Genomic DNA, 72089 nt, shown 5'->3' with positions numbered 1-72089 from the left:
ATTTTGAACAATTCATAAGCAAAAAAAAAAAAAAATCAGATTATGAAATTTATCCTCACTTTATATTATTGTGCTTCATATGAAGTAAACATCGACCTTTATTTTTCAAGATCTTTCAATAGATTGGGAGTCACTTTGAACATTGATCTATGAGAAGGTGCAGACATAGAGGCAAAGCTTATGATGCCATCTGGTGGAATGAAGTCGGTAGCCCAAGCGAATCAAAACGGAAACCACCCGTTTTCTGCGTGGGACATGACTTTGTTGACTCCAATTTACTTGTCTAGAGGGTGTATATGTAATCCACTATAGCACGAAGGTCTCTCTCAACCCGGTCCGTCATTCCATTATTCCCTATTATCTGCAAATTGGAACCATTATATTCCAGCGAATATTTCAATTATAATCTTTCCATAGTCCATATATGCTCTTTAGCCTTCCTCTGCTTCTTCCAGGGTTTATTTTGGGTTTCCTCTCGGCTTTCTTAGATCTAGATCTCTGTGTTAGATTTGAAGCTTTAACACACTTCATGCCTAAGAATGAAGCTCCAGCTGTTAAGGAAAAATTTGCTACCTCGTCCTGCCATGATGAACGAATTGTCTCAAACAAACAGTTTTATATCTCTCATTGGTACAATACATACACAAATGGTATATAGATATGTGTACGTATGTATCCGTCCATCCATTGGGACCACACTCTGTGCAGAGCGTTGGTGCTGCCTAAGCAGTCTCCTTGGCTAATGGGCACAATCCAGGACAGGTCGCCACTCCGACACAGTATACTAACATGCTGGCACTCATTTTGCCGACCTCAGAAGGATGACAGGCAGAGTCAACCCCACCTGGTATTAATTCAACAGCCGAGTGGGATTTGAACCTCAGAATGTAAGGATCTCAAGCCCATCACCCTAACCATTAAGCCAACAGCAGGCAAATAATATATAGATGGATGTATGTATGTATGTATGTGTGCATATATACATATATATATATATATATATATATATATATATATTGTTACAGCCCAGGATTCAAGGTTCACCACGAGGGAAAGCACTCGAGTTCCTCCCAAACTTCCGGTCCTGAGGTTACCAGCCGCAGATAACTCCACAGTCCGGTGAAGTATTAAGCAACCACAAATGCCAATTCATACTATTGCCAATTCTGGCAGGGTGTGACGACTTTGTTTAGACTGTACCTTTGGATGGCCACACCAAGCGAGTTTCGTGCCCTCAACACACATCCGGATTACTGCCGGGTGATACAGTGAGTGTGCGCTGGCTAACATGAGCAAATCACATGGGGTAAAACTTCCTGGCAAATGCTACATGCGAACTGCACTGGGCTAATGTAGGAAAAGATGTAATGAACTGGGTCCATTCACCACAAGAAGCAAGCTTATTTCCAGCAAGGGTGAGCAAAGGTATGTGTACCAATAAGCAGGGGATTTATTGCAAAAATATTTGTTCAGGAGGGGAAAGCAAGGATTGGTAAGGTGCAGCAAAAGAAATGCAAATACAAAAGATACAATGCAGAGTTATCCTGATATTTAAAACTACAATCTTAATTATGCAAACAAAACAGGTGCCATCAGAATCATTCCCCAAGAAAGTGAGAATGTTCAGAGAGAGAGAGAGAGAGAGAGAGAGAGAGAGAGAGAGAGAGAGAGAGAGAGAGAGAGAGAGAGAGAAAGTTTGATGCGTTTGGTGACCTCTGTTTACCAGGCGTGGTCGACGGATTGACGCAAACCCAGTCGCCGAAGAGGAGTAAAGGGAGTGGGGGGCGGGGGGAGGGAGACTGAGGGTGTCCATGGTGCGTGGTCGGAGGGTGTATGTGTATGTGTATGTGTATGTGTATGTGTCTGTGTATCTGTATGTATATATATATATATATATATATATATATATATATATATATATATATATATATATATATATATATATTATACATGTACTGTATTTGCTGAATTGCGGAGAGGGATGCACACTTGCCTCTAAGCTGTCAAGCCTGGCTTCAAATCTCAGCCCACCTAGAAACTGTCATCCCTGTGTTTCACGGACTGGGTGATTCGTGTGTGCTGGGATCGACGTTCGTTGATGGACGTTAAAGATTCCATGATGTCCTTTGCAAAGAATAGGTGAGCTATCGCTGGCATCATGAACAAGTTCTAAATTCCTGCCCTATAAACTACTGCTGGAAAGGCAATGGCAAAGAAGTGTGTGTGTGTGTGTGTGTGTGTGTGTGTGTGTGTGTGTGTGTGTGTGTGTGTGTGTGTGTGTGTGTGTGTGTGTGTGTGTGTGTGTGTGTGTGTGTGTCAGTGTGTCTCCTCCATAACTCCAAAACCATAAAACCGAGCAGCTTGAAACTTTGCATGCTCACCAAAAAACATTCCAAGAAAGTGCAAGAGTTAAAATTTGGTCCTTGGGTTAATTAAAACACCCCTTTTGGAGATAATTTACGGCCTTATTTGATTATATCCTTCATCAGGCAATCCTTGGCCACCTCGCTCTCTGGGGTCTTCAGGCGTATCCGAGGTAACCTCGTTGGGGTCTGAAGCCGCCATGTTTTTTGGCCTGCTCAACCATGCCCTGATTTGGAACAGGCTGCAACGATTTCTTCACGATAAAGTTTTTTCTCAAATTCCTCACCCATATTATCGAATGCCTGTTCATCATAGCTATGAATCGTTGTGTACATCACTTTTGTAAATGCTATAGATTTCAAATTAGGAGCTTGGAGTGATTTCATACATTATATGATGTAATGTTCCACCATCCGCTCTCACAGACTCATTACAGTATATCATCAAAATATTATTTTGCCTTTTAGGATCGGATATCATCTGGTGTAAATAAGTGTCGAAATCTGTTGTGAAATCTGATAATTTAAAGAAATATTAAATCTTATAACTAAGCCGATATTCATATTTACTTTAAGCACGCAAGGCTATGTTCCTTTTTTTTTTTTTTTGTTTACCTTGGTCGAGGCTCGTATGAGAGCTAACACACAACTCCCAGCAAGGAGGCATGAGACAAGAGGGGCGGGAATGGAAGGGACAAAACAGTGGGGAACAGACACATTAGGTGAACTGTGGAAGGGAGAGGGATGGGGATTGGACGGGGAACATGGCGAAGAGAAGATGGACATTACAGGGACTTTCAGGAAGGAAAGCAGGGGAATTGAAGGAAGTGGGCTTGGGTAGATTATCGGGGGTAGAAAAGATCGAGGATTTGGATGGGGGAAGATAAGAGGTGGTGGTGAACAGCTGTTTTGAAAGCCTGGAGGGAAGAATGGGAAAGAATAGAGTGAGGAAGTTTATTCCAAAGGCGGGAAAAAAGAGGAATGAAAGAGTGAAGATGAGCAGTGATTCGTGATTTTGGTAGTTTTACCAGAAGGGGGTTGTTGGCGGACCTTGAGCGCCCTGTGGAAATGTGGTGAGGACAAATCGCAGAGAGAGCAGGGGGGCAAGGCTGGAGAGGAGTCGGTAGAAGACAGAAAGACCACCGACCAACCTGCGGTGATTGAGTGAGAGGCCCAAAGACTCAGCTTCATTGCGGGAGATGCCGATGATCTTAAATGCCCTGGTTTCGACAGCGTGAAGCCGAGAAAGGTGGGAGGCAGGAGCACCAGCCCAGAGGGGAGAGCAGTACTCCATCAGGCTATGGACGAAAGCTTTGTAAGTGGTCAGGAGCTCAAGAGGGCCGAGGAAGGACTTAGCACGACGGAGGATTCCCAGTCGGCGACTGGCTTTTGAGGCGAGGTTGGAAATGTGACTTTCCCAGGAAAGGTCATGGCAGATAGTGAGACCCAGAAGCTTGAAAGAAAAGACTTCTTCCAGAGGATTGTTGAGAAAGTGGATGGGGGGGTTTTCTAAACGGTCCTTTCGAAGAGACATAGTGAGAGTGTGAGATTTGTCTGGATTGAAAGACATGTTCCACGTGTTGGACCAGTTTGTGATTTTATCCAGATCTGCAGTGAGCGAAGAAGCTGCTGCTTGCCGGTCTGAGGGATGACAGATGGTACGGCAGAGGGTGGAGTCGTCGGCAAAGAGAAATAGAGGATTTTCCAGAGAGTCTGAGAGTCCAGAGAGTCATCCTTCCTCCATACATACACAAGAATATGTGAAATTTCCAAAGCAAGAAACTTATATTTTTCCCCTGTTTGGAGAATTATATTGAGTGATTAAAAAAATTTAGGAACGTGCCAAAATTACCAAGCTAAATTGACCTATATTGTTTAATGCATTCACTGCAAAACCTCGCGCCCTCTCCCCCAGAGGGACTGCCTATCCACAGCATCTGCCAGATCTCTGTCTGTATTTGTGGAGGTTTCACAAGGTGCTCCACAGAGAATGGAAGCAAATCTGGGGAAAATGGACGTTTTAAAAAAAAAGTTAGAACGTTTGCACAGACTCCCAACCGATGTAGCACATGACACGTGCACAGACGAGCAAGCAAGATGGCAGATTATCTGCAATGTTTATTTCACTGGCGATTGAACTTTGCGATGTCTCCAGTGTTGTTCGGCATTAAGCAGCAACTCTTTTGTGGATAAAGTCATAATTTTAAAGAATTCATTTTATTTCATGAACTGCTGCATGCGCGGCGAAGACTGGCTTTAAAGTTAAAGGGATCTCATATGACAGCCTGGCCCAACCGTTCCTTATCAAACATATAATTGAAGGGCTTGCATGAGTGCTTAAGCCACTTGCCGGATGCCTTACAATCGAGAGCGGAACCTCGCTCCGTCCTTCTGAGCGAATCGTTCACTCACTGTGGATGCATTTTCCCACCACATCATTCAGAGTGAGTGTTACGTGCTCCGTTATCCTGAGTGAGTGTTTCGTGCTCCGTTATCCTGAGTGAGTGTTTCGTGCTCCGTTATCCTGAGCGAGTTGTTGTGAAATAACACCCGATTTCCTATCCGTATTTACGTGCTTTCTAAATTGCCGAGCCAAATATTTTTCCCAATCATCACACGCAGAAGTTTATAAAGATTAATGTTTGTGAACATATCCCTGAAACGTCTTTAGAAATGCAACGTTGTTTTTTGGAGAAAACTAATCATGGTTTCAGCCAAGCGTGTGTGTGTGTGGGTGTGTGTACATACATACATTTATATATATATATATATATATATATATATATATATATATATATATATATATATATATATATACATATGTATTTTCCTGTTAGCTAAAGTACAAAAGACAATTGGGATATAAAATCTCTTTGAAGCAGTTGAGGTAACCCTCTTCCCAAAGGAGAGTTGATCTCTCATTTATTGTCATTTCCAAAACTTGGATTTGTGCTATATCTGAGCTGAAACTACTCAGGATAGGTGGTTCCTTTGTGCCACAATAATGGCTCGTGCTAACTCGTGTGAGGCATTCTTATGACGTAGAATAAAATAACCATTATATGAATGCGATCACATATTATGACTTCTTGTGCACAGTGGAACACCCCTGCTCAGTTCCTAATGTTGACCTGATGATCTGCATCACAATCATATATGCATCAAGTGAGTAAATGGTTCAGACAGATGTGTAGATGAGACACAAGAGGATAAGAGGCATCAGGGTTGCTTGTTAATATTTTCCCCAAATTGTCATTGTCATTTGTTTTTTTTTCCTCGCTAGAATCTCGTCACTTTTACATTACATTCTAATTTCATCAAACAGGACATTTAAAATAAATAATAATCCGCCAAAAATGAGGGGAATGATAAATCTGTGCTCCTTATTGCAGCACTTTATGCTCAGCCAATCATAGCCATTCCTCACCGTGAACGGAAACATCACACACTTCAGAAAGATATGGTTTTGCCAACCAGACCCTATCTCCACAAGGCCATCATTGGTGATTGAAGGAAATATATCCAGAGCAGAAGTTTGCTTCCACGTTTGACAGGATTGTGCTGCGGGAGCACACATGATCCTCGACCAACTATAAACTCTCAGAATGGTGATTCACAGGCAGAGTCTGGTATCAAAAACGGTGTGCTGTCCCTTGGATGGACATTAAGTCGGGGAGCCGTCGGCCTACATCAGCTGGTGGATGAAAAATATCCCATGGTGCCTTTCAGGAGGAGTACTTAGGTTCCTGACGTCCTGAAAATCCAATGAGATCTGTCGCCTACAACCAGCTCACCGGTCTAAAGGATGACGGCCGAGCGATAACCCAGGGTGAAATGCTGCATCTTAAACTTCCTAACGAGTGCTTTTTGCGACAATTTTGTAATGGCTATGGTCTGATCCACATTGTTAAATTACTATTTCCAATTTGAAGCGCGCTCCAGCCTGACATGCCAGTGGGTAAAGACAGGATTTATTAAAGAATGAAAGGAAGGAAGAACAAGAAGTGAGCACACTGATCAATTATAACTCTACAAATAATTTCCCCCACACTTACGACATATTGATATGACGACTTATGGGATATATCTGAAGACTCAGTCGCTCTTTTCCCCACATCATGCTTGCACACTAATGGCGGTGGTTCTCGGCAGGGGGCAGATTGACAGGCATGATCGTGTCCTGCTCTTGGCTGCAACCCAATGCACACGCATGACTCTTGGACTGTCATCCTCAAATATTTGCTGTCCACAACTTTCTTGCATGCAGCCCTCTCTCTCTCTCATCCTGCTCATGCTTCGCTCTGCCTCAGACTCGATGGGATCTGCGGAACTCAACCAAACAGTACTGTACTGTCCGTTCTCCCATCCCGCCCCACCCATCGACCTTTTAATAACTCAGTACCATACGTAGCCATGTGCGCTTTGGCTCGTCGTTCAGCTTCTCGCACCTTCTGTGTTTTTGAGCAGCTCGAGTGGGTCCATGAGTGCCTTTCCCAGCACAGCTCTTAACTTTACGCATGTTCACAAGGCATTGCTTTCGCCTTCCTTGAGGTTGGGGCGGGGGGTGGAGAGATTTGCAGAACTAAAAATGATTTATAAAGCAAATACATCAACAAATTACAAAGGGAAACAATTTAAGGGATAAATAGGGGTGGAATAGTGGGACGGCAGGAGACGCATTACAGAAGGGAGGACTCACAATTATTTGGCTCCTGAACATACTTTGACACACATTCTATAATTTTACACAGAAACCACACACTTAAGCTCGACATTTATTAATGACATAACTAGTCTATCTTACTCACGTTACCCCCATTATGGTCGTTCCCACAACAATACTATCTGAGTCTAATCAGCATAAAAATATACTGTTCTGTTTCTAGCAGCAGGTGCAAGATCCCAGAGTATCCAATGCTCCAGAGTCCACGTTAGACCAGCTTTCCCTCCACAATCACGTGGATGTGAAAACATCTTTCGGTATCTTTCCCAAGTGAGATTTATTTATTTATTTATTTATTTTTAGGACAGTCATGGCTGACTTTCCTTTCTACATCCTTCTGAAAATAGTTTTGATGACAAGTATTGCGTGTTGAAAAGAACAGACAAGTTTGGGAAATTGATTAAGATAAATAAATGGATAATTATAGGACGTTGTTGAGGTGCGAAATCAGTAATATGACTTGGGGAAGGAGGTGGAAGGGTTTGGTTGTTGTTCAATCAATTCAGAAATTGTATCCTTCCAGAAAAAGCACAACAATTCTCTTTTCAGCTATTACACCACCCGAAGCTTAGAGATTATAGGACTTGTAACCCAACACATTGAAGGCTTTCCTATATATAATGTACATCTCCGATCCCGAGCAAACCTTATGCTACAGACATAATCCCGAGGCCTGTGCAAAGTTGCAAAGTCATTGGGGTCCCAGTCAAACTGCTGGTGATAGTAAGAATGGGTTAGTGCCATGTTTTCATACCAAGAGCACATATGGGATTAAAAACTTAAATTCTCACAGAGGGCAGGTGAGGACAAAGTGAATCAGCCATCTCCATCCTGCTCCTGAACCCCATTCTTAATTTACCTCTAATGTTCAGCACTTTTGAGTCCCTTTCTTGTCTCTTTGTCTTTGAGGACAATAGTTGAGCTTTGCTATTCATTTTTGTGAATACTGTCAGAAGTATCATTTTGTAAAAACTTAACATCTTTATGAGAGCCATGGTATTACAAGAAATGGATGAGATGAGCACCATGGTGGTTTGTTGAAAATCGTCTATCAAGGCATCAATCCCACATTACTGGCTGAGTTAAAGGCCACAGCGTCCTTAGAAAACCTCATGGTGTGTCTTTCACCTAGCAAAGCTTGGCTGTACAATATCATCTGGGGCGTGGTGGGTGGTGTAAGAGCCAGCCAGCTGCCAAGACCGCATAGAGCAAGAAGTGGGAAATGGTTACACCACTTGGAGCATCGCAGTGCAACTTCTGATGAGTGTAAGGGTGGGTTAATTCCACGTTTTAGTAATAACAGGATATGTGGGATTGAAAACTTTAATTCCTTCAGAGGACAGGTGAGGTCAGTGAATCAGTGTGACGTGTATCCTGCTCCGCAAACAACAACCAACTCGATTCTTCTGCACTTTTGAATGGTTTTTTTTTGTTTTGTCTTCTTGCCTTTGTTTGTGGACAATATTTTCCTTAGCTATTTATTTGGGGAATTCCATCAGAAAGTATCATTTTAAAATATTTTATGTGAGATCTCATTTTGTAGAAACGTTTTAATACGGTCGCACGCACGGTCCCCACCCCAAATGCGAGAGACCTCAGATGGAAGAACTGTACACGCCGGGAATTAATATTCTGCAGATAGCCGGCTTTAGGCTAAATTTGGATTGTAGGTCACCCGAGTGAGCGGGTAATGGTAATGTGACGGTTGTGTGACGCATATTTATTCTCGAGTGTGTAAAAACACACTTGATTAGCCAAAGGAAAGGGGTTTTCAATCAACTGAACCAGTCAAACTGGGAAGGATGGGAGAAACCTGACACTCATGAGTGATTAGGGATAAATAAATAATTAAATTGAGACATGATACACGTGGCACAAACCCTGGAAACCGAAACACAATAATTATAATTCAGCAGGCAATCAGTTTCATTAACGGAAACTAAATCCCCACTAAGGGTCCACACACACACACACACACACACACACACACACACACACACACACACACACCCATGCATAATTTAAAAGGGGCACTTAATCTCAGAATAATGCTGGAGGTAGTGAATTTCACAAAAGAGTGGCTCTCTGAAGGGGTGGTCAAAGTCAGAAAGAGAGCGAGTCCCAGAGCATTCGCCTTTATAGACTCCTGGCTCCTCCTCCATCTTCGAGGCGTTTTATCAGTGCACACCAGCCAATGGCATGCCACGTGCATAGCAATGGACCCAGCAACCAACGGTGCTGAGGCTGCCAAGGAGCAGGAGTGTTCCCTTCAGGAGGCTGCAGGACGCTGCAGGAGGCTGCCAATAGCGTGTTTCCTTCCTTGCCGCTACACAGAGGTGGTCTTGGTGAAGGTTACGATCCTCACACAATGAATGTGACAGGGCCAGAACTGCTAATCCTACCCCCCTTCAACCTCCCTCTGCACCGATGGTATGTGGGAGGGGGAAATGCGCACCGTGGTGCACGCCATGACCCACAGATCGGTCACATCAATGTGGGATGCCCGAAGTATATCCGCATCGCCCGGCTCACACCCAGTCAGTTTCCTGGGATACAGGATGAAGCAAACTGACCTTGTTATTCACCCTGCTAGGTCACACCAGACAACTTCACCCTTACGTGTCCCTAATGTGAGTGCTTTAGATGTCCTATTCCTACACAAATACACATGGTGCTCAGGCAATAATACAGTACTAACCACAGACCCCTTACCCCCTCTTAGAAATATAAAAAAATTATTTAAAATATCTTTCTTACCTCTGCCACCTCAGGTGGGTGGAGGTTGTGTTTTCACCCCTGTCTGTCTGTCTGTCTGTGAGCTGTATATCTCAAGAGGTTGAGGACGGATTCGGACAAATCTGGGTGCACGGGTTGGGTGTGTGACAAGGAAGAATCGATTCGAATTTGGTGAAAATCTGGATCCGGATACTATAAAAATGTTAATGTTTCAAGTAATTCTTCTTCATTGAGAGATGGGACCAAAAACCTTATACAGCATGATATTCCAAAAAGTTGTGGACGAGTTATGACAAAACTAGGTAGACAAGTTGGGTAGGTGACAAGAACGATCTGATCTGATTTTGTGTAACATCCATATCCGTATCCGGCCATCCAGTGGGATACAAAATGTAAACTGTACTGTTCAGCTTGGCAGAGGTATGTGTGGTATCACATGGTATCACAAGCATTATATGAGATCAGCACAATGGTGGTTTGATGAACATTGTTTACCAAAGCATGAGTCTCACATTACTATTTGAGTCAAAGGTCACAGTGTCCTCCGGACACCCCGTGGTGTGTGCGACGCTTAGCAAAGCATGGCTGTACAATATCATCTGGGGCGTGGTAGGTGGTGTAAGAGCCAGTCAGCCACCAACACAGCACAAAGCAAGAAGTTGGGAAATGGTTTCACCACTTGAAGCAGATGAATTGAACCGCCGGTGAATGTAAAGATCGGTTAATGTCACGTTTTAGTAATAACAGCATATGTGGGATTACATACTTTAAATGACCTCAGAGGGCGGGTGAGGACAGAAGAAGTCAGCCAGGTGTATATCCTGCTTCTCCTCTGCCGTATCCTCAATCAACCTCGACTGCTCTGCAATTTTGAGTCCTTTTCTCGTCTTTTTGCCTTCGTTTTAGGACAATATTTTTTGGTCAGCTATTTATTTGGGAATTCTGCTAGAAAATATCATTTAAAGAAAAATAAAATAAAATTTGATCGAATTTTGTAAAAACTTTATATTTTCTTCTTTGGAGCCACGACATCACAAGGAATACATGAGATGAGCACTATTGTGGTTTGATGAACATCGTCCAAAAAAAAGGATCAGTCTCACTCTCACAATGGTGTCTGAGGTCACCGTGTCCTCAGGATACCCCATGGTGTGTCTGGCACTCAGCAAATCCTGGCAATACAGGACAGTATATAATTTAGGGGTGTGGTGACTGGTGCAAGAGCCAGCCAGCGGTTTGGTAAGACAATGCAGAGTGAAAAGTGAAAAACGATTGCACCATGAGGCGCATCCTGGGGCGTTCTCGAGTTACCTGCAAGTCACCTCGTGCATATCACCGCACATGTTTTTTTATCCAACCAATGCACAAGTTTCAACTCTTGAATAATTGAGTTCGTGAAACAGTAATTAATTGTCATGATTTTTAAAATATTGATAAGTCAGGCCAAAGCTGGAAATACAAGTTTTGATCTGTTCTTGCATATGGCAGCTTGGCTGCCGGCTAGCTATCATTTATTGTAAGCATGGCAGTGCTCCTGATGTTGTGCTCCTCTACCAGCACACTGGTACTCATTTTTGTCAACCTTAGAAAGGATGACAGGCTGAGTCAACCCCACCTGGTGTTAATTCAGCAGCCAACGGGGCTCAAACTCACGACCCTAACATCCTCAGACAGCCACTCTAACTACGAAGCCAACACCAGGCTTTCAACTTTTGATTGTTTTCGTGTTAAAACTATAAATACTTAGCTCAATTTTCTTTAAGATGATAAAACAAACAAAAACAAAAACAAAAACAAAAACAAAAACAAAAACAAAAACAAAAACAAAAACAACAACAACAACAGCCTTAGTAGCTTCCTGTGTGAAGAACAAAATAAAGTTTCTTTTCTTGAGTTATTAAGATTATGAATCTTATCTCGAATAATAAGTAGACGACCCCTGAACCCGTTGGGTTCCCATTGTGACAGAGGTTGATGAAAAAAATCATTTCAAGAAAAAAAAAAAAGATAGCTCCACCGAACTATGCCGCTGAGGTTGTTTGCATTGATCAAATTCTCCCGAAGAGTACTTGACTGAATCGGGAATTGATTTTTTAATAATTTATTTCATTGCCCGATTTGAACGAAACATGATACTGCACACCACAGGTGAATGTTGAGTACGGTGGCCTGAAATTTTTTGCGCTATCGTGTACCGTTTTGGCTGTATTTCGGGAACATACATACATACATATCTTCTTACTTTTCTTTCGGCTGCTCCCGTTAGGGGTCGCCACAGCGGATCATCCGTTATGATCCACATAATGATTTGGCACAGGTTTTACGCCGGATGCCCTTCCTGACGCAACTCTGGTCGCCTCTTACAACACAGGGATATGGTACACCTATTTTAACCGGGGTATACACCGGCCCAGTACACTGGTACTCATTTTGCCGAACTCGGAAGGATGACAGGCTGAGTCAACCTCCTGGTGTGTATTAATTCAAGCGGCCAACGGGGCTTGAACTCAGGACCTTTTGGATCCCAAGCCGCTACCCTAACCACTACGCCAACACCAGGCTATTATACATACATACACAAATACATATATATATATATATATATATATATATATATATATATATATATATATATATATATACATACATACATACATATATAAATATACACACATACCTACATACATACATACATATATATATACATACATACCAACATATATATATATATATATATATATATATATATATATATATATATATATATATATATATATATATAAACATACACATATATACATACATATATATACATACACATATATACATACATATATATATATATATATACATATATACATACACATATATACATACACATATATACATACACATATATACATACATATAAATACATACACATATATAGATACATATATATATATATATATATATATATATATATATATATATATATATATATATATATATATATATATACATATATATATATAGTTACGGCTGTGGAAATTGACAGAACACCATAAAGGTCCCGAGATCAGTTAGGCTGATAAGTCCGTGTCCAGATAGATTTCCCCACCGTTGTTTAAAGGGAACTATTCATGTTAACCGGGCTGTGATATTTGAGTTAGCCATTATTCTTTACTATCGTTATTTTGGACCAACCACGTCCACCACCAGCATCTTTCTCAACAACCGCTTTACAACCACCACCACCACCACCAACATCGCTCTCAACAACCGCCTCAGACCAACCGCCTTCCAGCACCACAACCACACCTGCCTCTCACCAAACCATGCCATCCTCACCACTTCGCCAGCAACCGTCAACATCTCCACACCACAAACATCGCCTCACTTCGTTTACGAAATGACGCCATCTTTGCGCCAGCCGCGCCGAGTCCGCATCGAGTGGTGACGCTGCAGGCCGACGCGGGACGTTTGCTCGTCGGATCAAGCTTGGTGATCTCACGCACGTCCGCTTTCTGCGCAGAGGTCAGAGGTCGAGGATTGGAGGCCAAACCGCGTCTCACCAGCCCTATAAGAGGACGAGCAGAGCGCCAAGCTCGCGTTCTAGTTGGGTCGAGTCGATTTGATCGGTCTGAGTCAGTCTGGAGAGGTCGGGGAGTCGGGAGGAAGCTAGAAGCCAAGGAGCTACGTGGAAGTCTGGGCTCGTGGCGGAGTCGGGAGCTTGGAGCTTGCAGTCGGTGGAGAGTCCGGGCGTCGCCAAGGAGACGCGAGCTGGAGGCGCGGCCTTGCCTTCTGTGTCGCGCAAACCGCGCATTCATGTGGAGAGAGCTCGCCAGCCAGCGACAGGCAGTCCAAGGTGATCGGGCTTCGGCGCAGTTCGAGCATCACTGAGGGACGGACGGGTTCTTACAGAGCATCAACTCTAAGAGAGCAAAGACCGGTTCGTTCCTCTCAAACGAGTTGCCGACTGAGACCGAATCACCCGGCCGCTTGGCAAGGCCCGAGCTCGGCCGCGGCTATGCTAGCTTCTGTGGGGAAGGAGCATCGCGGGTCGCCCAAGCGCGTTCGTACGTGCATGTTGGTGTGTTTGAATGACTGCATGATTGTTCCTGCATCCGTAGAGTAAATAAATGTGCTGGTTTAAATGTAAACTTGTTCGTCGCGTCCATGCCCCCATTGAAATGCCATCTTGTATTGCGGAATATTAGTTGGCTTTTAAATAGCCGGTAAAGTGATTGGGTCCAACGGGACTGCACGATGTTATCCCAAAAGGAAGCGGGCTGCTTAAGCGGCTCGTTTCCAAGCGCTCCCGTTGAGGTACAACCTGTCGGTAACCTACCTGCGTGAATAATTTGGTAAATCGAAGATTTGGCGATCGGACCCTGTAGCGCGGGTAGGGGACTGACAAGGTTGTGGTTGGTTTCTGTGACTGGTTTCTGACGCCATTGCAGAAAGTCACGACTGGATTGTCCATTCAGTGGGCGAACCGGCTGCTATTGGTGAAACGCGGTCGTTCGCATGCCAGGCGGGCGCCACTACTACAAATATATATATATATATATATATATATATATATATATATATATATATATATATATATATATATATATATATATATATATATATATATATATATATATTGTTGCGGTTTTCGCGCCCGCCGGCGTGCGACGGCCACGTAACTCGAATCGCGGCACGTCGCCCACCGGACGGACAATCCAGTCGTGACCCTCTCGGACTAACGCCGGGAACCAGTCACGGGTGGACCTTTCGGTCTCACCGCGATCGAGCCAATCAGCCCCCGCGTGGGATAGGGTTGCTCGCCAAATTCGAACTACCTAAGTACCCACGCGGAGGGTAGACCGGGCGATCGCACCTCGCCGCAGGTCGACTTCGGACACGGGCCACTTAAGCGACCCGTTCCGTACTATCAGAATAACCGAGCGGTGTTATCGTCGACCTCGACGGTTCGATTAATTATCGGGCGTATTCAGCCCACTACCAACCCTTTACGTGAAGCAAGATGGGGATTCAATGGAGGAAAAGACGAAGCGAAGCGGGAAACAGTTCAACAATAAAGCACATTTATTCGCGACGAACGGAAAGCACACAAATACAATTCCACCAAATGCACACAAAAAAAGAAAACACAATTCCATTTACACAAAAAGCAAACATAAAAGTGAAAACACAGTGCAGAGCTAATACCGACTACCGAGCACACGGCAACACTTATACAATTCTACTTCACAGACGGCGCCGACAACACATACCCAAAACCAAGGAAAAGAAATACCTCAAGAATGAGGCAGGCCTGAGGCCGAGACCGGGTCGGGCCTACCCGTCTGGTGATGAGACGCGGAGCGGCGATGGCCCCGCAACCCGCGGGCCTCGTGGACAGTGCCTGGCAGGGGGTGGGAACGGGGCCCCCTTGGTCGCACTATCTCAGCGCGGGGGAAACAGGAGGGGGTTGCTGATGCTCGGGGTATAGAGGATCTTTATTATCCCTGGTGTGCGTCTCCACCTCGGCCAGGTCGCGCTGCCGGCCTCCCTCGGGCATGCAGCTCCTGGCACCGACGCGAGCACCCCCTCGTCCGACTCTCTTCAGCTTCTCCAGCCACTGCCGGCTTCGGGCTCCAGTCTTCCACACTCGTCCCCTCCGTTCCGACTCCTTCTCGTTCTCGTTTGCGACTCTCTTCTGACTGACGAACACCGTCCTTTTATCCCCCCGTAACTTCGCCTTTGACCCCCTCCCTTTGACCTTTCACCTCGCTCCCCATTGGCCCGAGAAAAAGTGGGCGTGAAGGCTTTTTGATCCACAAATTTGCATATATCGATCGTTCTGGAGGCGGGGCCAAATCGCCCCTCGCTCACCGATTGGACGGCAAAAAGTGGGCGTGTGTCATTTTTGATCCGTTTTTGAAGCACAAAATCCGTGATTTTGTACACGCTGTTCGACGCGCGTTCTGCATGAGTCCAACACCGGTACCCACAGCGGGGCAAGAACGGTGGCGATGCTACGGTTGTGAGGTGTGCGTGAAGGTCGTGGCGGTTGTGGTGAAGCGGTGGTTGTGGTCGGTGGTTGATGTTGTGGTTGTGATCATGGCGGTTGGTCCAAAATAAAGATAGTAAAAGAAAAACGGCTATCCTGAAGAGTCGCAGCTCGCATAAATGACATGTATTCCCACTAGACAACGGGTTTGGGCCTAACTACACATGCACTTACCGAGATACCTCACCTAAGGGACCTGAATGGTGGTTTGCGAATCTGGTAACCACAACACTACCCCTTCCCTTTTTACAGACTCGTCCCGAGTCGTCAAATTTTCGTGTGCCATCATGTGTAGTTTTCCCCTAGTACACTTTACCTACGGATCCCTGAGTGCGACATTCATGGTATTCGTGTCCCCAAAATAAATAACCCGAGGGCTGCGTAACTATCTAAACAAACTCACTCACACGGACGACTTAAATAAAATTGCCGGCGCTAAGACAAACATGCCGGGGGCGCACTCATATGTACAGTACATCTTACCTTAACTTACAAATCTTACACTAAACCATGGCCCAGGATCATTGAACTCTGCAAAAGAAAGCAGTTAGCAGGGAGCCAGGCTGCCCGCATGCAGTCTCTGGCTCAAAACAATGCAGGTGACAGGGAACGTGGCTGGCTGCTCACACGCAGTCCAAGGCCTTCCCTTTTGAACTGAACTCAGTGAACCACAACGGTGCTTGGGCTGCACAACGCAGTCTCCGTGCCAGCTCAAGTGGCACACGCAATGAACACAACGAATGGATGCATGAACGGTTTGAACTGAATGCAGTGAACCACAACGGTGCATGGGCTGCACAACGCAGTCTCCGTGCCAGCTCAAGTGGCACACGCAATGAGCACAACGAATGGATGGATGAATGGATGGACCGAATGCAGTGAACCACAACGGTGCATGGGCTGCACAAACGCAGTCTCCGTGCCAGCTCAAGTGGCACACGCAATGAGCACAACGAATGAATGGATGAATGGATGGACGCAAAACACGGTGCACGGGCTGCCACTGCAGGCCCGTGTTGTAGCTGCCAACAGGGCAGTTCTCGCAGCTTGCAAACTGTTGCCTTGATCCTGGCGCACATGGAAATGAACAGGGGGGGCAAAGCAAAATTGAACGGGGCTGGTGAACATGGGCAGTGGGCATGGCATGGCAAAGGTGCAGGCAACACAGCCCGCAGAAGAAGGCCGCTGCAGGCAAACACAGCCGGCAGATGAACTGGCCGGCACAGGCCTTGAAGAAAAACAGCCAGCAGATGAACTGGCCGGCACAGGCCTTGCAGAACACAGCTGCCGATGAAGTTGGCCGGCCTCCGCCTTGAAGCAAAACACGGCCAGCCGATGAAGTTGGCCAGCCTTTGCCGTTCAATGGAGGTTGGTGGAGGGAGTGCGGTGGTGCTGGCCACTTGGAAGGCGGGCTCGGACCTACCTACCTGTCTCCCTCCCAACCTATCGCCTTTGCCTGTCACTGTACATACCCACTCCCTTAATTTGTCAAACCCCAATTTAGCCCCAACTTATTTTTTGTTGTTTTTATTTTTACTCCCCACTATAAATCGTCCCCTAACCCCCTTTATCGTCCTTGTTCGGCTAACCTATCCTGTCACCTAGCCTACTCCCAACCCCTACGTTCCCTTCCCGGAGGGGAACAAGGGAGAGCTAACGTCCTGTGTCGAGGCCCAACGAAGCCTCAGAATGGCCTCCCCAGAGTTCGGCGATCTTAACACCAAGTGGGTCCAGCGGCCCACAACGACAGCGAGGGGATGGATGGTGCGGAGGGGTACATCTCCTAATCTATCCTAACCATTTAACTGTTAAACTACCCCGGGGCTTTCAACAAGCGCCTCTCGCTTAAACTATTGGTTCTAACAACCCAGATTCCCGTCGCCTGTGTTGGTGTCCTTACAATTTCGGGCCTCGCCCCCCAATTTTCTCTCCGTGCCCTCACACGGTCTCCTGGCTGGGACACGTGGCTCCCTTTGGCAGGCACGACCCTCTGCCGAATCTCCCGCTATGGCACCCCCGGGCACTACACTGCCTCCGAGCCTACCAGCTCCCTAACACCGGGGAGTGCCCCCCATGGCACCTCCCCTGAAACGCACACGTGGCAGGCCGGCCTCCCGGGCCCCTTTCCGAGGGTTACCCGTGCCCACAACACTGCCCATGAGGCTAATGGCGCCCCGGGCCCCCGCACCAAGCAGGCGCACCCGTGCCCACTACTCTATCCCGGCCCCCCATGGGCCCATGGCCTACCACGGCCGACTAGCCTGGTGCCCGGGGTACCCACTCAGCGATACTCACCTTTCGCAGCCACGCTCCCAAGCCCGTCAACAGGGCTCCTGCACCCCTCCAAATGGGTCTCGAGCCTACTTTCCCACCAACAGCAAAACGACCTCCATTTTTCAATTTGACTAACCCAGCTAACTCACTTTACTCTGACCCCGGGGTCCCTTGGGTGGGAGTCACTCCTCCCCCCAATCACTCATCGCACCATGCATTCCCCATTCACTCCACTCACACAGACCCGCTGGCCTCACTCACTCAACAAGTACTCACCTCACAACTCACCAACTCTTCAACACACACACCACTGAACTCTGCCATCCTTCTAACTACCTCCCCTAACCTAACCCTAACTAACTCGTGCTCCCACGTCGTCCCTTAAACTATAGCACGTTCCTTTTAACACTACGTAGCTAAACTACGTCCCCTCTACACACTCACTGTCAGTCACTGTCTCCAAATAATCCCATTAATCAATTTCCCAGGGGGGGAATTTCCTCCCTTCCTACTGGGCTCGTGAACTCGTCGCAAGACTCTGAGAGCCCTGCGCCTCTGCGGGAGCGGCTGTTCCAGCACCGACTCCTCCGGCAAGACATATCCATGAGGGCGTAAGGTCGCCCTTGTAAGGCCTCAGGCGGTCCGCGTGGACGATCCGAGGGAGGGCTCGTGGTCCCATTTTAATTTTTAGGACCACGTCACTGACTTGCGCCAGGACAACCCCCGGGCCCTGCCAAGGTGAGGTGAGCTTCGGGCATCTGCCCTTCCTTCGCCGGGGGTTAAAGAACCAAATCTTTGCCCCCGGTGGGTATTTGCTCACCTGGCTCCGGTGGTCGTACCTGCGCTTCATTTTTATGCCCGCCTGTTGGAGCTGGTGTCGTGCGAAGGCGTGGACCTTCTCCAAGCCCTCCTCCAACCGACGGGCATAGCCCTCCCCGGGGGCCTATCAAGCCGCTCAGGCGTCGGACCGCACAATAAATCGACGGGGCTTCTCAGCTCCCGTCCATACATCAACAGCGCCGGACTACATGCGGTAGACCCGTGCTGGGACGCGCGATAGGCCATCAGGAGGTACGGAAGGTGTTCGTCCCAGTCCTCCTGGTTAGTGGCGGTGAAGAGGGCCAACTGTTGGACCAGGGTCCTGTTGAACCTCTCCACCATGCCATCAGACTGTGGTCTCAGGGCGTTGTCCGTGTTTTTCGAATTTCCAGGAGCCTGCACACCTCTTTTAGTAATTCACTCTCAAAATTTCGTCCCTGGTCCGTGTGCAGCTCCTGCGGAATCCCATACCGGCATGTAAATCCTTCTACGAAGGCCTTGGCCACAACCCCTGCTTCCTGGCTGGGAAGGGCAAAGGCTTCTGGCCATTTGGTGAAATAGTCCATAATTACGAGGACGTACTTATTACCCTGGCGAGTGGGGGGCAGTGGTCCCAAAATGTCCATGGCCACTCGCTCCAGGGGAGCCCCAACCTGATGTAGTTGGAGTGGGGCCCTCATCCTCTGTGGCGGTCCCTTTTTTGCAGTACAGGCGTCGCATGCTCGACACCAGTCCTGTACATCGCGCCCCATGTTAACCCAATAGAACCGCCGGCGGGCCCGAGATTTTGTTTTGGTCCTGCCCAAATGGCCGCCGGCGCGGGTACCGTGCACCTGTTTCAAAATTTGGGTCTTAAACCCATCAGGGACTATCACCAGCCAAGAAGTTTGTTCAGAAGGAATCTCCACCCACTTGCGATACAAGATGTTGTCCCTCATTTCTAGGGTCCTCCACTGAGCCCAGTGTGCCTTTGTTCGCGCCCCGAATGGGGCGATTTCCTCCCCACTGGGCCTCCTGTTTTCCTGGACCCATTTGTACACTGGCCCTAGCACGGGGTCTTCCCGCTGGGCCGTGCTCCATGCCAATCCACCAAATTCCTCTCCTGCGGTTAGTGGCAAAGTTGGGCCTACCATCCGGGCCGCACGGACTGGGAGTTTCGGGAGGCGTCTGCCAATTGGTCCCTCTCCTCATGTCTCGTACAATATTTGCAGTTTTCCCTCAGACAGGGGCGTCGAGAGAGCGCATCGGCATTCCCATGAGCCTTACCGGCTCTATGGACCACACTGAAATCGTACTGCTGCAATTTTTCCAACCACCTTGCAATTTGGCCCTCCGGTTCCTTGAACCGTAAGAGCCATTGCAAGGAGGAATGGTCAGTTCGAACCAAAAATTTCCTCCCGTACAAGTACGGGTGGAAATGGCTCACGGCAGACAGCATAGCCAATAGTTCCTTACGAGTTACGCAATAATTTCGTTCGGGCTTACTCATGGCCCGACTGTAATACGCGATCACTCTTTCCACGCCCCCCTGTGTCTGAGACAAGACTGCTCCCAATCCTTCCTGGCTTGCATCCGTGTCCAGGGTATACATCCCGTCATCGGTGGGGAACGCTAAAACAGGTGCGGATGTCAAACACCCCTTTAATTTGAGGAAGGCCTCCTGGCACTCCTCCGTCCAATTAAATCTCAACCCCTTCTCCGTCAACCGGTGAAGGGGCCTGGCTATCTCCGCAAAGTTTGCCACGAAACGCCGGTAGTAGGAGCAAAGTCCCAAAAGCCGCGCACCTGTTTGACAGTTGTAGGTACGGGCCACTCCTCTACCGCTGTAATTTTTCCGGGGTCGGTCTTCCCCCCTCGCGGCCTATCACGTGTCCGAGATAGGCCACCTCTGTCGCGAACAAAGTGCATTTCTCTGGGCTCAATTTCAGCCCTGCCTGCCTGAGGTGCCCAAACACCTGGTCCAAATTGGCTATCTCCTGGGTGAATGTTTTAGCGTGTACCAGGACGTCATCCAGATACACCAGGCATGACTGCCACGGCATGCCGCCGAGTACACGCTCCATCAGTCTCTCAAAGGTGGCGGGGGCGTTACACAAACCGAACGGCATCACAGTGAACTGATACAGTCCCTTCCCTGTGGAAAATGCCGTTTTCTCCTTCCCCGTCTTATCCATCTCCACCTGCCAATACCCACTCTTGAGGTCCAAAGTTGAGAACCATTTAGAGCCTGCAACGGCGTCGAGGGTATCGTCAATTCTAGGCAGGGGATAGGAGTCTTTGAGTGTCACGTTGTTCAGCTGGCGATAGTCCACACAGAAACGCGTGGTCCCATCCTTCTTTTAACCAGCACAACTGGTGACATCCAAGGACTTCCCGAGGGCTCGATGACACCTGCATTGAGCATCTTTTCAACCTGTTCATCAGCCTCCTCTCTTTTGCTCCATGGGAGCCTTCGAGCAGGCTGACGGACAGGCCGGGCCCCATTGGTGTGGATCTGATGTTGCACCAGGCCCGTACGTCCAATATCCTCGGGTGACAAGGAGAAGATCCCGATGTGTCGGTCGACCAGCTTGTATAAGGCCTCCCGCTGGGCCTCCTCCAAATCTACACTACTCCGATTTACCATCTCACAAATGGGACCGGGCCAATTCCTAATCGAGTCTGGAGACTCCTTCTGGGGCCGGTCCGGCTCGACGTTATCGTCCCTCAGCTCTGCGACCTCTTTTACTGGGATGCAATCTGCCACCTTCGTGCCCTTCCTGATAGTGCGTGGTTCCGTGCTAACATTTATCACCCGTACGGGCACTACTGGCCCGTCGGTACTTACCAGGGTGCGGCCCACGACTAAGCCCGGGGTTGACGGCCCTGCCGATGGTTCCGCTAGGCCACAGGGGCCCTGCCACGTTGGGGGTGCTCGCCACCGGGCCGGGACCACCGCCTCGGCACCCGGGGGAATGACCACGGAGTCAGGAGCCTCCAGCTCCACCCTCTCATCCGTGCTCACGCCTCCTAACGGCAACTCCTCACCACCCAACTGCATGACCCCCCGGCCCAAGTCGATCTTACAACCACCGGCCGTCAGCACATCCAACCCTATTAGACATGGGTCGTACACCTCAGCCACCCAAACCTCTATCTTGGTTTTCACAGTGCCCAATTTAAACGACACGACACCACGTCCTATGATAGGGGCCGTTGCCCCGGTAGCTAGCTGCAAACTATGGTTTTGCAGACGGTGGATCTCATCCCAACCGTCTACACTCGAATCAAGGACCACAGGGCTGATGATCGTGGCGCTTGCTCCTGTGTCCACCACGGCGTCTACCCCTACGCCGGCAATCTTGCACCGAATTGTTAAGCTACCTTTGCCAATTTGGCCACAACTGATGACCTGTCGCAGTTCTGAGGGCTCTTCTCCGTCTGAGTCTGCCGAACACGGCCCTACATGTTCGGCACTTCTTAGTTTCCCGGGGACTGGTGGGGGGGGGGATGGTTGGGCCTGGCTATCCCTATTGACCCGGGGCGGAGTTGGTGGTCTAGGGGGCCGTGGCTCTTCTCTTCGCGGGGGCCTTTCCCTGCGCGGGGCGTTGCACCTCCGCTGCAGGTGGTCCCCTGTGCCACAAGTATAACACGTCTTGTGGTAAGGTGTTTGCCTCCAGTACGCCGAATTATACCGCCCTCCATTCGGATTTGGGGTACTCCGCGATGGCCCATCTCCCGCCCTTCCCGGGCCCGACCGCCTCTCCACAGGTCTCCCGAACCGGCGGTCGAACATGCCCTGCACCATCCTTTCCATTCGCGCTTGGTCGCCCAGGGTTGCCCCGGCTCCCAGCGCACTGTCGTGCACGGGGTCCACCTGTCGGACTGCCACCGCGTGGCGCCCAGCCCCTCCCAATGGCGTTCTGGCTGCCTCCCAGCAGGCAGCAGTATCAGCCGCCTTCTGGAGGTTGTCCGGGCGCCATACAGTGAGCAATGCTCCGACATCGGTGCCCCCTATTGCTCGAAGGAAATGGTCCAGGGCAATCTCCTCCCGGTACTCCGGTGGCATGTTGGTGTGCGCGATCCCCACCAAGCGGCGAATGTCATGTGCCAATTCTCCCAGCGATTCCTGGGGACGTCGTTTGCGCCCGTTGAGCTGAGCTTTAACAAGCTCGCCCTGCTGGTCCATGCCAAATCGGTTTTTTAGGGCCGAATGGAGATCCTCCAGGGTCGCCCCCTCACTGGGTACCGTGGTCAGGACTTCCAAAGCCACGCCACGCAGGGCCACTGTGAGTTGTGCCACACCCTGCACCTCGTTCCAGCCATTGCCTCTGGCAACACACTGGAACTGGGCCATATATGCCCTCAAGTCCGTCTTGCCATCGTACGGGGGTAGCGGCACCCTCGGTTCTTTCGAGGTCTCCTCCCGTTCCCTAGGGACTCCGGGAGGAGTGTACCTCCCCAGTCCCAACGGTGCCTCACTCCCGCAGGGTCCGAGCCATTTGCCCGGGGGCTCCACCACCCTTGTCTGCGTCTGTCCGTGCCCCGCGTCGTCCCGCTTACTCTCCCAAGCCATTGGACTCACACTCCGCACACCCCTGGAACAGTCATTCTGGGTACCCCCTTAGGCCAAAAGACCCCGCGGTCTCTACCCTCCCCAAGCTTGGCATGCTCACCCCCGCATCGGGCAAGCCTCCTGCTCCGCCCTGTGACACCGGCCCCACCTGGGCACGATCCGCCGAGGGAGTATATCCTCTCCCCTGTTCCCGAAGGAGGCCACCCCTGCTTCTCACACCGGGCCTCCACCCTATCCGTCAGTCTCTTCTCCATTTCCTCCATTTTCCCCTTTATTACCCCATTTATTTCCTCCCCTATCGTTCCTAACGACAGTTCCCGACTTTTTCTCTTATTTGCTCCACCTCCCCTTGTACCTGTGTCACCATCTTATTTGTCTTGGATATTTCCTCCCTCGTTGTCCTAAACTGCTCTTCTGTCTCGCCCCGGTTTTTCCTATCTGTTCCCCCAGTTCCTCTGTCTTTTCTCCGGCTTTCCGCTCCATTTCATTAATTACCTCCTCATGTCTCTTTTCTCCATTCCTCCGCCACCTTTTTTAATCCTTTCTGTGTCTCCGCTTTTACCTCCTTTCGCAGGTTTTCAACTTTGTCTGTCATTTCCCGATGTCTTTTCTCACAGTCCTCCTTCACGGCTCCCAATCCCTCCTTTATTTTCCCTTGTTCTCTTTTAATTCCTCTATCGCCGTCGTGTTCCTCCCTATTTCCTCCTTTATTTGGTCTTGTCCCTGTTTTACTTCTCCCAATCCTTTTCCTACTTTGTCTATTTTTCCAACCACCGTCTTTATTTCGTTTTGCCTCTCTTGTTTACTTTCTTACATTGCGACTCCCACTCCTTTTACTTTCTCTTTTAACCCGGTCACCTCCGCTCGTATCGTGTCGACTTCCTTTTTCATTTCGTTTTTTAGTTCTTCCAAGCTTCCTTTTAGGCTCATTCCCATGTTCTGCGTCTCACCCCGCAGCTCTTTCATTTCTTCTTTCATGTTTGTTTCCATTCCGTTCATTTTTGTATCCATCTTTTCGTTTATTTGTTGTGTATTCGCATCCATCGTCGTTTTCACTTCATTTGTATTTGTATCCATCTTTTCGTTCATGCCTTTTCATTTCGTTTTTCATTTCATTTGTATTTGTATCCATCGTCGTTTTCACTTCATTCATTTGTTTGTTCATTGCCGCCAGCATGGCGCTATGGCTGGGCCATGTTGGATGCACTCAGCTGAGCCGTTTCGGCAAGGGTTGGGGAAGGGTCTTGGTGGAGAGGGGGGAGGTGTCATACACCGCGGCCGCTGCCGCACCCACCTCGGGGCCCTGGGTTCAGTTGGGCGAGTCCGTGTTCCTGCACAATCAACATTTCCTGCTCGGGGATTCCATCCTGGACCATGGACTCTACATTATTACACATATACATTTCTAATACCCCCCGGCTCCCGCTCGCCTTGAGACGCCATCTTGCTTCTCGTGAAGGGTTAATTTGCTCGCTCAGTAATTTGGAGGGAATCGGGGGTCGCTTCTCTCACCCCTGGACCGATTCCCGTAAATTTAGCCGGAGACAGGAGAGCCCGTTTTCCTGTTCTCCGATACCAGTGCCGCGAGGGAGGGCGATGAATTTGTATCGCACGACCTGACACCAGTGTTGCGGATTTTCGCGCCCGCCGGCGTGCGACGGCCACGTAACTCGACCGCGGCACGTCGCCCACCGGACGGACAATCCAGTCGTGACCCTCTCGGACTAACGCCGGGAACCAGTCACGGGTGGACCTTTCGGTCTCACCGCGATCGAGCCAATCAGCCCCCGCGTGGGATAGGGTTGCTCGCCACCCGAACTACCTAAGTACCCACGCGGAGGGTAGACCGGGCGATCGCACCTCGCCGCAGGTCGACCCGGACACGGGCCACTTGCCGACCCGTTCCGTACTATCAGAATAACCGAGCGGTGTTATCGTCGACCTCGACGGTTCGATTAATTATCGGGCGTATTCAGCCCACTACCAACCCTTTACGTGAAGCAAGATGGGGATTCAATGGGGGAAAAGACGAAGCGAAGCGGAGAACAGTTCAACAATAAAGCACATTTATTCGCGACGAACGGAAAGCACACAAATACAATTCCACCAAATGCACACAAAAAAAGAAAACACAATTCCATTTACACAAAAAGCAAACATAAAAGTGAAAACACAGTGCAGAGCTAATACCGACTACCGAGCACACGGCAACACTTATACAATTCTACTTCACAGACGGCGCCGACAACACATACCCAAAACCAAGGAAAAGAAATACCTCAAGAATGAGGCGGGCCTGAGGCCGAGACCGGGTCGGGCCTACCCGTCTGGTGATGAGACGCGGAGCGGCGATGGCCCCGCAACCCGCGGGCCTCGTGGACAGTGCCTGGCAGGGGGTGGGAACGGGGCCCCCTTGGTCGCACTATCTCAGCGCGGGGGGAAACAGGAGGGGGTTGCTGATGCTCGGGGTATAGAGGATCTTTATTATCCCTGGTGTGCGTCTCCACCTCGGCCAGGTCGCGCTGCCGGCCTCCCTCGGGCATGCAGCTCCTGGCACCGACGCGAGCACCCCCTCGTCCGACTCTCTTCAGCTTCTCCAGCCACTGCCGGCTTCGGGCTCCAGTCTTCCACACTCGTCCCCTCCGTTCCGACTCCTTCTCGTTCTCGACTCCTTCTCGTTCTCGACTCCTTCTCGTTCTCGTTTGCGACTCTCTTCTGACTGACGAACACGGTCCTTTTATCCCCCCGTAACTTCGCCTTTGACCCCCTCCCTTTGACCTTTCACCTCGCTCCCCATTGGCCCGAGAAAAAGTGGGCGTGAAGGCTTTTTGATCCACAAATTTGCATATATCGATCGTTCTGGAGGCGGGGCCAAATCGCCCCTCGCTCACCGATTGGACGGCAAAAAGTGGGCGTGTGTCGTTTTTGATCCGTTTTTGAAGCACAAAATCCGTGATTTTGTACACGCTGTTCGACGCGCGTTCTGCATGAGTCCAACACCGGTACCCACAGCGGGGCATGAACGGTGGCGATGCTACGGTTGCGAGGTGTGCGTGAAGGTCGTGGCGGTTGTGGTGAAGCGGTGGTTGTGGTCGGTGGTTGATGTTGTGGTTGTGATCATGGCGGTTGGTCCAAAATAAAGATAGTAAAAGAAAAACGGCTATCCTGAAGAGTCGCAGCTCGCATAAATGACATGTATTCCCACTAGACAACGGGTTTGGGCCTAACTACACATGCACTTACCGAGATACCTCACCGAAGGGACCTGAATGGTGGTTTGCGAATCTGGTAACCACAACAATATATATACATATACCAGATGACCCGTGAACCCGTTGGGTTCCCATTGTGATAGCGGTTGATAAAAAAATAATTAAAAAAAAAAGATAGCTCCAGCAAACTATCCCGCTGAGGTTATTTGCATTGATCAAATTCTCCCGAAGAGTACTTGACTGAACCGGGAATTGATTTTTAAATAATCTTTTTCGTTGCCCGATTTTAACACAACTTGATACTGCACACCGCAGGTGAATGGTGAGTAAGGTGGCCTGAAATTCTTTGCGCTATCATGTACCGTTTTGGCTGTATTTCGGGAACATACATACATACATACATACATACATACATACATACATACATACATACATACATACATATATATCTATACATACAAAATGAGAGTATTAGTAATATATAGATGATGATAAATTTGATGTAATAATGCGATCACGATGTTGATGATGGTGATGATAAAAACGAGTTGATGAAGATGATGGTACACAGCCATTAAGTCGGAATCTTCTTCACCCCTAAACACATGCCATGCCCTCACGCGAAATATATATATATATATATATATATATATATATATATATATATATATATATATATATATATATATATATATATATATATATATATATGTATGACTCGTTTATTAGAACTGGTCATGGATAATATGAACGAGTTGTGATGAAAATTTTGTTGATCACGTGATGCAGCACATGACCCCTGTAATGCCACGGGAGAGGAACTTGGCTGCATCGGGGCATTCCCTCAAGCAGAGATTCTTGGCCGATGATATTAAGTGCTGGCACTTTGCTTGGTTCAAAATAACATTTTGATCAAAGAAATGCCACCATCTTGCCATTTCATATCATTGGCCAACAAGAGCTGCTGGAGGCTATGTGTCAATGCACACCAGAATTCCACAGAATCTCCGAAGGTAGCACAATTACAGAAACTCTACAAGCAATATATCACGATCTGGGATGTAAATCAAGCAAATGATTTTTTTAAGTTTATCTGAGAAGTCAAATGGAAAGACCCAAAGATGGATGGAAAGATCCAAAGATGGATGGGAATGCCCCAAAGATGGACAGAAAGATGGAAAGTTGGACAGAAAAGCCAAAATATGGATGGAAAGACCCAAAGATGAACGGAAAGACCCAAAGATGAACTGAAAGACCCAAAGATGAGCGGAAAAGCCCAAAGATGGACAGAAAGACTCAAAGCCATTTTTGTATACAAAGTCAAGGCTCGTGAAGGAGCTCAAACATAGTGGATTAGGATGTAACAGAACAAAAGGTACATTGAGATCCCACCACTCATGATGAGCCAATCAGGAAGGGTCGCTTCATGCTTTTAGCAATAACAGGGGACATATCGATTCACCAATCATTCTTCACTTCTGGATCCTTTCCTCGGGTCTACAAACCCTACCTATTTGTAGGACAACAATAATTATGCTTCAATATCTATTTGAGAAGGAAGTGTAGTTTTCATCATCATCTCATCACACTCATCCATATAACATGCCCAATCCAAAGTGATGGTGCTTCCGAAACAGTTACTAAGCTACAATCCTGTTGCCACTCTGACACAGGAAGTCAGGGCAATAATTTGTAATTTGTTCAGGATGCCTGTGATAGCTCGCTTACTCTTCACGAAAGACATCCACTAATTCTTTAACATCCACCCACTAATTCCAGTAGATGGGACACCCAGTTTAAGGTCCATCCGAGGGACTGCACACACAATGATGAATCACCCTGTCTGTGAAACACCGGAATGTCAGTTTATAGCTGTGTCAGGATTCAAACCTCGGCTAGACAGCTTCGAGGCAAGTGTGCGTACCGAGAGCCTATCCAGTGTAGTTTTCGAAGATAGAAATGTTGCTTGAACATTATTATTATTATTTCATAAATAGTATTAAAATTTTGTAACGTTTTAATTTCTTTTCAGTATCATTATTTGAACCCAAGAATTGCACAGACTTGCTGAGTTGGACTCAAACTTGAGGCCTTTTGAATTTGGCAAAAACCACACCCTTTCATTATCCACCCAAGCCATGGTCTGACATAACCTTCTAAGTCTCAGGTGGGTGACATTGTCCTCAAGTGACTCTTACTCCAGCCGGAGGTTTGTGGAGGTGGAACTCAGTTGGGGTGGGACGAGGTTACACCGGGTGACGCGCACCAAGATGACCCGAGTTACCTGGCGTGTCTTCTCGTGTGACTTAATTCAGTGATTTAATCTCTACTGTGTCATCGCTACTCGAGATTAAAAATGACACCTTATGAAGCAGAACCTGGAATGATTATTTTTGAAATACCGGGTGGTGTTGAAGTGTCAAACAAAGATGTAAATGTTATTTTAGCCGTTAAGCTCTTTTGGCTGCATGTCTTTTAAATATATTATTTAGTTCACTTCTTTCCCGACATTTAGGTTTCATTTACATCGCAGGCCTCAGCCGCACATCAGTAAAACATTACGGTTGTCAATGGAAGAGATTGGACATTGGACGAGATCCAGTCTCTTGAACTTCGGAGCCCCAACATGTTGCCAAAATGGCCTCCAAAGCCAGCAGATTGGACATTCTCCTTCCTCTAAAGTGGTACGTTAACACGTCCAAACAACTCACAGCCGAGACAAGGCCATTGCCGGTAGCTCAATGGACTACTGCTCTCCATTAATGGCTGGCACCCCAGCACCGCAAAATGACTTTCCAAGGACTCTGTGAAATCTAAAGGTCTCGACATCATTGCAATCTCCCATGATGAGGCCGAAGCCCAGGGCCTGTTTCTCTCAGTATCGCAGAAAAGGTCAGTGACCAATGTTGTTTTTTTCCCCTCCTCTCCACTGATCTAGCTCAATCTGTTCTCTCCGATCTCTGACACTCGTCATTTCCTCCAGGGATGCACACATTCTTCCAGTATCACTCCACCCTCATTACCTGCAGGTCACTGTGTTTCCTTCCCTTCTTTTTGCCTGTTCTTTCTTCTCCTTGTATGTTTCATCAAACTGTCGCCCCATTGTTCCAATGTCAGTAATGTTGCCTTTTCAGCCCCATTTCACCTTGCTCTTCCATAAACCTTGATCTTGCATGAAAAGAAGTGCCATCGTCAACACATTTACTGTTCTTCCATCACTGTTTGGAACTCAACTTTCATGATCGCCATTTCCATTCTAATTTCTCAGCATTTGGGGTTGTAAGGTTTGGGTTGATAAACATGTCGTTCATCTTGTTCCTGGAGAATATTGTTCTTGTTACAGCTGAAGTGACATTGTGGAAACAAACTATAATGGCACTTGGTGGAGTGCATACCTCCGCCAGGTTGAACAGGTTACGTTTTGTATCCCACTGAATGGTCGATACTGGATCCGGACCTGAACCAAAATCGAATCGGCTTGTTCTTATCACCTAACCAACTCTTCCACCTCGTATTGTCACAAGTCATTCACAACTTTTTGAGATATCATGCTATACATCGTTAGTTGGTTGGTGTTGGTGTTAGTTAGTATACATTAGTTGGTGGACATTAAAGATTCCCACTCTGTCCTCCACGATGAGTAGGCGAGCTATTGGCGACACCATGGCCAGGTTTCAACTTTCTGCCTGAACGACTGTTGGGAAGGCAATGGCAAACCACATAGTATAACCCTTGCTCAGGAAGCTGCTTTGGCATATTCAAACCCTTTGCCTAATTAAACCTAAATCATTTCAGGAGCAAATTATTTCTTTGAAAGGTACAAAATACGTGTAATAGTTTCACCTCAATGTAATCAGTGGTTTAAATTAAAAATTAATCTTCCCCACTTACATATCTAAGGAGTTTTAATATACAACTCACTTGGTCAACCAACAAGGCAAGCATGAAGACCAAGGAGCTTTCCAAAGAAGTCAGACATAAAGTGGTGGAGAAGCACCATTCAGGAGAGGGTTATAAGAAGATTTCAACGTCACTCATTATCCCTTTGAGTTCCACGTAATCCATCATAAAGAAGTGGAAGACGTATCATACCACACAAACTCTACCCAGATCAGGTCGCACATCCATACTCAACAACCGGGCAAGCAGGAAACTAGTTTGGGATGTCACTGTGAATCCAACAATGACTTTGAAAGATCTGCAAGGGTCTATGACCAAGATGGGGGTCAGTGTTTATCAACCAACAATATCCCATTCCCTTCACAAAGCTGGCCTCTCAGGACAGGTGGCAAGAAGCAAGCCATTACTAAAAAAACAGGATCGAAAAGCTCGTATGGAGTTTGCAAAAATGTATCTTAATGATCCTGCAGTTGTGTGGAGAAATATTTTGCGGTCAAACGAAACAAAAATTGTACTTTTTGGTCTAAATTCAAAGAGTTACATTTGGTGCAGGCCACACACAGCACATCGCCGAGTGAACACCATACCTACTGTCAAGCATGGTGGTGGCAGCATCATGTTATGGAGCTGCTTTTCATCAGAAGGGACTCGCAAGCGTGTCAGGATAGAAGGGACAATGGACGGTGTAAAGTACGGGAGAATCCTTGATGAAAACGTGCTCGAGTCAGCCATGAATCTGAAACTGGGGAGGAGATTCACATTTCATCAGGACGATGATCCAAAGCACAAATCGCAATGGAGTGGCTGAATATGAAGATAATCAATGTTTTCGAGTGGCCCAAAGTCCTGATTTCAACTCAATTAAACCTTTATGGCAAGATTAGAAGATTTCAGTCCATCGACGATCCCTATCAAAGTTGGCAGAACTAGAGCAATTTTCAACATGAAGAATGGGCGAATATTTCACCATCTCACTGTGCAAAGCTGGTGGAGATCTACTCAGAAATACTCTTAGCAGGCATCGCTGTAAAAGGTGCTTCCACCAAGTACTGACCGAACGGGCTGAATACTTTTGTAACTGGTGGATTTTGATTTGTAAGTGTTTTTTGCAGGTGTTCCTGACATGTAACCTCCTTCAACTATAACAGAGTTTCGTTTGATCTCTAAAGTAATGAATAAGAAAGTTAATTTGGTAAAATTGTTTCTATATAAGTCATAATTCATCTAAATGTGGTATTGTTGGAAGGGGTGAATACTTTTGCAAGTCACTACCATATACACAGTGTCTATAGAAAGTCTACACCCCCTTTCAAAATTTTCATTTTTGTTGCCTTATAGCCTGAAATTAAATTCCATTAAATCAGACTTTGTCTTCCTTTGTTTACATATCGTAACCCACAACTTCCAAGTGAAAAACACATTTATAAGTTTCAGAAAATTTCTTGAAAATACAAAACTAGAATATGTTGGTTGGATAAGTGTCCATCTTCCTCATAATAACAATTGTAAATTAGCTCAGGTGTAACCAATCACCCTCAAAAATCACACACCAAGTCAATTGGCCTCCACCTGTGTTAGATTGTAGTGATTCTGATTATTTCAGAATAATATCAGCTGTTCCTGTAGGTTTCCTTTGCTGAGTAGTGCATTTCACAGAAAAGACTCAACCATGGAAACTAAGGAGGATCTGATTTTGGACAACCATGGATCTGATTTTGACAAATTTCCCTGACAATATCTGCTGCTCTTCCTTCGCTCCAATTGGTTCTTCTGACCACATCCTTGTCAAAGTGGACATCTCTCTGGCTGTTATCAGAGAACCACCTCACCGCCGTCGAGTCTGGCATTTCACTCAAGCCGACTGGCAGGGTCTCCGAGCAGCCATCAAACTTACAGACTGGTCTCCTATCACTACTTTCTCAAACATCAACTCATCCTGGGAATTCTTTCAAAGAAACTTGCTCTCCCTCATGCACAGATTTATCCCCTCTTGTGTTCAGTTGTCTTACCCTTCCTCCCGCCCTTGGTTTACTGAAGCTTGTGGTGAGGCAGTTGTCCTGAAACAACTTGCCTTTGCCTCATGGAAAGCAAACCCAACTGAGGGCAATCTCAGTTCTTTCCACAAAGCTCGGAACAAGTGTGTATCTACCCTCATGAGAGCCAGAAAACAACATCTTTCTCATCTCAAGTCTGAACTCTCAAACCTCTCTCCCTCCTCAAAATCCTGGTGGCGTTTAATCAAATCTGTTTCTGGTGTATGTTCCCCCTCCATCGCCTCCCTTACCTCAAATGGCCGCACAGCTGATTCCACACTGAAAAAGCTGAATGTCTAAACTTGGTGTTTGCAGCTAAATCTTGTGTCCTAAACCCATCACTATCTCTACCCACTTTACGCAGTCGCACCCAACTGTCCCTGGACTCTGTGTCCTTTTCTCCTGACAAGGTGGAGAGCTTCCTTTCAAACCTCGAGTCAGATTCTGCAACCGGTCCAGACGGCATCAGCCCACGTGTCCTCAAAGCCTGCTCTTCTGCTCTTGCTCACCCTCTCTCTGTTCTATTCACCCTCTCATTTGCCCAAGGTCATCTGCCATCTGCTTGGAAATCTGCTAACATCACTGCCCTGCATAAAAAAGGTGCAAAAACAGATCCCTGTAACTACAGACCAATCAGCCTTCTCCCAATCATCAGCAAGGTTATGGAATCCATCATCGCTTCAGACATGAAATCCTTCCTCTTCTCCAATGGCTTGATTTCCAATCATCAATTTGGTTTCAGACCAGGTCACTCTACCCTGGATATGCTGCTTCTGCTCTCCCATCAATGGATGGAGGTCCTCAATGCCAGACAGGAAATCCGAGCCGTATACCTGGACATATCACGTGTTTTTGACACAGTCTGGCACCCTGCCCTACTCACCAAACTCTCTTCCCATGGTATTCAAGGCCATCTCCACTCATGGCTCGCAGACTTCCTCTCCTGTCGCAGTCAACGTGTGGCCCTAAATGGAGTTCTTTCATCCCCTCTTCCTGTGCAGGCTGGAGTTCCTCAAGGTAGCGTTCTGGGCCCTGTTCTTTTTCTGGTTTTCATCAATGATCTCTCAGACTCTCTGGAAAATCCTCTATTTCTCTTTGCCGACGACTCCACCCTCTGCCGTACCATCTGTCATCCCTCAGACCGGCAAGCAGCAGCTTCTTCACTCACTGCAGATCTGGATAAAATCACAAACTGGTCCAACACGTGGAACATGTCTTTCAATCCAGACAAATCTCACACTCTCACTATGTCTCTTCGAAAGGACCATTTACAAAACCCCCCATCCACTTTCTCAACAATCCTCTGGAAGAAGTCTTTTCTTTCAAGCTTCTAGGTCTCACTATCTGCCATGACCTTTCCTGGGAAAGTCACATTTCCAACCTCGCCTCAAAAGCCAGTCGCCGACTGGGAATCCTCCGTCGTGCTAAGTCCTTCCTCGGCCCTCTTGAGCTCCTGACCACTTACAAAGCTTTTGTCCGTAGCCTGATGGAGTACTGCTCTCCCCTCTGGGCTGGTGCTCCTGCCTCCCACCTTTCTCGGCTTCACGCTGTCGAAACCAGGGCATTTAAGATCATCGGCATCTCCCGCAATGAAGCTGAGTCTTTGGGCCTCTCACTCGATCACCGCAGGTTGGTCGGTGGTCTTTCTGTCTTCTACCGACTCCTCTCCAGCCTTGCCCCCCCTGCTCTCTTTGCGATTTGTCCCTACCACATTTCCACAGGGCGCTCAAGGTCCGCCAACAACCCCCTTCTGGTAAAACTGCCAAAATCACGAATCACTGCTCATCTTCACTCTTTCATTCCTCTTTTTCCCCGCCTTTGGAATAAACTTCCTCACTCTATTCTTTCCCATTCTTCCCTCCAGGCTTTCAAAACAGCTGTTCACCACCACCTCTTATCTTCCCCCATCCAAATCCTCGATCTTTTCTACCCCCGATAATCCACCCAAGCCCACTTCCTTCAATTCTCCTGCTTTCCTTCCTGAAAGTCCCTGAAATGTCCATCTTCTCTTCGCCATGTTCCCCGTCCCATCCCCATCCCCATCCCTCTCCCTTCCACAGTTCACCTAATGTGTCTGTTCCCCACTGTTTTGTCCCTTCCACTCGCGCCCCTCTTGTCTCATGCCTCCTTGCTGTGAGTTGTGTGTTAGCTCTCATACGAGCCTCGACCAAGGTATACAAAAAAAAAAAAAGGAGCTTTCAAAAGACCTCTGGGATAAAGTTGTGGAAAGTCACAGAGTAGGGGATGGGAATAAAAATATTCAAAAGGCCTTGAATATCCCTTGGAGCACAGTCAAGACAATCAGTAAGAAGTTGAAGGTGTATGGTACCACCATACCACCCTGCCTAGATCAGGCTATCCCTCCAAACTGGATTTGGAAGGAGCGGACTGATCAGAGAGGCCACTAAGAGGCCAATGGCAACTTTCAAAGAGCTACAGCCCTTTATGGCAAAGACTGCTCACTGTGTACATGTCAATATCGAAGCACTCCACAAGTCTGGCCTGTATAGTAGGGTGGCAAGAAGGAAGCCATTACTCAAAAAAAGCCCACCTTGAGTCCCGTTTGAGGTATGCAAAAAAAAATAAACACTCCAGAGATTCTGAAGCCATGTGGCAAAAAGTTTTGTTGTCTGACAAAATAAAACCAATATGGAACTCTTTGGCCTAAATGCAAAACGTTATGGTTTTTATTTATTTATTTGTTTGTTTTTGTATGCCTCGTCAAGTTTCGTGTGAGAGCTAACACACAATGCACAACAAGGGGGGCATGAGACAAGAGGGGTGGGAGAGGGAAGGACAAAACAGTGGGGAACAGAGACATTAGGAGATCTGTGGAAGGGAGGGGGATGGAGTGGGGAACACCGGGTATACAAGATGGACACTACAGGGACTTTCAGGAAGGAAAGCAGGGAATTTGAAGGAGGGGAGTTTGGGTTGGATTAACGCGAGTCGAAAAGATCGAGGATTTGTATGGGGGAAGATAAGAGGTGGTGCTGAACAGCTGTTTTGAAGGCCTTGAGGGAAGAATGGGATTGAAGAGAGAGTGTGGGAGTTTATTCCAAATTTGGGAAAAAAGAGGAATGAAAGAGTGAAGGTGAGAAGTGATTCGTTATTTTGGTAGTTTTAGCAGAAGGGGGTTGCTGGCGGATCTTGAGCACCCTGTGCAAATATGGGGGGGGGGGACATATCGCAGACAGAGCAGGGAGGCGAGACCAGAGAGGAGATGGTAGAAGACAGAAAGACCACCGAGTTTTTAATTAACCCAAACACCTAATTTGCAGTCATACACTTCCTTCGAGTTTTCTTAGTGTGCATGCAAAATTTCAGGCTCTTAGGTTTCATGGTTTTTGAAATATGGAGGAGACACACACACACTGACACACATACACACACACACACACACACACACTGATATTTATTAGTGTGGATGAGAATGCGTATCCATTTTGTACCAAATGCAACAATGTACAACAACCATCTGATTGATTGTATGTTCTCCAGTACTTATAGTTGAGGTGGACAATTGTGGCCTGGAACTCCTGCCAGACTTCTAAATTCTCCATGTTTGTTGAGTATCTCAGTTTGTATAGATGTCTGAGTTATCGATCAACTCAGTAAACCCATTAAGTTCAATTGGTGTGCCTTCTTGTCATTGAAAAAATAATCAATAACCTGATAAGACATTTATGTAACTTCACGACAAATAATCTTAGAAGTATAATTGCTTCTCACAAGAGTGAACTGAGAATTCCATAGCTCGACAACCCACTCAATTCATCAGCAAAATCCTTAGTTAGACACAAGATCCACCACTTTGGGGTCGTTTCTTCATGGATTCCTCATTACTAGCAGAGTCTTTACAAAGAGTAAAGTTGTAGAATCTTTAAGACTATGCAGAATTGAGCAGTTGCTGAGTAAGATCTCACCTGGCTGCTACCAAGTAGAAGAACTGTTGGCACATGTTTTTTTTTCGAATAGGATGATTTAAAATTTTAATTCCATCAAAGGGGGCAGGTGAGGACAGAGTGAGCCCAGGAAGCTTTTTTTTTCTTTGCTAATCCTTCACTCTGTCCTCAATTCACCCCCATTTTTCTGTTCCTTTGGTATTCTTGCTTTTCCCCTCAACTTCTTCCGAAGTAACATAATGTTTGCGACAAGAAAATAATGATATTTCGACTCCGTCAGCCCAAACTTCAAGTGAACCACCAGTCATTGAGACCCCGGTACACCGCGTGCAAGATTATATCACGCGGCAGTTTGCGATGCACACCTGAACGGTGTGCAACCCAGGAGGATGAGTCAGGGAGCAGCCTTGGCACAGCATAAGAGGTGGCAAGTGGTTACACCGGGCGACGTGTCCTCAGGTGACTCGAGTTACATGAGTGCTGCCTTACAGCGGGCACCAATACAAACCGCCGTAACTCAACAAACACGTTGAACTCAGAGTTTTGGCTCGAGTTCCGGAACACAACTGTCTACCTCTCGTGTAGTTATCAGAGGTACTGGAAGGTTTTATTTAATTAATGATGCACAGTGCCTCCAATGGACTTCTGCGTAAAGCAGAAACTATGACCAACTAGAGAACTCATAGAACATGTTACCCGGGCTGTCTTGAGAAACAAGAGCATGGTCTACAAGTAACAAAATTGATTGGTCCTGATGACGTAAAATGCCATAATATTTTGTCTAAGTACTGCTAAACGGAAGGGCTTTGAAAGTGTCAAAAAGGCTATGTTTTGTTCTACGATGTTCAAGTATATGTCATCTATATTAATGTGTGTGTGTGTGTGTGTGTGCGTCCTCCATTAGTCCAAAACCATGAAACCTAGCAGCCTGAAACTTTGCATACAAACTAAGAAAACCCCAAGGAAGTGCAAGAGTGAAAATTGGGTGTTTGGGTTAATTAAAACACCCTGTTTGAAGATAATTAACGGCCTTATTTAATTATATCCTTCATCAAGCAATCCTCGGTCACCGCTCTCTTTGGATTCTTAAAGCGTATCCTAGGTAACCTCGCTGGGGTCTGCAGCCGCCATGTTTTTTGGCCTGCTCAACCATGCACCGATTTGGAACAGGCCGCAATGATTTATTCATGATAAAAAAAAACAAATTCACTTTCTTCACTCATATTATCGAATGCGTGTTCATCATAGCTACAGATCGCTGGGTACATTGCAATGAATATAAGCGCCCAGAGACGTCGGCGTTCGTTGATTTATTTCATTTCCGCACATTTAATCACCTTGAGAGTTTCTTAAACTAGGCAGAATTACGAAATTTAAGCGCCAGAATTGAACCTAGCGGCAGTTCAGACTCCTAAAAAAAAGTGTCCATTTCTCCAATTTGGACATATTTGACATTCTGGGCCTCTCCGGGAGGAGCATGTTTAACATGACGGTTCAGTGATCGCTAATCGCGTGCCAAGCTAGCTGTTTCTTATCAACCATTTTGTTGGAGTGTTTGAGCCACTTAGCAAGCGCTCGACAATATTTGCATTATCACTGAATACTGTATGTCGATCGACTTGAACAAAGATCAGGGGTCACTCGCCTGCGTCACGCGCCATTGCAACAGATGATGGCTGGCTCGTTGAAAATGTGAATTTTTATTTTCCGCAATGTTTCCCCTTTTTGTATGATCTTCCATTATATGGCTCATCACTGGCAGAGATAAATACAAATAAAATTGAAACGTTTCATTTTTTTTAAAGTTTCTTAAACCATTTTGTGGATTGCTTGGTGAAGCCACTTGGCACATCTTCTTAAAGATACAACGGCGATACTGCGGTTCGATACTGGAGGTAAGAAGGAAAAATTAATGATTTATTACAATGGGTAAAAACTGTTTTCAGTAACCAAGTAAGGAATCACCACATCATGGCAGGAAAGCTGAGAGGTATACATTCTTGCCCTGTGTAGCCTGGATTTGAATCCCAAACCCAGCTATAAACTGTCATCCCAGTGTTTCACAGGAAGGATGATTCATCAATGTGTGTGCCTTCTCTTGGATGGGCGATAAACTGGGCATCACATCTGCTGGAATCCCTCACCCCTCTCCCTCCCTCACCCCTCTCCCTCCCTCACCCCTCTCCCTCCCTCACCCCTCTCCCTCTTTCCCCCTCCTCTCTCTCACCTCTCTCCCTCTTTTCCCCTCCTCTCTCTCTCACCCCTCTGCCTCTCTCACCCCTATCCCACCCCTCTCTCTCCTTCCCAACGCTACCCCCTCTCTCGCTTTCTGAACCTGACCCCCTCTCTCTCTCTCTCTCTCTCTCTGACCTCTCCCTTCTCCCCCTGCCCCTTTCCTCTTCCCTCCCTCTCTGTCCACTCCTCGATTTTTCTCTCTTCCAATCCTCCCCTGAGCATCATTCTCTTTGTTAACGCCACCTCCACCCCTCACCTTCTTTCCCTTTTTTTTTTTTTTTTTTTTTTTTCTCTCTCTCTCTCTCTCTCTCTCTCTCTCTCTCTCTCTCTCTCTCTCTCTCTCTCTCTCTCTCTCTCTCTCTCTCTCTATCTCTCTCTCTCTCCCTCTTGTCGCACCCCTCCCTCTTCTGCAGTGTATAGCAATGTTTGCTGAGGCGTCACTCTCCCCACCTCCCCCTTCCTCGCTCTTCCCCCTTTCCAAGCTTCCCCTCCCACCTCCCTCCATCCTCTCCCTTCCACTCCCTTCCCTTTGTCCTCTCTCCTTTCCCTCCACCCTCTCCCATCCCCTCTCTTCCCTCTTTCCTCACTGCCTCCTCTCTCTCTCTCTCTCTCTCTCTCTCTCTCTCTCTCTCTCTCTCTCTCTCTCTCTCTCTCTCTCTCTCTCTCTCTCTCTCTCTCTCTCTCTCTCTCTCTCTCCCTACCTCCTCTCTCTCTCCCCCACAGTGTAGAGCAATATTTGGTGAGGCGTCGCACTCCCCACGCCTCCCCCCTTCCTCGCTCTTCCCCTTTCCAACCCTCCCCTCTCACCTCCCTCTGTCCTCTTCCATCCACTCCCATCCCTTTGTCCTCTCTCCTCCCCTCCTTTCCCTCCGTCCTTTCCCCTCCCCTCTCTTCCCTCTATGCTCACTGCCTCCCTCCCTCCTCTCTCTCCCCTATCTCCTTTCTCTCCCCTTCTTCCTCTTTCTCTCTCCCTTACCTCCTCATCTCTCTCTCTCTCTCTCTCTCTCTCTCTCTCTCTCTCTCTCTCTCTCTCTCTCTCTCTCTCTCTCTCTCTCTCTCTCTCTCTCTCTCTCTCTCTCTCTCTCTCCTTCCTCTCTCTTCGCTCCCTCTCCTCTGTCTCCCCTCCTCTCTCTCCCTCCCCTCTCCACCCTGCCCTTAATATCCCTGTCAGCAAAGCGATGGGCTTTGTATACGAGATAACTCAGAGTTGATTAAGGATTATATTGAAAGTCTGATGAGTCAGCCAACTCCGATGAACAATGTATATATTTTTATTTCACCTTATCAAGACTTCCCAGAAACTGATTCGTATCAACAAGAATGTGGTGGACATCGTCGTGGAGCAGTTTAATCGCTCAATTTCAGAGTATTATTCCCAGAGAATGCCTGGTGTTGGCCTAATGGTGAGGATGGTGGGCTTGGGATCCTGGGGTCCTGAGTTCAAATCCCCCTTAACTGTTGAATTAATACCAGGTGGGGTTAACTCGGCCTGTCATCCTTCCGAGGTCAGCAAAATGAGGGCCAGCATGCTGGTATCCTGTGTCAGAGTGGCGATCCGTACAGGATTGTGCCCAATAGCTGAGGAAACTGTTTAAGTAGCACCAACACTCTGCACAGAATACAGAGTACGGTCCCAATGGATGGATGGATGGATGGCTTCTCAGAGTCTGGAGATAAAGGTCCAGAAAGATATAATCTGCTGTTGTTGAATCACCATCTTCATTGGTATTATTTCAATCATCAGAGCCATTCATACACCTGGTTTGAAGAGAGGTAATGGTGTAATAGTAATGGAAGGCTACAAGGAACAGCAACCCTGCATATCAATCTGGCAAAGAATCAAAATCACCTCAAGAGGAAAGCTAGCTCTCCGAGTGATTGCTATAAGGAACAAAATTGGACTCTTTCGTTGATTCAAACTTATATATGTGGCAACAACATTCACGGAGTGATTGGCATGTCAGGCATGCACTCGTGCAGTCCGGTGAAGTTTGCATCCTCTCCCTTGGAGGAAGAGCAGCTCCGTGGAAAAACAGGTCCACACAACCTTTTCCTCAATACCATGGAAGAGCAGAATCTAAGGATTCATGGAAAAGCAGAACCTAAGAGCAGAATAATTATCACAACCTTACTCTTTTATTACAGAACTTAAGACTGTAGTGGAGCTGACACACACGCACGCACACTCAAACACATACACACACATCAAAAAGAAAACTCAACATCCACAAAATGTTATAAAAAAAATACAGTATATCCCAACAATGTACCTGCCGAGATGAGAAGGAGGGAGCGGGCCTGATGGAACTCAACCAAGTGCACAGGATGACAACTGTAGGATTGGCTGAGTACGTGAAAAGTTCAACAGACTACAGAATCCAATTTGTACGCAAACACGAAGACAGCAAGCGAGAGAAGGTATCCCTAATTCACCTACAAAAAAAATCCAAAGACAGGTACAAATGGAAGAAACTGAAAGAGCAACCAATACAGCCCAACTCTTGCAAAAAAAGACAAAAAAATATAAAACGAACTATCAACAGATATACACTGACAACTGGGAGAACGACAAAAGAGCAGGAAGATATTAACAACAACAAAAAAGAGTTGTAAATATTGGGCATATACAAACGAGGCTCATTGGAATGGCGAAGCAAAGATCAGGTCAACTGGGATGGAGAAGGAATCAAAATAAATACCCAAGACCAGGAACACTAAACCAACGGATTTAAGAAAATGGCAGGACTAAGTCAATCGGACAAGTGTAGGTTCTGCAAGGTAGAAACAGAAAGCACGAGTCACCTCTTATTGGGATGTAAATAACTCATGTCAGAACAGCTGGACACACGAAGGCACAACAGGGTATGTTGAGTAATCCACTAGCACATCTACAAAAACTTCAACATCCCAGTCCCAGAAAACTCATGGAAACATGAACCAAAAGCGATAATTTTAAACAAGGAAGTAACGCTCACATACCACCTGATGATTCCAATGAGCGTTAACATAGAAAACAAAGCATTGTGATCGGACATAGTATGAGGTGCAAAAAATATAAAGAGAAGGCAGTTCCAATTGAAGATTCAGTACCCAGCGATTTTGGCCAAAAGAACACAGAAATAAATACCCAAGACCAGGAACACTAAACCAAAGGATTTAAGCAAATGGCAGGACTAAGTCAATCGGACAAGTGTAGGTTCTGCAAGGTAGAAACAGAAAGCATGAGTCACCTCTTATTGGGATGTAAATAACTCATGTCAGAACAGCTGGACACACGAAGGCACAACAGGGTATGTGGAGTAATCCACTAGCACATCTACAAAAACTTCAACATTCCGGTCACAGAAAACTTATGGAAACATGAACCAAAAGCGATAATTTTAAACAAGGAAGTAACGCTCACATACCACCTGATGATTCCAATGAGCGTTAACATAGAAAACAAAGCATTGTGATCGGACATAGTATGAGGTGCAAAAAATATAAAGAGAAGGCAGTTCCAATTGAAGATTCAGTACCCAGCGATTTTGGCCAAAAGAACACAGAAATAAATAAAATGATCAAATACCAAAACCTCAAGAATGAAGTGAAAATATCCTGGAATGTGAAGAGTGCCGAAATCTGGGTACCACCAACGTCACAACAATGGCACCACATTTCTCACTACAATCAGTGGGGCATTTCCTAAGGAGGAATTTCCACATCCCTGTGATGCCAACCTATGGGGATTGTCCATGTTTCTTATCTACTATAAATGGATAAGGTGAGTGTGTGTGTGTGTGTGTGTGTGTGTGTGTGTGTGTGTGTGTGTGTGTGTGTGTGTGTGTGTGTGTGTGTGTGTGTGTGTCTGTGTGTGTGTGGGTGTGTGTGTGTGTGTGTGTGTGTGTGTGTGTGTGTGTGTGTCTGTATGAGAGAGAGAGAGAGAGAGAGAGAGAGAGAGAGAGAGAGAGAGAGAGAGAGGGAGAGAGAGAGGTGTTGAGAGGGAGAGAGAGAGGTGTTGAGAGGGAGAGAAAGACAAAGAGGCATGCATTTTGTGTCCATTAATTGCATAGTCAGTTCATTAATTACGTACAATTGGAATCTACCTTTTGACCCTTCAGACTGCTGAGATCCCTTCGGCCTTTGAAGACGCTTTCCGACCCTTACGACCACCAAGATCCCGAAAGACCTCCAATTATTATCTTACCTGGACTTTAATCAGGTGAGGTTACGTGATCGAGCAGTGTCCGTAGGTGAGTGAGTGATTGAGTGAGTCCGTAAACACTTCAGCCATTATCGCTTGAACCAAACACACGATTTTGTAGAAACTTGGCCACAAGCTTCCTATCAGATGCCCAACGAAGGTGTATTAACCGCTTAAAAATCTGTGCTCATTAAGGGGATCTATGGGGGGGGGGAGGCTTAAATAGGTAATTGCTGTCTTCTCTGAAACTACACACAATTTCGATGAAACTTGGTCACAACCTTCATCACCTGTAATGTACCAAAGTGTATCTACCGCATCAAAATCTGTGCCCATTAAGAGGGTCTGCAGGTGGGGGGGGTGGCTTGAGGGTTCGAATCCCCCAAAAATAGGTATTTACTGTCTTGAATATTTGAATTTTTCTGCAACCGTTAAAATCTTTATTTTATTTGAATTGAATTATATCCTGTGCGAGAACACTGGACAACACAAATCGCCTTTACGACACTTTCAACACAATTTCGTTTATCAGTACTTGGGACAAAATATTACAGCATTTTACGTCATCACGACCAATCATATTTACCGCTCACAGAACCCACCCATGTCCTTGTATCTCAAGACTACGCAGGATAAGGTGTAGTATGAACTCTCTAGTTTCCTCCGCCACCGAAGGTGGATGTTTTCACCCCCTTTCTGTCTGTCTGTTTGTTTGTAAATTGCCTTGTTTGTGTGTTTGTTTACCCTAGAGCAGCCACACCGTTTCAGTGATCATGACCAAACTGGGTACAGACGTCGGCCATGGTCCAACTTAGACACTTGTCATTTTTGGTGAATCTCGGTCAAAGGTCAAGTGAAGGTCACCGAAAAACCGAAATTCTTATTTTCGCAATAACATCCGCTAAAATCGTCGTATCGACTTCAAACCAAATCCAAAATGTGGATCTTCCAATTCTGCATCCAACCCTATGTCTCATTGGGGTGTCACACCAACCACCCTTCTTAGAGGTCGGGGGTCGAATGTCAGGGGGGTCGGGTCAAAACTTTCAAATTGCGATTAAAACGCCATTTCAAGTCCGATTGACTTCCAAGTTATGATCATGACCAAACTAAGTGCTATAACTCATGAAACAGTAGCACTATCGACTTATAAGAACCAAATTGATTTCCAGGTTTTTGTTTTTTCAGAGATCATGGAGATATGACAAAGTTATTCCAGCAATTTCTTGCTCAACGAGCAATTTCATTTGTTTGTCTGTTTGTTTGTCCACACAGAACTTCAGTATTTTTTTCTCAGCAACCGAAGGTTTTAATGATAATTATGACGTCATAGATCATGTGGTGTGGCAGCCAGGTTGGAAAAAAGAAAAACTTTGGACCTCTGTATCTCCGAAACCACACCAAGAAAAAAATTGATGCTTGGCACATGGCGAGTAGTCCTCATGGAGAATAGGTATGATTTTTTTTTTAATGATGTCATTGGTGCCTTCGGTATGACGTCATAATTGCATACATAGAATGCTACATCCGATCAGTATGAAAATATTTGAGGGCCATCTTGGGATAAATTGGTCCACAGAAAAAAAATTGATAATGTCATCGGTCACTTGGTTTGGCAGCCATATTGGATTTACCCGAAAACCTATATAAATCTTCTTCTCCAGAACGACTGGACAAATTGAGTGGAAACTTCACACAAATGTTCCTCAAGCCTTGAAAATACCAGGGTATTCATGAATAATTGATAGATCACATGTTCAGGCAGCCATATTGGATTGAGCGAAAATATATATTTAAATATTTCCTGGTAAAGGTGAGCAGTGATTCTTGATTTTGGTAGCTTTACCAAAAGGGGGTTGCTGGTGGACCTTGAGCGTCCTGCGGAAATATGGGCGGAGGGGGGACAGATAACAGACAGAGTGGGGGGGGGCGAGGCCAGAGAGGAGACAGTAGAAGACAGACCACCGGCGTGCTTGCGGTGAGAAAGTGAGAGACCCAAGAGTCAGCCTCATAGCGGGAGATACCAATGATCCTAAAAGCCTTGGTTTCCACAGCGTGAAGCTGAGAAAGGTGAGAGGCGGGAGCACCAGCCCAGAGGGGAGAGCAGTTCTCCATCAAACTGTGGATGAAAGCCTTGTACATGGTCAGGAGCTCACTTGTGCCAAGGAAGGACTTTGCACGACGGTGGATGCCTAGTCAGTGATTGGCTTTGGAGGCCAACTTCGAAATGTGGCTTTCCCAGGAAAGATCACGGCAGATAGTGAGACACAGAAGCTTGAATGAAAGTACTTCTTCAAGAGGATTGTTGAGAAAGTAGATGGGTGGTGGGGGGGGTAGGGAGGGGGTTCCAGATGGTTCTTTCAGAGAGATATAGTGAGAGTGTGAGATTTGTCAGGAAGTGCTACAACAAGGAAGCCAAGGGTGTGAAAACCACCACAGGAATGATTGGATGCCATGAGCCATTAATATATAAAAAAAATAGGGGCAATACTCCTGGGTGCTTACCTGGTGGAATAATCACACTGAGGAGTCAGTCAATGTGGGACAGAATCCGCAAAATTTACCAATGAGCCAATGTTATAACAAATACCTATTTTGGGGGGCAATCTCTCCCCCATAAATCACCTTTGACCCCAATTTTTAAAAATAGCGTGGACAAAATGAGACCTTCTTCCGGCCGCTGTAGCCTGGCATGGCAGTCTAGTAGCACGATGGCCCAATAGAAGAGCGGGATTCGGGTCACAGCGAGTCACCTTCAGGTAGTCATCCCATCTCTCGCCCGGGGCTTATAAAAGGAGGTGCGCAGAGCCACTCGCTCTCTGATTCGCCCTCTTCTTCTCTGCTCCTCTCGGCTCTGCGTTGGCTGCTCCTCGTTGCCTCTGCCCTTCATTGGCTCTTCACTCACGGGTTGGTGTGTGACTGAGACATGCTTATTCCAGAGGACCAGTGTGGAGCGCACGTTTCCACAAGCCCTGGCAAAGTGACTAAGCCGGAGAAAACGCGCCAACTCTCAAGGTGACAATGCTCAAGCGGAGCGTCCCACGGAGGTGCACGTTACGCTAGCAGACCTCTGCATGACTAGGTTAGGGATCTTTCACCTCCCGCATCTTCTCTCCTCTCTCTCTTTCCACCCCTCTATCTCGTCCCTTTTGGATGCACAAAAGAGCATAATTACTGACTCGCAATCACAGTTTCCTCTCTCATGACACCGCACCACACATATTGCACTCCACCACACCTCCCACTCCCACACCTTAGACACCAGTATTTCTCCCTCTTACCTCTCCCTAAGCATACTCGGTTGCATTGGTTGGCCGACTGCGCCAGGTATTATGAGGCTGTTTGTCCTCATCTGCTCTCTTTCTTTCTGGCTATCTCATCTTCCGTGTGTGTGTGTGTGTGTGTGTGTGTGTGTGTGTGTGTGTGTGTGTGTGTGTGTGTGTGTGTGTGTGTGTGTGTGTGTGTGTGTGTGATGGCACCTGTCATAGCATAAGTTAAGATTGTAGAAGTTCCAATGGGATAAGTCTGCTCTGTGTTTGCTTTTGTAAATTGCTTGCTTTTTGTCGCACCCCACGGATAGCTTGCTATCCCCTGCTGTACATACCAATAAACCCAATTTACTGTGCCACATACCTTTCCTTGCTTGAATGTAAATAAATGTTTGGATAGAAATGTTCCCAGCTCGTTTTCGCCTTTTCCTTCATTGGTCCAGCGTGGTCCGTATTCTAACTTACCGGAACGTTATCCTCCAACGATCTGTTTTTCGAGCCGGTACGTCCTTGGCAGATATGCTCGGCTGCATCTGGTCCAGTAAGGTGATCCAGTTTGAACAAGGTGAACTGAGGGTATGTATGCCTGGTGTTGGCTTAATGGTTAGGGTGGTGGGCTTAGAATCTGAGGATCCTGAGTACAAATCCCACTCGGCTGTTGAATTAGTACCAGGTGGGGTTGACTCTGCCTGTCATCCTTCTGAGGTCGGCAAAATGAGTGCCAGCTTGCTGGTATCCTGTGTCGGAGTGGCGACCCGTCCAGGATTTTGCCCAATAGCCAAGGGGACTGCTTAAGCAGCACCAACACTCTGCACAGAGTATGGTCCCAATCTCCTCTCCTCTCAATCCACCCACCTTTCCATTTTTGCTTCATTCCCTATTTTTCCCTTCTTCTTCCAGGCCAGAGCTTGTAAGCAGCTCATTCAATCCCTGTGCCACTCCCCCCCCCTGCTTTCTCCTGCTACCCCATTTCCCTCACCTTCTCATTCTCATCCTCGTCCATTCTTACTCCAAATGTCCCTCTGTTATTTCCATCCAGCTTGCCCTTGTATTTCTCCACTTTCAACTATGTTTACCTGTTTTGTTCTGCATGCTAGCTCTTCCATGAGCCTCGAATCTGCAAACAAAAAAATTCCTGTTATTTAAATAGCACCAACAACAACAAGTGTGAAATAGACCTTGTAAAACCAGTATTTTGAGCATCATCCTCTCTATAGATCAACAACTAAATATTCAGCCTAATTTAGAAGCTCAGTTGACTCCACACGACCGTGCAACACACCGGTGAACAAGCAGCAATTACCCCCACAATCGGAGATTGGTGTGCATTTGCACACGTGCATGAAACAGCAATGGCTAACAAATCACAAGAAGGCTTCAAGCTAAAGGTGGTCCAAGTGTTATCTCATCCAAGCATCACAGCCTATGCCTCATCAATGTTGCAGTCACCCCCACGAGCCTACAAGTGCCTGACAACATGGCAATTTGCTACAATAAACAAGTGGAAAATTGGAAATTATGATCAATTCGATACTTTTTACTCTTCAAAATTGGGATATGTTCAAATATGGACAAGTTGGCATCTCTGTATCTGTTGCTCTACCCGAAGGCAGGTTCAGTGCTGCCAAGGCAATCTCATGGCAAGGATTGTGTCTGGGTGGTTGAGTTGGCACATACAGGCACATTATGAATCCTTGTGGTCAGCTTGCTGTGTATAGGCATGATAGGTGAAAACCTCGGTTTCTCATGGCGAATCGACCAAGTAATAAACATAAAAGTGCCAATTCATAGCCTCGAGGCCTTGTGGACAAGCTTGTTCCCATATTGCACAAAATAAGGACTCTAAACAGTTCTGGTGCAGAGATGGTGGATATCGTGAAACACTTCACATTGTTTTGGTGCAACAAAATTAATTGTTGACATAATTTCTTTGAAACTTTGCAGAAAACTACAACAAGAGCCCCGTGGAAACAAACCTGTCTTCAATTCCAATATTGCTTTTCAGGTCACTGGGACTTTGATGAAGATGGATATCTCCAGGACAACATGGTGCAGTTGGGTGGAGGGAGGACTGGCAGGATGGCCCAGAGCCATGGACTCTTAAGGTATGGACACTAGCCTGGGAACTGTCTTGTTAGGCTGGGTTTGAATCCCGACCCAGCTATAAACTGTCATCCTGATGTTTCACAGGTAAGATGATTCATCAACGTGTGACATCCCTCGGATGGACGTTCAACCGAGCATCCAGTCTACTGGCGCTAGTTGGTAGACGTGAAAGATCCCATGGTGTTCTTCTTGAAAAGGAAGCGAGTTATTCCAAATCATTATTCCACCTGAAACAAATTCCAAATTCCGGCCTTGACTGTGGGTAGCAAGTGGTGTGGTCTTCTCGGAGGTTCCTTGACGCGGGGTTGCATCACTTCCTTTCTCGGCAGCAGCTTCTGTGCTCCAAACAAATTCCCCATGTAGAGTCGTTTGCACGTTTCAGGTGAACAGCTTTCTTCAGCTGAAGGGGCAACTGATTTCTAGAGTGGTGATAAAAACTTTCACAGGTATCTCTACCTGTTAAGTTTCCAAGTATAAGCTTCAGGGGACCTGAAGCTCAGCGTTTGTTGTTACGCCGTGCACGTGAAGAGAAAAGGCGGGTTAAGCAATTGGTTCACTTTGTCTGTCTGTCTGTCTGTCTGTCTGTCTGTCTGTCTGTCTGTCCATAAACTTCAGTTTTTTGAACATGAATCATAACATGAATCTGAAAAAGAACCTGCCATTTAGCAAAACTTTGGCTCTGAATTCGTCCTGATTGCACAAGCCCAGAGAGGAATGAGGTTTTTATTTTATTTTTTAACTCTTTCTGCCTGTCTGGAAATTAAACAAAATTGAAATTCATTCCAAACAGGAAGCTTACTGTTTTTAGTGACGTCATAATGGACACAAACAACAGGCACGAAGAACTAATGTACCGTGTTAAATAAGGTGGTGTAATATACGCTGCATCAACGGCGGTAAACTTCTGAATTTTTTTTCTCCAAGCTTTAAAATCCTTATTTTATTTAAATTTAATTAAACATTCGAACAGTGGAGAATACAAATCGCCTTTTTTGGCCTTTGCAAATCCTTTCCCTTTAGCAGTACTTGGATTAAATACTGCAGCGTTTTGCTTGCCGCTCGTATACCCGCCCACGTCCTTGTTTCTCGGGACTGTGTGGGGGTAACGTGTTCTATGAACTCTCTAGTTGCTGATGTCATATTGAGCATCGTGAACGACATTAGAACATGTACACACAATATGTACCTGTTCTCTCAGTCGAAGCCTGCAAAGAACGTGCATTTCCATCACTCGCGTGTCCTATCATATACACGACATCAATAAGAATTTGTTACATCACAATGCTCATCACACAATGTTCTAAATTGCCCTTTTGTTCGATGGCCTTTCACAAGCACTTTTTTGACTTGATGAGATTGTTCATTGAAAACCTCTGCAGATTATTCATCACGGGATGATGTGCAATGTCAGTAAAGATTGCTTTTTTAAATGTGAACCCAAATTCTGTGCGACGACTATTTGGCCCATGTCCATTGTTTCGCCGACTGTAACCAGGCAACCAAATGACCCCGATGTTCGGTCGAGATTTCATTTCATTCCAATCCCCAAGGAAACAAAAGCATCAATTTTGCTGCCTGATTGAACTGAACTCCTTGTGTTTGTCCTGCTAACATTTCATGGTAAAAATGATAACACGACTTATTACACTGTCGGTAATGCCATTTTCTTTCTCTGCAGATGCCGAGGCTTATGGAACAGCTGAAACGGTGTGCTCCAAGTGTGCTCAAATTCAATTAGGCCAAGTAAAACAATTATTAGTTTCGAGGGGGGGGCACCTCCAACTATTTGATATTTTGCAGATTTTTGAGATTTTTTTTTCCAAGATGGCCACCACATGGTGAAGTCCACCAGTCCAAAGACGAGCACTACCACAAACACACATCCCATATACTGTACCATTAAAAATGACGTTGGTCATATACACAATACGTCAATATCTGCTGCAGTAGTGGCACTGGCTGCTGTACTGTGTGCTTGTTTGTATGTACTGAACCGGAACTACATACATGCGGACTTGTACTGCTGTCCTGAGCTGTCTGGTAGTCGTCATCGATGGGCGATCCCTGGTCAAACTCCCCATTTGTAAATTTGTTGAAAATATCCCTCAGTCAGGGTTCTGTCGAACACCATACGAGCGAGCGTACCATGGCTTCAAAAACTATCTGCCAATTTAAATACAATAATACACAAATAAAGACCTTTTTAAAAATAAAAAAATCGTTATTTATTGATATATGGTTAATAAACAGGAATAAATTCCGACATGGGGCTAGTGTGAAAAAATTGACGACTCAGAACCTCATCGCTTACACGGTGACAGGCCACTGAGCTACTGAGCCTTCAGATATCCTCAGAATTTTCTCGCACTAAGACTGCAATCTTTTTAGATGTATATGTTTTTTTTTTTAGATCTAATGAGAAAATATTATATATGAAAAAAAAAAGGAGCCAGCCGTTAAATTGTCTGGGATGTCAGCGATTCGAACCCTGAGTGAGTCACACCATGGAAGAACTTTAAACGTGCTGCTTCCTCGCTTGATGCTCAGCACCACCTGAAAAGGATTGAGTATGGGGAAAAAAACAACCATATGTTGGCAACCATAACACTTGCTTGATGAGCCTCACGGCTTCCTCCTTTGTTGAAGTTCCTTGTGTGATAACTCATTATAATTATTAATTACAAAGACGGACCAGCATTACATTTGACCAGACCAGGTGAGGCATGAGATACTGTATACCACGAGAACGGTACTCAGTTAGAGCGCATACCTCCATGAGGCTGAACAGTTTACGTTTTGTATCGCATTGATATGCCGGATCTGGATCCGGACCTCCAAAATCGAATCGGCTTGTTCTTATCACCGAACCAACTCATCCACCTTGTTTTGTCAAAACTCTTCCATAACCTTTTGAGATATTGTGATGCACATCGTTTTTGGCCCCATCTCTCAATGATGAAGAATCACTTGAAAAATTTTCGAATCTGGATCCGGTTTCGGATCTTCACCAAAGTCGAATCAATTAGTCTACGTCACACACCCAACCTGTCCACCAAGTTTTGTCCGAATCCATCCATAACCTTTTGCGATATTGTGCTACGTATCATTTTTGGCCCAGTCTTTCAATGGTGAAGAATCACTTGAAAAATTCTCAGATCCGAATCCGGATTCGGATCTTCACCAAAATTAAGTATTGCTGTACTTGCCGGTTACCTACACACACAAAAAAATTCGGAACGATTGCTTGAAAACTGTGCCCCAAAATCGTGTGACAGACAGACAGACAGACAGACAAGCCGGTAGCCGACATGGGTGGTCGCCACATAATTGCATACTAGTCATACAGCTTTTGACGGATCGGGCTGAAATTTTTTGACAAAGAGGGTGATTATAGTGCGCATAAAAGCCTGGAAGCCGATTTTTGATTTTCGAAAAAAATATACATATATAAATATTTTTCGGATTTTTTCAAAAGTTTCAAAGTCCCGTTGCTTGGCAACGGTGGCGTCCATAGCAACGATGCTCAAAAGCGTAGAACTAGATCCTGGTATGAACCAACCAGTCAAGTTTCATTAAAATCGGTTGACTCCTCTGGCCTCCAGAGCTGTCCATTACATACAAACAGACAGACAGAAAACCTGAGAATAACGGTAGTCGAGCAACCACCCAACAGACAAACGCTGCAGACCAACATACTTGGCGAAAAAGGTCACCAAGTAACAAACAGGGCTGAAAACATAACTAAGCCAGCTGAGTCTCTATGGTCCAACTTAGCCAGTCCATCCGAAGGACGGCACACACGTTGATGAATCCCCCTGCCTGCACATTTCGAACCCAGACTCCATAACCAAGCTTCCATAACCAAGCTGGTTCGGGATTCGAACCCAGACTCGACAGCTGAGATACGAGTATGCAAACTTCCAGGCTATCCTGCCATCTCTTGGCAGTCTCTGTATGTCCTCACCAACAAGCCACCATTGTGAGTAACAATGTACACTGCGCGTTGAGATATTCTCTGATCAAGTTGGCATGTGTTCTGTTTTTAAAGCTTTCAGTTATCGCTCATTAATTAACACGATTGGTACTTATTGTTGTGTTCTCTTTCGAGTCGAATACTACACAAGGGAACGACCATTCTACTGATGTGATGTTCCTATAATCGGGTGTAAAAGTAAGGAGCTTACTTTATATTCAGTCTGATGTTTCACATGCCCCTTACTGACTTGAAAGAAATAACAACGTCATTTCAAGTCACTTGCTCAACATACAAACACACACAGAAAAAGGTAAATAAATAAATAAATTTAAAAATCACTCATTAGAGCGACACTTGGTTAAACAGAACAAAGTAGAATGGCACTCGGTGGAGCGCCATACCTCTGCCAGGTGGAACGGTTCACGTTTTGCATCCCACTGATGGGCTGGATCCGAACTAAAATCCGATCCGCTTGTTCTTTTCACCGATTGAACTCATCCACCGAGTTTTGTCAAAACTCGTCCACAACTTTTTTGAGATATCATGATGTATATAATTTTTGGCCCTATCTCTCTATTTTAGAAATCAGGCCGATGTTGACCTTTTGACCTTAAAATAATTGGTTTTTTTTTTAATTCATTGACCTAACATGCAAATCCTGTTCAAATTTCAAGTCAATCGGATGAAAATTGAGGATTTTAGAAATTGCACCGAAGTTGTTGTTGACCCTTGGCCGATGTTGACCTTTTGACCGATGTTGACCTCAAAAATAAATGGCAGTTGAATTAAATTACCAAATGTGCAAATCCTCTTTAAATTGGATGAAAATTGGCAATTTTAGAAATTCTGGCTTATGTTGACCTTTTGGCAGATGTTGATGTTTTCGCCGATGTTGACCTCAAAAATAATATGTGGTTGAAGTCAGTGACCTGATGTTTAAATTCTCTTCAAATTTCAAGTCAATGGAATGAAAATTGACAATTTTATGAATTTGGCTTATGTTGACCTTGTGGCATATGCTGACCTCAAAATAATATAGTATGTGGTTGGATTCACTGACCTGATATGCAAATAATATTCAAATTTGAGGTCAATAGGATGAAAATTGAGGATTTTAGAAATTTGAGAAAGCTGTTGACTGTTGGTCTTTGATTACCTTTGAATTGTCTTGATTCAGTGAATCTATGAATCTTATGTGAATCTTATGGTCTATGATTCAGTGAATCGGGATGCCCTCTGGAGGATCCTTGGTCTTCGTGGGGTGCCACCAAAACTGATCGATGTGATGTCTGAACTCTACTCTGGTACTGAGAGTGCTGTGAAGTGTGGTGGTACCATCTCTGACTTATTTCCCGTTGTTACTGGAGTTCGTCAGGGATGTGTACTTGCCCCCACACTTTTCAGAATTTGTATGGACTGGATTCTAGGGAGGATGTCGGAGAGATCAAGCTGCGGTGCATCGTTTGGGAATGTCAAGATCTCTGACCTTGATTTTGCAGATGATGCAGTCATCTTTGCGGAGACTTTAGATATCCTTTTGAGGGACCTTGACGTGCTGAATGAGTAGTCGGAGCTGCTGGGATTACGGGTTTCCTGGGTCAAAACTAAGATCCAGGCTTTCAATGATATCTTGGATGCTGCTGTCCTGTCTGTGCCTGTTTGTGGTGAGGATGTTGAGGTCGTGGAGAGATTCACTAACCTTGGCAGTGATATTCATGTCTCTGCTGTCTGTGAGTCAGAGGTCAATAGACATCTGGGTCAGACCTGGGGAGTCATGGATTCACTAGATCATGGGGTGTGGCGCTGCCGGTACCTGTGCGGGAGGACGAAAGTCCGAGTCTTCAGCTCCTTGGTGCTTCCAGTCTTGCTCTATGGATGCGAGACTTGGACTCTGACCAAGGATCTGAGACAGAGACTTAATTCCTTTGGTACCAGGTCTCTTCGGAGAATCCTTGGCTATCACTGGTCGGACTTTGTGTCCAATGAGCGATTGCTGAGAGAGACTCAGATGAGATTTGTTACCTGCACAGTCCGTGAGCATCAGCTGTGGCTGTATGGACAAGTGGCTCGTTTTCCTGACGCTGATCCTGCTCACCAGATTCTCTCAGCGAGGGAGTCTGGTGAGTGGAGGAGGCCAATGGGCCGACCACGTGCCTCGTGGTTGCAGCAGGTTTATCGGCATCTCAAGGAGATGGGGATGGGCCAGGCATCTGCCTGGGGGATGGCCAGACGGAGGCCCCTGGAGTACCGGCGGAAAGTGGACGCAGCGACGCACTGCTCTGGCGCATGCTCCCATACCTGACCTGATTACTTTTGGACCTTTTGACTCAAAAAATAAATAGGATTCTGTTTGACCACTAACTCCACCATTTGATGAAGTTTCGTGAAGATCGAACTAAAATCGTGCCCTGTTGGCGATTAAAGGTGAGCAGACAGACAACAAATGGAAGCGATCAACATACTTGTCAAAAAAAACAAAAATTCCCAAATAACAGACAAACAAGAACAAGATGTCATGCAGAGCATGATAGTTGCACGATACCTCTCTCCAAAGGTTGCCATGGATACATCAAATTGTCCATTTCATTAAGATTAAAATTGACAATCTTAATTAAAGCTCAGGTTAATCAGATGAAAATTGATTTTTTTTCAGATTGAAATTGATGATTTTAGAAGTTTGAACTTGTGTTGACCTTTGACGTAAAGAAATATTTGGTTTCCAAATTCAGTTTTGGACTATGCAAATCCTGTTTACTGTCTAAGTTAATATGTTGTAGATTGACAACTTTTCAGTTGAAAATTTATGATTTTAGAAGTTTGACCTTGTGTTGACTTTTGACTTTTTGATCTCAAAAATAGTTGGTTTCCCAATTCAGTGACGTAACGTGCAAATCCTGTTCAAATTTCAAGTCAATCTTTCTCTCTTTCTCTCTTTCTCTCTTTCTCTCTTTCTCTCTTTCTCTCTTTCTCTCTCTCTCTCTTTCTCTCTTTCTCTCTTTCTCTCTTTCTCTCTTTCTCTCTTTCTCTCTTTCTCTCTTTCTCTCTTTCTCTCTTTCTCTCTTTCTCTCTATCTCTCTCTCTCTCACTGTCTCTCTCTCTCTCTGTCTCTCTTTCTCTCTTTCTCTCTTTCTCTCTTTCTCTCTTTCTCTCTTTCTCTCTCTCTCTCTTTTCTCCCAAAGAAGGAGCAGATTCTTCCAAAGGGTTTGGAAATTAGAGTTTGTATCTAAATCATTTTCATTCACATGTCCAGATGATTAATGATCATGTCTGACAGTGAAACTCATGATCTCAAAACCCCATTTCCTCCAGAGCTCGGTCCCAATGACACATTCGCGAACAGCAGAGTACACTTTTTCAAATAGTCCGTGATCTGATCTGTTTTAACAGACGCGTGTATACAGTACGATGTGTACCCTGTAATATGAATTATTGTTCATTATTATCACCTTTATATATCTCTACCGAGTGCTGCTCCAGTTTATAATACATTTTCAGTCTTCTGATGAGTGATGACATGAACGATCATTTCATATATATGTATGTAAATATATGTATGTAAATATATGTATGTAAATATATGTATGTATAAATATATGTCTGTAAATATATGTATGTAAATATATGTATGTATAAATATATGTCTGTAAATATATGTATGTAAATATATGTATGTATAAATATATGTCTGTAAATATATGTATGTAAATATATGTATGTAAATATATGTATGTAAATATATGTATGTATAAATATATGTCTGTAAATATATGTATGTAAATATATGTATGTATAAATATATGTCTGTAAATATATGTATGTAAATATATGTATGTAAATATATGTATGTATAAATATATGTCTGTAAATATATGTCTGTAAATATATGTATGTAAATATATGTCTGTATAAATATATGTCTGTAAATATATGTATGTATAAATATATGTCCGTAAATATATGTATGTATAAATATATGTCTGTAAATATATGTATGTAAATATATGTATGTATAAATATATGTCTGTAAATATATGTATGTAAATATATGTATGTATAAATATATGTCTGTAAATATATGTCTGTAAATATATGTATGTAAATATATGTCTGTAAATATATATATATATATATACATATATATATGTATGTAAATATATGTATGTAAATATATGTCTGTAAATATATGTCTGTAAATATATGTATGTAAATATATGTATGTATATATATATATATATATATATATATATATATATATATATATACATATATATATATATATATATATATATATATATATATATATATATATATATATATATATATATATATATATATATATATATATATATATATATATATATATATATGTGTATATATATATATATATATATATATATATATATATATATATATATATATATATATATATATATATATATATATATATATATATATATATATATATATATATATATATATATATATATACATATATACATATACATATATACAGGGGGCTGCAAAAGTAGGTATACAGTTATGAAAAACAAAACGTGCGCACAAAACAAAGAATATTATATAAAAGATATATTATAGAAACAATTACGAAAATAAAAATATTAAAAATGGTAATAATGATTTTAATGAATTCTTGTATTAAATGAATCCGAAAACCACTATTATAATACTGGTAATACTGGTATAATCCTTACTGTATACATACTTTTGCAGCCCCCTGTATGTATGTATGTATATATATATATATATATATATATATATATATATATATATATATATATATATATATATATATATATATATATATATATATATATATATATATATATATATATATAGTATGGAGTGTTTAGGTTATAATTTGGTGATCTGTTTGGTGTTGGGCTCATGATGTTCGAGTTTGATCTTCGGATTCACCTCTGTCCTTATCCCATGTCTTTAGGAAATCATCCATGAGCATGCTAACAGGACACACACACGTTCTTGAACGTCTTGAACGTGTGGACAAACTCCTCAATGAGTGTCGCATCACGGGAGAAAACAATCGCCTTCCATGTTCCACTGTAAACTTGTGTTATGACGTCACAAAAAATCTCCATGTCGAACACGCCCACCGTGGGCCGAACACGCCTCGTCACTTCGTATAATCGTTTTTATTTGTACATTTTCTCCCACAATCCTCCACATTCTCGAGTGTAAACGGTAAATCGGTGCAGCCCCATGCCGCGCACGTTTACAAAGCGTGCTGGCGCTCTTCCGCAAGCTAACGTACGTTCACCACACGCCTACTTGGTCCCCCCCACCACACGCCTACTTGGTCCCCCCCACCACCACACGCCTACTTGGTCCCCCCCCACCACCACACGCCTACTTGGTCCCCCCACCACACGCCTACTTGGTCCCCCACCACACGCCTACTTGGTCTCCCCCCACCACACGCCTACTTGGTCCCCCCCACCACACGCCTACTTGGTCCCCCCCCACCACACACCTACTTGGTCCCCCCCACCACACACCTACTTGGTCCCCCCCACCACCACACGCCTACTTGGTCCCCCCCCACCACCACACGCCTACTTGGTCCCCCCACCACACGCCTACTTGGTCCCCCCCACCACACGCCTACTTGGTCCCCCCCCACCACACGCCTACTTGGTCCCCCCACCACACACCTACTTGGTCCCCCCCCACCACACACCTACTTGGTCCCCCCCACCACCACACGTCTACTTGGTCCCCCCCACCACCACACGCCTACTTGGTCCCCCCCCACCACACGCCTACTTGGTCCCCCCCCCACCACCACACGCCTACTTGGTCCCCCCCCACCACCACACGCCTACTTGGTCCCCCTCCACCACACGCCTACTTGGTCCCCCACCACCACACGCCTACTTGGTCCCCCCCCACCACACGCCTACTTGGTCCCCCCCCACCGCACGTGCTCCTCCGAGTCCGCGGCGGCGACAACCAATGGGGAGGCGACTCTGAACCAGCCAATGGGAAGGTGCGCTCGTCACCACACGAGGCGGGCAAGCTGTTCGTGCGGACTTGGTCAAACCTGTTGGTGCGGACACCGTGAGCAGTTTTTGGAGGATCCTTTAATAAATTCCACATCCACGGATAATCTCAGTAATTGCTGCTGAATGAATGTGTAAAGCAGCATGGGCACCGACCAATCAGAAACGTTGGTTCAAACCTGTGGGAGGAGAACGAGGACTTTTATCCAGGGAGAGATGAGGCGGAGTGGGCGGAGCGTGAGATCACGTCACGCGTCACGTGCTGTTCTCGGGCGACAGCAGCCAATGGGAAGCCGTTGCGTTACGCAAGGCGAACCCAGTTATGTGGGTCAGCAGGAGGCGGGGTCACGCGTGTACCTCGCGGTGGGTGTGCCCTCTGGGTGTGTGTACACCTCATACAGTGTGCCCCGACACCGCAGTCCCGCATTCGCACGCTCTAGTCGAGGCTCTGTGAGCCTGTCTCCGAGCCCTGAGCATGGTGTGTAACTCCGTACACTGGTTCCGAAAGGGACTTCGACTCCACGACAACCCCGCTGTGCGCGAGGCCATAGAAGGTGCGGACACCGTTCGCTGCGTCTACATCCTGGATCCCTGGTTCGCTGGAGCCTCCAATGTGGGCATCAACCGCTGGAGGTGCGTTTCTTGTTCATCGTGACGTTTTCTGTCCATCGGGGTCAACATCGTCATCATCGTGGTCATCATCGGGGTCAACATCGTGGTCATCATCGTGGTCATCATCGGGGTCATCATCGGGGTCAACATCGTCATCATCGTGGTCAACATCGGGGTCAACATCGTCATCATCGTGGTCATCATCGTGTTCATCATCGGGGTCATCATCGGGGTCATCATCGTGGTCATCATCGTGGTCATCATCGGGGTCATCATCGGGGTCATCATCGTGGACCGATTTGAGTATAAGGCGGACACATGTGAAAACGCGCAGGATACCACCTGGTGGGAAGGACCGAGGAGGTCCTCACGAAGGAAGGTCCCTGGAAAGGGCCGAAAGGATGTGCCCAGCGTTGTCATAGCAACGGCTTCCACACACACACACACACAACGGATAAGCGGACGCAACAACCTCCGGGTGGACGTTAATCCGGCTGTCCCGTCTGTTAGCACTAGCTGGCGGACGTTAAACATCCCGTCAGGATGTCTTTCGTGAAAAGTAGATGACTTGTCACCGGTATCCTGACCTAGCTGTCCCCTCTAGTCAAAGACAGCCGGTTCGTGAAAGACTTGCAACAAAACTCCCACAATGAGGGTGATAATTGGGGCAGTAGTTGTAGTAGTAGTGGTGGTAGTTGCGGCGCTGCTCAGGTATTGTTCAATGGCAGACCAATTCCATTTCAGGGGGTTTTATTCATTATAATTGTATCAATTAGTGTAAACGAGTGTAATCTTTTCGTGCTGCTCCGCCATTGCCCTCTCTTGCTGTCTGTCGAGTGTTTTTTGTCGTGTCGATGAACAAGATACTTGTACTCCAATGTCTGACGCAAAGTGATACTAAAAGTCTGAATTGTGACCACAGCCCAACCTTTTGATTTTAACCTTTCTCTGATGTTTAAAGGCAGCTTGGTGGTGGCGCAGTGGGTGAAGTGTCGTCGCATCGCCTGTCACCGGAGAGAGTTCGATTCCGAAGGATGCTCAGCGGGAAATGTCTGCACTGCCGCACAGAGCAGCTGAAGATGTCCGCATGGAGTGGCTGCTCGTCCAGGATTAAACTCGAACCGCTTATGGGTTAATAGAAGTATATGTGTATATGTATATATATCCGAGGATCGTGGAAGAGCTAGAACACAGAACGGATCAGGATGCGACATAACTAAAGGACCACCAGAAAGAGAAGGGGGAAATGCCAACGACAGGGCAGACGGACAACAACGGATGTGGGTAAGGATGAGGGGTAGAGGAGAATAATGTAGATACAGAAGCAAAATCTGTGGTGGGGGGGGGGGGTACAAAAGATGATGATCTGAGATGGTGGTGAACAACTGTGTTGAAGACCTGGAGGAAAGAATGAGATTGAAGAGGATGCGGAAGTTGGTTCTACAGGTGGTTAAAAAAAGAAAAAGAGGAACGAATGAGTGGAGGTGAGCAGTGGTTCTGGTTTTAGGTAGTTTTCCTACGTGTTTGCTGGTGGACCGTGTGCACCCTGCAGATTTGTCCCCTTGCGAAGTTCAGACGTGCTTCATCAAGCTCTGCAATGTTGGCCACAACTCGGTCTTTTTACCTCCAATGGAGCGACCCCAGTAAATAATCATCCTCAAGACCAATCGAAGGACCGAAGATTGTGAAGTGCATTATCGTGTGGAAACTGGAACCGAAGAGGTTGAAAAGGGAGACCATTTTGATATGAAACTTTTTTTGCTCTCTCTTTTGTAGAGCTGGGTATCGCTTGCTAACCGTGGAAACTTGCGTATCCAGATGAACTCGATGATGTGGAGCGTTCATTCTAAAACTGTGCTGGTGAAAAGTATGCGTTGGTTATGAGACTGAACATTTCATCATCTCACTCACTCGCGTAGTGTCCAGGTGTCCCGAGATGACCTCACCCAGCATTAAGATTAGTGGTTAAGTGCTTGACTGCTATTCTCAGAGAAGCGATGGGAAAATGAGCGGTTTGGGCGTTCATCGGCATGTGTCTGTCCTTCAATGACCTCGTCACTCCAGCAAGGTGTGAAAGCCAACAGAAGTACAAAAACGGCTTTTGTTCGCCCTCGTATTATTTTGGGTGCAGAAGTTTTCCGTGTTGATCACTTTAGATGTTTTGGTGTACGCTGACAATGGTGAGTTATAAATTAGTTATTTATTTGCATTACCCAGATTTGGACGGCGTTTTTAATGATGCACGACTGGTTCAAGACCTCCACATGCTCGGACACAAGGATGAAACAAATGTCTTGTTAGTTGGTTGACATCTTTCTCAAGCTGATGACCCTTTTTAATGCTTGTCCGAAGACCATTTCTGGAAATGTAAAGTGACATCTTTCTTTAATTATAATATTGTTGTTGTTCTTATTTTTTGTCAGGTTGGAAACAGTTTTTTTGCAGAAAGCTTCAAAATGTTGTTTTTTTTTAAATTTCTATCAAACCTGGACTTTGGGGCTTGTTTGCCTGGTTTGTGGGGCTTGTTTGCCTGGAGTTTGGGGCTTGTCAGCCTGGAGTTTGGGGCTTGTCTGCCTGGAGTTTGGGGCTTGTCTGCCTGGAGTTTGGGGCTTGTCTGCCTGGAGTTTGGGGCTTGTCTGCCTGGAGTTTGGGGCTTGTCTGCCTGGAGTTTGGGGCTTGTGTGCCTGGAGTTTGGGGCTTGTGTGCCTGGAGTTTGGGGCTTGTGTGCCTGGAGTTTGGGGCTTGTGTGCCTGGAGTTTGGGGCTTGTGTGCCTGGAGTTTGGGGCTTGTCAGCCTGGAGTTTGGGGCTTGTCAGCCTGGAGTTTGGGGCTTGTCAGCCTGGAGTTTGGGGCTTGTCAGCCTGGAGTTTGGGGCTTGTCAGCCTGGAGTTTGGGGCTTGTCAGCCTGGAGTTTGGGGCTTGTCAGCCTGGAGTTTGGGGCTTGTCAGCCTGGAGTTTGGGGCTTGTCAGCCTGGAGTTTGGGGCTTGTCAGCCTGGAGTTTGGGGCTTGTCAGCCTGGAGTTTGGGGCTTGTCAGCCTGGAGTTTGGGGCTTGTCAGCCTGGAGTTTGGGGCTTGTCAGCCTGGAGTTTGGGGCTTGTCAGCCTGGAGTTTGGGGCTTGTCAGCCTGGAGTTTGGGGCTTGTCAGCCTGGAGTTTGGGGCTTGTCAGCCTGGAGTTTGGGGCTTGTCAGCCTGGAGTTTGGGGCTTGTCAGCCTGGAGTTTGGGGCTTGTCAGCCTGGAGTTTGGGGCTTGTCTGCCTGGAGTTTGGGGTTTGTCTGCCTGGAGTTTGGGGCTTGTCTGCCTGGAGTTTGGGGCTTGTCAGCCTGGAGTTTGGGGCTTGTCAGCCTGGAGTTTGGGGCTTGTCAGCCTGGAGTTTGGGGCTTGTCAGCCTGGAGTTTGGGGCTTGTCAGCCTGGAGTTTGGGGCTTGTCAGCCTGGAGTTTGGGGCTTGTCAGCCTGGAGTTTGGGGCTTGTCAGCCTGGAGTTTGGGGCTTGTCAGCCTGGAGTTTGGGGCTTGTCAGCCTGGAGTTTGGGGCTTGTCAGCCTGGAGTTTGGGGCTTGTCAGCCTGGAGTTTGGGGCTTGTCAGCCTGGAGTTTGGGGCTTGTCAGCCTGGAGTTTGGGGCTTGTCAGCCTGGAGTTTGGGGCTTGTCAGCCTGGAGTTTGGGGCTTGTCAGCCTGGAGTTTGGGGCTTGTCAGCCTGGAGTTTGGGGCTTGTCAGCCTGGAGTTTGGGGCTTGTCTGCCTGGAGTTTGGGGCTTGTCTGCCTGGAGTTTGGGGCTTGTCTGCCTGGAGTTTGGGGCTTGTCTGCCTGGAGTTTGGGGCTTGTCTGCCTGGAGTTTGGGGCTTGTGTGCCTGGAGTTTGGGGCTTGTGTGCCTGGAGTTTGGGGCTTGTGTGCCTGGAGTTTGGGGCTTGTGTGCCTGGAGTTTGGGGCTTGTCAGCCTGGAGTTTGGGGCTTGTCAGCCTGGAGTTTGGGGCTTGTCAGCCTGGAGTTTGGGGCTTGTCAGCCTGGAGTTTGGGGCTTGTCAGCCTGGAGTTTGGGGCTTGTCAGCCTGGAGTTTGGGGCTTGTCAGCCTGGAGTTTGGGGCTTGTCAGCCTGGAGTTTGGGGCTTGTCAGCCTGGAGTTTGGGGCTTGTCAGCCTGGAGTTTGGGGCTTGTCAGCCTGGAGTTTGGGGCTTGTCTGCCTGGAGTTTGGGGCTTGTCTGCCTGGAGTTTGGGGCTTGTCTGCCTGGAGTTTGGGGCTTGTCTGCCTGGAGTTTGGGGCTTGTCTGCCTGGAGTTTGGGGCTTGTCAGCCTGGAGTTTGGGGCTTGTCAGCCTGGAGTTTGGGGCTTGTCAGCCTGGAGTTTGGGGCTTGTCAGCCTGGAGTTTGGGGCTTGTCAGCCTGGAGTTTGGGGCTTGTCAGCCTGGAGTTTGGGGCTTGTCAGCCTGGAGTTTGGGGCTTGTCAGCCTGGAGTTTGGGGCTTGTCAGCCTGGAGTTTGGGGCTTGTCAGCCTGGAGTTTGGGGCTTGTCAGCCTGGAGTTTGGGGCTTGTCAGCCTGGAGTTTGGGGCTTGTCAGCCTGGAGTTTGGGGCTTGTCAGCCTGGAGTTTGGGGCTTGTCAGCCTGGAGTTTGGGGCTTGTCAGCCTGGAGTTTGGGGCTTGTCAGCCTGGAGTTTGGGGCTTGTCAGCCTGGAGTTTGGGGCTTGTCAGCCTGGAGTTTGGGGCTTGTCTGCCTGGAGTTTCGGGCTTGTCTGCCTGGAGTTTGGGGCTTGTCTGCCTGGAGTTTGGGGCTTGTCAGCCTGGAGTTTGGGGCTTGTCAGCCTGGAGTTTGGGGCTTGTCAGCCTGGAGTTTGGGGCTTGTCAGCCTGGAGTTTGGGGCTTGTCAGCCTGGAGTTTGGGGCTTGTGTGCCTGGAGTTTGGGGCTTGTCTGCCTGGAGTTTGGGGCTTGTCAGCCTGGAGTTTGGGGCTTGTCAGCCTGGAGTTTGGGGCTTGTCTGCCTGGAGTTTGGGGCTTGTCAGCCTGGAGTTTGGGGCTTGTCAGCCTGGAGTTTGGGGCTTGTCAGCCTGGAGTTTGGGGCTTGTCAGCCTGGAGTTTGGGGCTTGTGTGCCTGGAGTTTGGGGCTTGTCTGCCTGGAGTTTGGGGCTTGTCAGCCTGGAGTTTGGGGCTTGTCAGCCTGGAGTTTGGGGCTTGTCAGCCTGGAGTTTGGGGCTTGTCAGCCTGGAGTTTGGGGCTTGTCAGCCTGGAGTTTGGGGCTTGTCAGCCTGGAGTTTGGGGCTTGTCAGCCTGGAGTTTGGGGCTTGTCAGCCTGGAGTTTGGGGCTTGTCAGCCTGGAGTTTGGGGCTTGTCAGCCTGGAGTTTGGGGCTTGTCAGCCTGGAGTTTGGGGCTTGTCAGCCTGGAGTTTGGGGCTTGTCAGCCTGGAGTTTGGGGCTTGTCAGCCTGGAGTTTGGGGCTTGTCAGCCTGGAGTTTGGGGCTTGTCAGCCTGGAGTTTGGGGCTTGTCAGCCTGGAGTTTGGGGCTTGTCAGCCTGGAGTTTGGGGCTTGTCAGCCTGGAGTTTGGGGCTTGTCAGCCTGGAGTTTGGGGCTTGTCAGCCTGGAGTTTGGGGCTTGTCAGCCTGGAGTTTGGGGCTTGTCAGCCTGGAGTTTGGGGCTTGTCAGCCTGGAGTTTGGGGCTTGTCAGCCTGGAGTTTGGGGCTTGTCAGCCTGGAGTTTGGGGCTTGTCAGCCTGGAGTTTGGGGCTTGTCAGCCTGGAGTTTGGGGCTTGTCAGCCTGGAGTTTGGGGCTTGTCAGCCTGGAGTTTGGGGCTTGTCTGCCTGGAGTTTGGGGCTTGTCTGCCTGGAGTTTGGGGCTTGTCTGCCTGGAGTTTGGGGCTTGTCTGCCTGGAGTTTGGGGCTTGTCTGCCTGGAGTTTGGGGCTTGTCTGCCTGGAGTTTGGGGCTTGTCTGCCTGGAGTTTGGGGCTTGTCTGCCTGGAGTTTGGGGCTTGTCTGCCTGGAGTTTGGGGCTTGTCTGCCTGGAGTTTGGGGCTTGTCTGCCTGGAGTTTGGGGCTTGTCTGCCTGGAGTTTGGGGCTTGTCTGCCTGGAGTTTGGGGCTTGTCTGCCTGGAGTTTGGGGCTTGTCTGCCTGGAGTTTGGGGCTTGTCTGCCTGGAGTTTGGGGCTTGTGTGCCTGGAGTTTGGGGCTTGTGTGCCTGGAGTTTGGGGCTTGTGTGCCTGGAGTTTGGGGCTTGTCAGCCTGGAGTTTGGGGCTTGTCAGCCTGGAGTTTGGGGCTTGTCAGCCTGGAGCTTGGGGCTTGTCAGCCTGGAGCTTGGGGCTTGTCAGCCTGGAGCTTGGGGCTTGTTGGGGCTTGTCAGCCTGGAGTTTGGGGCTTGTCAGCCTGGAGCTTGGGGCTTGTCAGCCTGGAGCTTGGGGCTTGTCAGCCTGGAGCTTGGGGCTTGTCAGCCTGGAGCTTGGGGCTTGTCAGCCTGGAGCTTGGGGCTTGTCAGCCTGGAGTTTGGGGCTTGTCAGCCTGGAGTTTGGGGCTTGTCTGCCTGGAGTTTGGGGCTTGTCTGCCTGGAGTTTGGGGCTTGTCTGCCTGGAGTTTGGGGCTTGTCTGCCTGTAGTTTGGGGCTTGTCTGCCTGGAGTTTGGGGCTTGTCTGCCTGGAGTTTGGGGCTTGTCTGCCTGGAGTTTGGGGCTTGTCTGCCTGGAGTTTGGGGCTTGTCAGCCTGGAGTTTGGGGCTTGTCAGCCTGGAGTTTGGGGCTTGTCAGCCTGGAGTTTGGGGCTTGTCAGCCTGGAGTTTGGGGCTTGTCAGCCTGGAGTTTGGGGCTTGTCAGCCTGGAGTTTGGGGCTTGTCAGCCTGGAGTTTGGGGCTTGTCAGCCTGGAGTTTGGGGCTTGTCAGCCTGGAGTTTGGGGCTTGTCAGCCTGGAGTTTGGGGCTTGTCAGCCTGGAGTTTGGGGCTTGTCAGCCTGGAGTTTGGGGCTTGTCTGCCTGGAGTTTGGGGCTTGTCTGCCTGGAGTTTGGGGCTTGTCTGCCTGGAGTTTGGGGCTTGTCTGCCTGGAGTTTGGGGCTTGTCTGCCTGGAGTTTGGGGCTTGTCTGCCTGGAGTTTGGGGCTTGTCTGCCTGGAGTTTGGGGCTTGTCTGCCTGGAGTTTGGGGCTTGTCTGCCTGGAGTTTGGGGCTTGTCTGCCTGGAGTTTGGGGCTTGTCTGCCTGGAGTTTGGGGCTTGTCTGCCTGGAGTTTGGGGCTTGTCTGCCTGGAGTTTGGGGCTTGTCTGCCTGGAGTTTGGGGCTTGTCTGCCTGGAGTTTGGGGCTTGTGTGCCTGGAGTTTGGGGCTTGTGTGCCTGGAGTTTGGGGCTTGTGTGCCTGGAGTTTGGGGCTTGTTTGCCTGGAGTTTGGGGCTTGTGTGCCTGGAGTTTGGGGCTTGTTTGCCTGGAGTTTGGGGCTTGTTTGCCTGGAGTTTGGGGCTTGTGTGCCTGGAGTTTGGGGCTTGTTTGCCTGGAGTTTGGGACTTGCTTGCCTGGAGTTTGGGACTTGCTTGCTTTGTTACGCAACCTCATTCAAACCACTTATTTGACACTGGTTCTTGTGTTTTCTCTGTTGCCTCTTCTCTCTCCTCTTTCTGTTCATTCTCACCGCTGCTTGTTTTGTCCCAATGTCACCCTGCTGTTTGTTCTTTGCCTTTTTTACCTCTGTAAATTTGCTCTCTCTTTATTTTGCATACAAAAGGTAAGAACCTGAAGTTTAGGCATATAGCATAATATTTCCATCCTCAAAGATAAAACAATTACTTTAAAAATACGATTTCAATCTTAACCCCTTGACCAACACATTGATTTATAGATGTCCCATTGCCAGCCAGCTATGCACAAACAATCATGGTTCCTGGATCATGCTTTCGAGAGTTCCAACATGGAACTTCTGGTAAGTGTGAGAATTGTTTCTCACCACTATTTGGTAATAACAGCATTTGTATGATTGCAAACTTTAATTCCCTTAGAGGGCAAGTGAGGACGTGGTGACTCGGCCAGCTCTTGAATCAGGACGTGGTGAATCCTCAAACCCGACCTCAATTCACCCCATCATTCAGCATCTTTTGGTTTCTGGCCACTCTCGAGTTCTGCTAATTTCGTCCTTTTTGTATACAGTCGGGATTCGGGGAGGGCATATGACGAAATATAATGAAAATAATATTGGAAATTGTCAAGGGAGTGGGGGAGACACACCAACAGTCATGTAGAGGCATAATATAGGATATCTGGAGGAAGAAAGCACATTGGGAAGAAGGAGAGCATGGTGGGTAGAGGAGGAACATGCAAACTATCAATCACAAACATAGTGGGGAGAACTGGGAAGAAACAAAAATGGAAGAAAAAAAAAAACATTTAAAGAGGAGGGTGTGAGGGACCAGGTGGAAACCCCATAATCTGGAAACACAGAAAGAGGTGTGCTTGGGGAGGGTTAATGAGGGAAGACAAGGTCATGAGTACTGATGCGATATTACATGAGATTGTGGTGAACAGCTGTCTTGAAGCACTGGAGGGAAGGATGTGATTGAACAGACTGAGGAAGTTGGTTCCCACATGAGTGGAAAGAGGAACTAATGAGTGGACATGAGCTTTGAGTCCGGATTTTGGGAGTTTCACAACAAGTGGGTTAGTAGCAGATCACGTGTGCCATGCAGAAACCTCTGGGGGGGGAGGTTGGGGGCACAGCACAGAAACAGTAAGGAGGTGGTAAAAGACAGAGACCGCCAACCTGTCTGGAATGTTAAAATAATAGGCCAAGACTCTCAGCCTCATTGGGGGAGATTTCACTTCTGTTGAAGACAGTTGTTTTCACGGCTTCAGGCTGAGCAAGGTGTGAGGCAGGGGCACCAGTCCAAAGAGGAGAGCAGTACTCCATCAAACTGAAGATGAAGGCCTTGTAGGTGGATAAGAGTTCAGGGGTGCTAAAGAAGGACTTCACACAATGGAGGATACCCTTTTAGAGGCCAACTTAGATGTGTGGTTTGCCCAAGAAAGATCACAGCTGATGGTGAGACCCAAATGTTTGAATGATTGAACTTCTTCAAGAGGTTTATTAAGGAAGTAGATGGGAGGGTTCACCATACGGTCCTTCTGGAAAGACAGAGAGAGTGAGAGAGTGAGATTTGTCTGGATTGAAAGATACATTCCAAATGATTGACCAGCTTGAGATTCTACATGAAGGTCTGCAGAGAGGGAAGAGGTGGGGTGCCAGACTGTATCAAATGCTCGAGATACGTCGAAAGAGAAGACCCTGATCTCATGTTTGACATTGAGGGCCTCCAACAATTGTTGGGAAAGCCTGCGAAGCAGCATGTCCAGGGTAGAGTAACCGAGTTTGAATCTGAACTGGTAGTCTCAGATCTGGCTGGTGGAGAAAACGAAGGACTTGATGTCTAATGCGATCATAGAATCCATGACCTTGATGATGATTGGATGTAAGCAGATAGGTCTGTAGTTAAGGTGATCATTTTTTTTGTGCTTTTTATAATCTCCACCACTGAAGGTGGATGGAGGTTATGTTTTATTTAATGCAGTGATGTTGGCTGATTCCCAAGCAGATGGAATATGACCCCGGGCAAATACCAGGGTGAAAAGAGCAGAAAGAGGATGCGCAAGAGCATCAGAGCAGGTTTTTAGCAAAGCACGTGACCTTATGACTTCATAATTATTAAAACATTCCATATGAGTTGTCACACCGATAGTGAAAATTTCGTCTCAATCTGACAAGTGGTTGTTTATAAAAACATGAAAGTTCTGTGCGGACAAGCAGACAGACAGACAAACAAACGGACCCAAATGTAATACCCTCTCCTTCCGTGAGAGTAACTGGAAGGGTACTGGGTAGAGCGCACACCTCCACTATGCAATGCCTGATCCATGAGAACATATCAAGCCCAATGAATTTTTGAAATATCATACTATATATCGTTTTTTGCCCAATCTCTCAACAATGGTGAAGAATCACTTCAAAAATTATCAGATCTGAATCTGGATTCGGATATTCACTAAAATGGAATCAATTCTTCCTTGTCAAACACCCAAAGATTCCACCAAGTTTTGGCCGAATCAGTCCACAACTTTTTTGAGATACACTACATGGCCAAAAGTATGCGGTCACCCCTTCTTATTGGTGTACTCGGCTATTTCAGCCACAATCATTGCTGACAGGTGTATAAAATCAAGCACACAGCCATGCAATCGCCATAGACATACATTGGAAGTAGAATGAGCTGCACTGAAGAGCTCAGTGGCTTTCAATGTGGCACCGTCATAGGATGCCACCTTTTCAACAAGTCAGTTTCTCTAACTTATGCCCTGCAAGAACTGCCCCGATCAATTGAAAGTGCTGTTATTGTGGAGTGGAAACGTCTCGGAGCAACAACAGCTCAGCCGTGAAGTTGTAGGTCACAAAAGCTCACAGAACGGGATCGCCGAGTGTTGAAGTGTGTTGCGTGGAAAAATCGTCTGTCGTCTGTTGCAACGCTCACTAGTGAGTTCCAAACTTTCTCTGGAAGAAACGTCAGCACAAGCCACAGTTCATCGTGAGCTTCATTAAATTGGTTTCCATGGCCGAGCAGCCATACACAAGCCCAATATCACCATGCACAATGCCAAGCGTCAGCTGCAGTGGTGTAAAGCTCACCGCCATTGGATTCTGGAGCAGTGGAAACGCGTTCTCTGGAGTGATGAATCACACTTCACCATCTGGCAGTCCGATGGACGAATCTGGGTTTGGCGGATGTCAGGAGAACGCCACCTGCCCGAATGCATCATGCCAACTGTAAAGATTGGTGGAAGAGGAATAATAGTCTGGGGCTGTTTTTCATGGTTCAGGTGAAGCCCCTTAGTTCTCGTGAAGGGAAATCTTAATGCTGCTGCATGCATTGACATTCGAGACAATTCTGTGCTTCCAAATTTGTGGCAACAGTTTTGGGAAAGCCCTTTCTTGTTTCAGCATGACAATGCCCCCGTGTGCAAAGCGAGGTCCGTACAGAAATGGTTTGTTGAGATCGGTGGGGAAGAACTTGACTGAACTGCACAGAGCCCTGACCTCAACCTTTTTGGATGAATTGGAACGCCGATTGCAAGCCAGACCTAATCGCCCAACATCAGTGCCCGACCTCACTAATGCTCTTATGGCTGAATGGAAGCAAATCCCCACAACAATATTCCAACATCTCGTGGAAAGCCTTCTCAGAAGAGTGGAGGCTGTTATAGCAGCAAAGGGAGTACCAACTCCATCGTAATGCCCATGATTTTGGAATGAGATGTTGGACGAGGAGGTGTCCACATACTTTTGGCCAGGTAGTGTATCATGCTATATATCATTTTGGCCCCGATCTCTCAATGGTGAAGAAGCACTAAAAATATTCCAGTCACTGGATCTTCACCAAAATCTAATCAGTTTGGCCTTGTCACACATCCAACCTCTCCAACAAATTTCATCCAAATCCATCACAACCTTTTGAGATATCCTGCAAACAGACAAACAAGAAAAAGATGTCATGCAGAGCACAATACTTGCAAAATCCACCCTCTCTCCAAAGGTTGCCATGGATACATCAAATTGTCCATTTCGTTAAGATTAAAATTGACAATCTTGATCAAAGCTCAGGACAATCGGATAAAATTTGATTATTTTTCAGATTGAAATTGATGATTTTCGAAGTTTGACCTCGAGTTGACCTTTTGACCTCAAATAGTTGGTTTGATTCAGTGATACAAAATGCAAATCGTGGTGAATTTTCGATTCAATCGGATGAAAAATAAGTTTAGAAATTTGACCTCAAGATGACCTTTCACCTCAAAATCAATACGCTTCTCAGTTGAGACTACCTCTACAACATGGTGAAGTTTCATGACAATCGGTTTACAATTCTGACCTGTCGGTGATTGACAGACAAACAGAACTACAAAAATCGCCTGACCAATTTACTTGAAAAATCTTCCATTTTGAAAGTAACAAACAACCAGAAAGGGGTGAAAACATAACCACCTTCACCTCCGGTGGCGGAGAGAATAAAAAGTTTTTATCCAGTACATGGAAAATCAAAGTTCCTTTGCTGGTTCGGCGCGTTGCTGTCAAAAACCACCTCTGCTAGTCGAACTCTGATCCTCTAGCTCGCTCGGCAAAATGTGGCCTTCTTGAATGAAGTTTGGGTGTGCTTTTGGCTTGATGGCAGAGAAAAAGGACTTTTGGTCCATCGCACCTGTGCCTTCTTATCACTTGTAATTTGCTAATGCCATCAGCATTGAAATTGGTTAGTGTCAATCTGCATTGGCAAACTTGTAGAACAATGGATGAAATCAAGAGGACGCTGATTAAGGAATGCTAACCAGCATGGGAAGCAAGGAGAAGCTGGCTTTTCGAGCGTTAGTTGCTATTTTGCTCCGACGAAGGGTTAACGTCCGAAAGGTCATCTTCTCTTGGCTTCCCACGGTGGCTACCATACCTCATCGAAGGTTCTGTTGATTTAATCTGCAGCTTTGCATGGTCCAGCTGAGGCATACTAGGTTGTTGTGATTGCCTTTCCCCTCCAGTAAACATGATGCAATTTTTATAAAACGCACAATTATTCTCCGAAAGGCAATTGCACCTTTTTAGCGGCGTGAACATTCAACAGAGAATGTAATTAATAAATCCTGGATTGCTGCAAAAGGCTCAATTAGGCTTTTTCTTTTGCAGCCAACTTGTTGTTGGCGATAGTTGCCACCTTGGGCCTAAAATGGGCCTTCAAAAGATTATAACAGTTGTTAAACTTATTTTGCTTTATTGTTTTGGTTTAAGTTTTTCCACTTAGTGCTGCAGCTTCATGCGGGTTTCCACTTGCTTATTGTACTCGAGTAAACGATCACGGTAGTTATTGGTTCCTGCAAGTATATTTCCGAGAGTGGGCCATTATTATTTATTTATTTTTGTCGATACGCCATTTTGTTCTTCGAGTTCGATCACAAGTCCCTCCAGCCAGACATCGACTTACTGCGATTGTCACCGATGGGACGGGATCCCTTTTTCGGATTTCTGTTCTCCTTCCTGGTCGATGCAATCCGAGGGACGTTTGCCTTTTCAGTGTCTGGTCCTACCCTGGTTGGAATGGTTCCGACCGATTTCCCTGGCACATCACAGCAA

General features: G+C 46.6%; 1 protein-coding gene and 1 long non-coding RNA gene across 5 annotated transcripts in view; both read left to right on the top strand.

Moving 5' to 3' along the window:
• The first annotated feature begins 13168 nt into the window (after positions 1 to 13168).
• On the top strand, positions 13169 to 50429 carry LOC147025521 (uncharacterized). Its single transcript, XR_015059559.1, has 4 exons — positions 13169 to 13894; positions 42899 to 42999; positions 48256 to 48355; positions 50035 to 50429. It is a non-coding gene; the product is annotated as an uncharacterized LOC147025521 (long non-coding RNA).
• Positions 50430 to 58678: 8249 nt separating this feature from the next.
• The window catches only part of CRY1 (cryptochrome circadian regulator 1), a 31554-nt gene continuing 18143 nt past the window's right edge, over positions 58679 to 72089 (top strand). For 3 of the 4 annotated variants that reach the window (XM_085886518.1, XM_085886517.1, XM_085886516.1), the window contains exon 1: positions 58679 to 59003. In XM_085886518.1, the coding sequence (XP_085742644.1) occupies positions 58846 to 59003 (158 nt within the window). In that variant the 5' untranslated portion in view covers positions 58679 to 58845. The remainder of the gene's footprint in view (positions 59004 to 72089) is intronic. The other variant, XM_085886519.1, reaches the window with a different exon arrangement.

The sequence above is a fragment of the Eptatretus burgeri genome, chromosome 6, assembly GCF_056783735.1.
Source record: "Eptatretus burgeri isolate ZD-2024b chromosome 6, Ebu_testis_v1, whole genome shotgun sequence".
In the NCBI taxonomy this organism is placed as follows: Eukaryota; Metazoa; Chordata; class Myxini; order Myxiniformes; family Myxinidae; genus Eptatretus; species Eptatretus burgeri.
Note: the sequence above shows the minus strand (reverse complement) of the source record. Positions and strands in the feature narration are given on the sequence as shown.